Source organism: Cardiocondyla obscurior, linkage group LG27, assembly GCF_019399895.1.
Source record: "Cardiocondyla obscurior isolate alpha-2009 linkage group LG27, Cobs3.1, whole genome shotgun sequence".
NCBI lineage: Eukaryota > Metazoa > Arthropoda > Insecta > Hymenoptera > Formicidae > Cardiocondyla > Cardiocondyla obscurior.
In genome coordinates this window covers 219872-291960 of record NC_091890.1, presented here as the reverse complement: position 1 = coordinate 291960, position 72089 = coordinate 219872, and the positions used below count along the sequence as shown (strand labels likewise).

Genomic DNA, 72089 nt, shown 5'->3' with positions numbered 1-72089 from the left:
CCAAAACGCGGCAATTGAATGTATGGGCAGAAGTAATAGAAAGTCAAGTTGTAAGTGTTTTTAAATACGTGAAAATTTATTTCATAATTGAAATTTGTAAATTTTTATTGACCCATTTGTGATCGGGCTAAGTTCTTTCTTTTCTCCACGCCTTAATGGCGTTTAATTAAACGCCGAATTTTTAAATAACAATCTACCATTATTATTAGAAAATGTTCCGCTAAATTTAAGAATTAATATGATCTTACAACAAGACGGCGCTCCGCCTTACTTTTCAGGTGCGCGAAAAATATTTTAAATGAACATTTTCCGACATGTAGATGGGGCGAGGGGGCCATTTCGTGGCCAGCACGTTCCCGGACATGAACGTGCTGGACTATTTTGTTTTGGGCCACATTAAGGCCACAATAGAAAATGTGCGCGATCGTACAGTTGAGGAAGTCCGCGATGCAATCATAGCGGCCTTCCATACGATCACGCCTGACATGGCGGAAAGAGCAACGCAACAAATTGTTCGGAAAGCCGAACTGTGCCTACAAGCACAAGGGAGGCACTTCGAACAATTGTTGCGTTGAGCTTTCCAGGTAAATTAGGCCTATTGGGGAGATCACATTAAAAAAAACTCACTGAGCTATCTACCTCAAAAGGTAGTGTGGAAACGATAGCGTTTTTACCGTAAAATTATTAAAGAATTAGACAAAAAATCGGAAATTGTTCTCGTTCGTGCGTATTCATTTACACTTCGCTCGCCTATATCGTCGCCTCGCGTCGCTCGCGCATTGTCGGCTCGCCTCGTTCGCGTACATCGTCGCTTTGCTCGCCTATATCGTCGCCTCGCATTGCTCACGCATCATCGGCTCGCGTCGCTCGCGTGCACTGAGGCCTCGCCTCTAGCCCAATCTATGCATCGCAAAGGCACCGATGCTCCGCCCCAAATTGGTAATAAAATACCAAATTTTTATACGCTGATATCTCGCCTATTATCGCAAAAATTTTAAAATGGTATGGGACTTTTCGATTTGTCTGTGATCTACCACCTACCATATTCGGAAAGTCCACTGATCGAAAAACATTATGCCCGCTCAAGCACCAAGCCTAGAACTTGTATTTTGGTAAAAAGATGCAGTTTTAGTTCCACAGATCAGCGACGGAGACCAGACGGTGATACAGATCGGACTTTGCAACATCGACGAGGACCAGGAATTGTACATCGGGTCAGTCTACATGCCCTACAACTCCCCGGAATTACCGCCGCAAGAAAGTGTGAGTAAACTGGTCGAAATAGCCAGGATCGAAATACTCTTGGGTTGTGACGCAAACTCATCACTTAAGTTGGGGAGCACGGATATCAATCCAAGGGAAGAAAATTTACATGAATTCATTGTTAGGTCAGAGTTGATCATTCTTAACCGAGGCAATGATTTCACCTTCATGGACTCAAGAAGACAGGAAATTATCGATATAACGCTTTGCACGGGTGATATAGCGGGCTTGATGAGAGACTGGAGGGTCTTAAATAAACCTTCGGGATAGGATCACCGAAGCATACGCTACACCCTGCAAGCGGAAACGGAGATAACATGGGAAAGAAACCCAAGGCAGACCAGGTGGGAAGACTGCAGGACGGAATTAACTGCCCAGGTAACTATAATCCCAACCAGATTCCACACTAAAAATAATTTAGACAAAGCAGCACAGAGCCGTAGGGTGATAATAACCAAGGCTTCTGAAAACAATTGTTTGGAGAGACAAAAAAGTGGTAAGACTAGGGTCCCATGGTGGAACCAAGAGCTGGGAAGGTTCAGGTCGACTACAAGATGTCTTTTCAATAAGGCAAAACCACTGGACAAGCTGCCCACTGGGAGATCTAGGCAAGCCTAAAAGGAGTACAGCAAAGCCATTATTAAAGCCAAGCGCAAAAGGGGATATTGGGTTGGAGGGAATATTGTGAAAGTATCAAAGGAACAGCAGAGGCTTCGAGACTAAGCAAAATCCTCAGCACAAATGATAAATCGCATCTGGGCTGTATAAAGCTACCAAATGGCGAATTTACAGATAACGTGGAAAGTACATTAACACACTTAATGGAAATCAACTTTCCGGGCTTCCAGACGAGTCAAAATAAGGCAGACTGAACAGGAGAAAAGCCTAGGGACATCCACAAGCCCAGGGAATGGTCACTGGCAGCCAAGATCGTGTACCCCAAGAGAATAGAATGGGTAGTAAACTTATTTGGCCCTTATAAAGCAGCGGGACCAGACGGCATATTTCCGACTTTATTACAAAAAGGTTCGGGGATGCTGATGGAACCACTAACAAAAATACTCAGGGCTAATATAGCTCTGAGATACGTTCCAAAAGCATGAGGAGGAACTAGAGTAGTTTTTATACCTAATCCGGGGAGAAACGGGCACATAGTTACCAAAGACTAGAGACCCATCAGCATGACCTCCTTTGTTTTAAAGACACTGGAGAGGCTAGTTAATGGATATCTGAAACGAGGGCCATTGATCCAACACTGGAAAATAAAGGCTACGCATTAGGAGTCTTCTTGGACATTGAGAGAGCTTTCGACAGCACTTCATATAAGATGATACAAGAAGCACTGACCAAACATGGAATATCAGTGGCACTGATTGACTGGACCCAGTGTATGCTTGCGAACAGGAGACTGAACGTTGAGCATGGGGGAGTATTAGTCCAAGGAACACCCACAAAAGAATGCCCACAGGGAGGAGTGCTTTCTCCTCCAGTGGTAAATAAACTGCTGAGTAAACTAGAAGCAGCGGGAGTCCTCACTTATGGCCATGCAGACGACATAACCATAATAGCAAGAGAGAAATTTCTTCCAATTCTTGGGGAGCTCATAGAAAAAGCACTCAAGATCACATAAAACTGGTGCCAGGTTAAGGGACTGACGGTTAACCCCGAGAAGACCTCAACCATAATATTTACCAGAAAATACGAACCGGAACCCATCAGGCCTTTAAAACTGTGGAGGAAGGAATTAAACTTTGTAACCTCGGTAATATACCTGGGGGTTTTTACTAGATACGAAACTGAGCTGGAAACTCCATTTGGATGATAAAAGGAAAAAGTTCTACACGGCCTTTTGGGCCTGTAGAAAAGCACTAGGAAAATCCTTGGGCCTTAAGTCGAAGGTAGCACTATGGCTGTACCAAGCCGTGCTATTACCCAGGCTTACATATGCAGCAGTGGTATGGTGGCCCAGAGTGGTAAAGGTGAAAACGAAGAACCTACTAAAGAGCCTACAGGGAAGTTATTTGAGGGCTTCAGTAGGGACTCAAAAAACGACGAAGCGAAGGTGCGCCAATAATAATTTCTTAGCGTTCACTCATGCTTTCTCTCTCACACGCACGGGTCGCGAGCGGGATAGAGCATAAGAACGCCTTCCATCAAATTTTCCCCCGTTTTCTCGCTCTTTTCGGCGTTCCGCGCCTCACGTACGCGATCCGCGGTGAGGCCTCATGCACACTACTCCACCTAACGCGCGGGAGCCGCCGTCGCCGCAGTGCGACAGGCCATTATTGCCGGTCACTGTACATTTACCATCTGTCTCAAACAACTCTGCTAATATTCTCATACAGGAAGATGATCTTTCTAACAAAGTCATTGGGGATGCAGAATTTTCAAGGTATGATAATCTTAGCACTCCTTCCAATAAAAAACGATTTTCGGATTTCTCTGCTGCCAAGACGCAGCAGAAACTTTACAATCAGCCTGCTGCTAATATAAATAAGAGACAAGCTCAAGATATAAATGACAATAATAGTCCCTCAGTTTCAACTCCTGCATTGAAATCTAAACCGGTGTTAAAATATTCAGCTCAAGATAAAGCACCCTTCACTCTCATGGTAATCTCAAATAATAATAATAACGATAACGTTCATCCATTACTTGTCACACAATCACCTATTAAATCAATTTATACTAATATTAAAGTTTGCAAAAAAGTTGGCAAAGGCAAAATTTTAATAGAGTTACACGATTATACTTCCGCAAATAAAATTCTTGATAATGTTAAATTAAATGATCTGGGTCTTAAAGCATTTATTCTCTCGTATAAAATTTCCAGATCTGGTATTATCAGACATGTGCCTCAGGAGATTTCTCTGGAGGACATACTCAGGTATATTGAAAATCAGACATTAAAATCTGTGGCGGCCGAGATGACAATCGGACAATTGACACTCGGCGCGCCACAAGATAGACATTTAATGTGAGAGGCGCCATCCAAAGACGGTGTCTCGTGCGACCTTGCTACTAGGGCATACGCAACTTCACATCCACCATTTATCGAAACCGGCCCCGAGCCGGGCAATGGAAAAATTCAGCAGCGTCCGTGGACTATTACGGAAATGGACAGTTTGGTCACGACCTGCGCAGCTTGCCACAATCGGCACCCTATTCCCACCCACTCACGCAGTGAAATCACCGCGCTTATTACACCAAATCGTGTCCACGGGGACCACGAGGACTGTCCACCAGCACCAAGCCTGGTACTCGCTCTGACCCTGTTGGGATAAAGGAAAGGTAAAGGTTAGGAAATGGTCAAGAGACCATTGGTCGTAGGTTAGGACCCTACCTAATAATCCTGGCAAGGATTCTACGGCCTCCAGGATTAAAGAAGCCAGTGCGGCACTCATCTTTAGCTATTAGAGTGGAAACCGCAGCTGGCTAATTTCACGCCACCTAGCCTCACACGGCCTCCACGTATATTTCTCGCTCCAAGAGACATCCGTATCTGGAGGTATACAAGTCCTTGGTGGAATGCGACGTCAAGCCTACTCTCGCCTATCCCACCAACACCACCGGTGCGGATAGAGCGAGGAGTACAGGTCGGTCCTTGTACCACGGAGAGAGTAATCCAACACGCTCCCGTGGTAACAGATTCAGGGACGCAATATGACCTTTGGGTCACCACTTCCTCATCGGACGCTGAACTATTAGTATTACCAAGAGACGATAAATGGGGCCCGATAAAAGTAACCCTCACGGCGCCTCATATCTTTTATAGAGAAAGGAAATTGTAACCACGCTACGCGCAAAACTTTTGTAAAGCACCAGTGGGTGCGATTTAAACTATACACAAACAACCTGTACATATACCTGTAAATACACACTGTAAATAGTTGAAACTCGGCGTCATCTTTATTCAAGCCAAAAATCTATCCGCAACGATAATGCCTACAAAATCCTTGAGGTACATAGGCTGAACAGGAGAATTAATTCAGAAGAAGGTATAAAATATGTTCCATCTAGAAATATTTGTATCAGGTTCAGCGGTCAGATTCTACCACACCGAGTCTTTTTATATAAAACCTCTCATGAAATAGTTCCATTCATTCCTAAATCTAAAATTTGTTTCTCTTGCTTCAGACTTGGGCACGTTGGTAAAGCGTGCAAGAGCAAATCAAGGTGCCTTTATTGCGGAGGTGCTAAACACACTGATAATATTTTTTGTTCTGCATTTAATCAACCCCCCAGTTGTCTCAATTGCAAAAGCGCTCATTTGGCCACTTCGAGAAATTGTGCTGCGTTTATTCTGCACCAAAAAATACAAGCTCTTGCCGCAACTAAAAATATTTCTCTTTTTTTAGCCAGGGAAAAAATCTCTTCTTGCTTTTCCTTTAATGGTTTATTGGATCTCAGGTTTGATTTAAAAAATTTTCCTCAATATAAAACCTCTGAATCTCCGTTCTCTACCTCAAATTTGAATTCCTTTAATAGATTTTCTATTTTAAATTCGTCTGACATTCCTCAAGAATTTTCTTCATCTTACTTTTCATACTTTGAGATTTGCTTTAATTTCATTTCTGCTCTAAAAAAACCTTCCAAGTCTTCCTCAATAAAATTAATTTCCTTCGATGCAAGGACTAACCGAAATAAAAATGTGATTAAAAGTCCTGCTTATAACTTTACCTTCTCTTCAAAGAAGAAAAATTTAGTTTTATTTCCTATTTCTAAACCCGTTTATTATTTTAATTCTTCTCTTTCTCCTCTCCCTTCACTCGCTTTTTCTTCCCACTCGGCTTTCCATCCTCATCCTGCTCCACATTCTCCGTTTTCAAATTCTTCTTCCGCTTCCACTTCGGATTCGCCTTCTTATACTTCTTCCTTTTTTTCTCCCTCTTCTCTTACTTGCCTTCCTTCCAACCTTTTTTCACCTATCATTATTGTTAATTTGATTAATTCCATATTACATAACCTTACTTCTAATCCACATTTAGATGCTCCTCAACATCAAATCATTTTAAACTCCTTTAATTTCTTATTTTCATATATTAACTCTATTAATCAAGTATCTTCTAACAATAATAGGAACTCTGCTATCTCTTCTTCTCTTAATTAGTTTCCTTTCATCTCCTCGGCCTTCCAAGTTATTCTATCTTCTATTTTTCTCTATTCATTCAATTTGTCATTCTTTAGTAATATTTAATTTGATTACTTGATTTATAAAATGTCTAATAATTCTTCTCCCTCTTTAAAAATTCTTCAATGGAACTGCCGAGGTTTTTATAGCAAACTACATATCCTGCAACAAATTTCTCAAGTTTAGGACATCATTTGTCTCCAAGAATCTCTAATCTCTTCTCGTAAGCACTTTCTTCTCAAAAATTTTTAAACTTTTTTGATCCCTTCCTCTGAACCAAGAAGCAGTGGTGTTTGTACTTTAGTTAAGGTAGGCTTTGATAATTTTCATATTGATTTATCTTCCTGTTTACACAAGTCCATAGAAATTATAGGAATCGGTATCAAAGATAACTTTAATAATCAATTAGCGATCATTAATATTTATAGGCATTCTGGTACCTTTACCCCTTCTCATATTTTTAAAGAAATTTTTAATTTTCGGCTTAAATATAAAAACATTTTATTTTTAGGAGATTTCAATTCTCATCATTACCTCTGGGGAGATATTAGAAGGTCTGCGGTGTATGATTATTTGACTAATGCCATTGATTCTAATGACTTGTTTATCTTAAATAACTCCTTTCACACTTATTTAAATGTCTTTAATAATTACTCCTCAACTATAGATCTCTCAATAGCATCAAACGACATCTCTTTGTCCTGCGAGTTTGATATTTCCGATAACTTATTTGGCAGTGACCACTTCCCTATCTTTATTAAAGTTAATTCTTTCATTCACCCCTTTTCCAGATTTAATTATAAATTCAAATTAAATAAAGAAGAAATTGTGTAATAGAATTAATCTAGTTACGGTGAGAGATCCTAGATCTTACGGGTAGCGCGGAAAACTTATCACGCGAGAAGCCGAGTCAACCTGATGGCCGGAATGGGCCACGTGCCACCAAGATGATTGCGTCCGCGAGCGTCGACTATTCACACGATATGAGCGGTCCTTGATTATTTAAATGAGCAATGAGTAAACCGGCGCGGTGATTAACACAAACGAGTAGTCTTAAGGAAATAAGACGTATTCCGCAAAATAAGCGCGCATAGCGAGAACGCCGTGAGCATATGCTCGAGCACGTTGCTACCACGTGCACGGACAGTGAGGCTGAATCCGTACTTTTCGTGAGCCGACTGCCTTTACAATGAATGAGATAGATTCTCGCACTTCCTGACTAACATCGCTTGATCACCGGTCACTTTATGAATTGAGCTAACACCACAAAAACTATGAGAATTCAGAGACACTTCGAGAGCCGTCCGTACGCACTGACATTCGGAACAAAAAAAAGCATTAGAACCAGCAAATGCCGCACATGGCGCGGATTATCGATAAATTGCCGGTCTGCGACGTGGTGCCATCGCGTAATTATGCGCGACACTAATCAAAAGCGCGGTCTCTCCGAGTCCGTTAAATCGCGAACAAATTAAATCGTTAAGTTATTCACTAAAAATCAATTCTCCGGCCTTAATTGAAAATTATTCTGGCAATCCTTTCGTTGATTTCAGCTCCTTCTCCAATTTTTTGGAAGAAAACATAAATTGAGTTTTCGAAAGACCTCAAAAAAAACAGGGTTCTTATATTTTTCGTTCAAATTTCAGCCTTGGCCCTTGGTGGAACAAAATTTGCGAAGCAGCTGTTAAAGAAAGAAAACAATCTCTAAAGGCTTTCAGGTCAAATCCTTCTATCTCTAATTTTAATAATTATAAAAATGCAAATTCTCGTTGTAAAAAGGTTTTAAAGAAACAGAAGACTTTAAGTTGGCGGAATTTATGCTCTGACTTTAATAAATTTATTCCTTCCGATTTCTTGTGAAGGTTGATTAGAGTGTTTAGGAATAGGAAATTTAACGCTTTGAGTGCTCCTCATTCAAATTTCATAACTGATTGTGAGGCCTCTATCTCTTAGATATGCCCCTCCTCATGTAATCCGGATTTTGAAAAGGCTCTTGCTGCTCCTCAGGTGTTGGATCAATCTAATTTTGTGTGTCAGGCATGGGTGGATGAGGCCATCTCTTTGGATGAATTTAAAATATTTCTTAAATCCCTCAAACTCAATTCGGCTCCTGGTTTTAATAGATTCGATAACAAAATTATAAGTGCAATTCCTAATTCTGTCCAATCGGTTTTGTTAAAAATTTTTAACCAATTCTTTGATCAGGGTATTATCCCTCATTTATGGAAAACCTCTCTTATAATTTTTATTCCAAAGGCAGGTGGTAAAGGGGTTAGACCTAATTCTCTCCTGTCCTGCTTATTAAAATTATTTGAAAAATGTATTTATCTCCGTTTAAGGTGGTATGTAGAGGCCAATTCCATTCTGCCTGATTTTCAGTTTGGTTTTCGTCGCTCAAAATTTTGTCTAGATAATCTTGTAACTTTGACAAACGATGTTAGAGCAGCTTTTATTCTTGGCAAGAATACGGTATGTGTATTTGTCGATATTGAAGGGGCATTCGATAATGTTATTCCTAGCATCCTCATTCAAGATCTGCAGAAGATAGACATTCCATATAAAGTCAGGAAATTTCTTCTTAACATTTTGACTAATAGGGAGATTCTTTTTCTGATTAATGGTTCAGTGTCCACTTCTTTTCTTGCAAACAAAAGGACTCCCCAAGTCTCTATTCTCAGCCCCATACTTTTTAACATTTATTTAAGAGAACATGGTGATTTTATTGATTTGGACACCAAGATTATTCAGTACGCTGATGATATTGTTCTTTAGTTTTTCAGCAAAGATTCCATTTTGGCCGCTGCCTCTGTCAATCGCTACTTAGCAGGTATCTGTAAATTTATCTATCTAATAATCTATCTAATAAACAAATATCTATCTAATAAAGGTTTATCTTTCTCTCCCAATAAATCTAAACATATGTTTTTTTCTAGAAAAAATCCCATTCGTCAGATTATTTCTCCTCTATCTATTAATAACGTTATTATTCCTTTTGTTCACTTAACTAAATTTTTAGGAATCTTTTTAGACTTTAAAATGCATGGAAAATTGCACTTTGAATTTAAATAATATAATTTCTTCTCTTGCAAACACCTCGTGAGGAGCTCATCCTCAGTCGCTTTTAAACATTTACAGGTCCTGCCTCAAAAGCATAATTGAATACGGCAGTTTGGTATTCAGAGTTTGTAATAATAAGTGCGTCCTTACTGCAATTCAAAGATCGCAATACAGAGCAATTAGAACCGCGCTAGGTTTCAGGAAGTCTACTCCGATAAACGTTACTCTGGATATAGCTAAGGAAACTCCCTTGTTTTCTAGATTCAAATATCTTACCTCTAAATATTTATATAAACTATTTTCGTTCAAATACAGTATTACTCTTAACAGCTTATATGGCTCTAAGCACAATCTTTATTCCGTGGGTAAAAGGACCAGAGCTCGTAACAAAATACCGATTTTTGATTTATTTTGCAAATTGGAATTTCAGAGAAATAATGTGTTTAAGTCTGTCTTTCCTCCTTCATTCAATTATGAATATTCTGCCTTTAGTTGTTGTATTTCTTATTCTGCCTTGAAGATTAATTCACTTCCAAGTGATATCTCTATTAATAAAATTTTTAATTTTGCCATCTCTCATCTTACAGATAATGCCGTTTTTTTTTACACGGATGTCTCTAGGGATCCTTCTATTCCTGCTGTTGGCTCGGGTATATATTCTCCAGATCTCAATTTCAAAATCCTTCACAGACTCCCCTCAGATACCTCTGTGTTTTCCGCCGAAGCATGGGCTATCTATCAGGCCCTTCTATTTATTATTCAGTTAAAAATTGCTAAAACTGTAATATTTACGAACTCCAAGAGCTGTCTCGACGCACTATCCTCTCATCATATCATCATATCAGGACAATTATTTAATTACTCTAATTAAGTCTAAATTTGTACAAGCTAGGGATCTTTCTTACTCCGTTTCTTTCTTTTAGATTCCATCTCATGCAGGTATTGCAGGAAATGAAATTGCAGACTCCATTGCAAAATCTGCTTTACAATGCCATTTGCTTTCATATTATAAAATTCCATATTCTGATTTACATGCAGTATCTAAATCTATTTTAAAATTTATTTTGAAAATTTTGTGATTGAATCATCTCTGTCTAAGGGCATTCAATATTTTAATCTTTACCATAATAATTCTGTTAAACCCTGATATTATAATGCAGCATATACCCGCCCTATGATGATTGATTAACAGACTTGGTAGTGGCCACTATAATTTAAATTTAAGCTTGTACAAGAAATCTCTCCACTATACAGATCTCTGCTCCTGTGGTTTCGCCTTTCAAAGTATTGATCACGTTATTTTCAATTGTGATCTTTATGAATCTAATGCCCATTACTTGCGTTTATACATAGCCAAATCATTTCCTGACGACTTCATCCAAAAAACCATAATTAATATTATTGCTAATCCTACAGTCAAGTTTTGTCGCCTCCTGGTTTCATTCATCAAGTCTGCAAACCTTTCAATTTAATATTTCCTCTGGTCCACTTGTCCAACATCATCATTGTAACTGGTCGTAATATCCCGTGGAAGGGATAGGAGCCATTAATTGTAGAAGAAGAAGAAGAAGAAGCTCATGGTGACGTTGATCGAGTTGCACGTTTGCTCAACAAAAACGTTAAACCGTTGCCTGACAAAGTACGTCTTTCTGACTGAAATTCTTACGTAGTCATCACACACACACAAAACAGCTAGGGTAATTCGTTAAATTTTTTACCACTTTATATAATTTATTTAAAGCAGACATATAAATAAATAATTTTGTTAGCTTATATATTGTAATATATTCTGCAATCTTTTATTATTAATGAGTTTTATGCCAATAATTTTTTTATTTTCTAAATTACATAAATAATACAAAAATATTTTAAATAATTTATTACGTCTGAAGCCGTTTCCTCGAGCAGTTGCTTCCTCAATAAACGCTACTTTAATAAAACTTTGACCAAAACTAAGGTCCACGGACACAGAGATAATACACTATAGCAAACGGAGGCGTCATCAATCAAAATTATTAAAATGAAATCTAGGGGGAAGAAATTTTTTCTTATAATCGATGAGGTAACCCGTCCAGTAACCGGAAGTAGACAACTCATTTCGACTAATAATTCGGTCGTAAAACTTCAATTGGTCTTAGTGTATTTATCGCCTTGAGCAGTATGCTTTTGGCTAATCAGTGAAAAGTCGTAAAACAAAACAAAGGCTCTCGCAACTGCTGACACTTAGAAAAGCTCTCCTGCATAGCGAGAGTACGGTCACTGTGACTCCCCCCCCTTCAATTTTATTATTCTGGATAAAGAATACAGAGAACTTGTTTCTGCCATAAAAAATATTAAGAGAATAAAATCAGATAAAGACATACGATGGATCTGTCTAAAACTAAAACATAAAGAGATGCCGAAACAAACCGACGTTGCGCAACGATCACCAGGAGATATAATATATATTGTCACGTTATCTTTTCTCTTCCACGAGGGAGAGAGTCGCGAGCAAAAAGAGACGGCCGTGCACGGACGAAAAATCCGTGTACCGTCGTGACACGAGGGAAAGGGAGGGAGGACGGGTCGTGGTTCCTCAGCTGTATCCCGGCGCGGGACGAACTAGTTTTGGGCGCCAGGCACGGGCCCAGCCGTGCCGATTCGATTCACAGAGGCTATCTCCTTTTAATGATCTCCGATAAATTCCAACAGCCGTCGCGCGCGGGGGCTAGCTCATCCGAACGGAGAGGGGCGAGGTATCACAGACGGAAGTTCTCGGACCGGCGGAAACAACAGCACAAAATGATAAGTACGCGAACAGGGCGAGTACAATTTTCAGTCCGTTTATTAATACGCAACGGAACGAGACAATTACGACGAGTAACAAGAAAATAACAAAATTATCGTAATCGTGAGCGGGCTCGATCTTCGCGCAATCCCCTAGATCGTGGCTTGAGTTTTGAACCGCTATTAGGTCGCCACGAGTATCTCCCGTAGCTCTCACGCCGGCCCTGACTGTTTTGATGCCGGCCACGCGCCTCCCGTACACGCGGCGTGTTTTCGCGGGACGCAACGACACACAAGAATTCACGCGTAAGATCGCCCGTCGTAAACAAGATCGCGTGATTTCTTTTCCGACCTCCGCCGCTGCCGAGGGCTCTCCGTGCGGACGCGACGTACGACAGCATCACAAATAATCGAATTAACCAACGCAAACAAACCGTCCCGGTATGTCTCGCGGGGCCCAACCACCGGCCTTTAGACGCCCGTCGGCTGCCACTCGCTAACGTTACGTCCTTGCCTCGCGACAAGGGTCCACCAAAATAATCTAACGGGCCCGCGTGCCCGTTTTATGTGGCCGGGTATCGTCCAAATCCGCGTCGGCCTTCCCGGGAGGCGAAGGGCTGTACAATACAATAATTCCGCAATGTGAGTGGAAAATCTCACCGAATAAGCACGCCTTGACCTCTTGAGACGTCCTCGCTCTCCCTCGCACTCTCTCTCTCTCCCTCGCTCTCGCTCGCCCCGGTCGTCTTCGCTCACTCTCGCTATTGCTCGCTAATTCTCGCCGATCGCCCGTCTATTACGCCGGTCTACACGGAAGAGAGCGAGGACCGCGCGAATTTTTGGCACGAGGCCCGGCGTATCCCCCACTCTCGCGCCTCGCGGATTTTTCCGCGCTGCGTTGCCGATTTCCCGCGGAAGCCGCTGCCCTCACAGAGCCCTATCGGTACTAGCCGGGTGGCGCGGGTTTCGGATAGTCCGTTGTCGCAACAATTCTCCCGCAGGTGGTTTTCGGTGTTGAAACGTGTAGGCGACAAGCCTCCTCCACGGTTCTCGGGATGGGCGGCCTCCCATCTCGGGCCCGCATCCGGTCACCCCTTTTTCTGGAAGTTTGCGCCTCCGCCTATGGTCCGCTCCTCTCGCTCCTCCCGCGGCAAGGACAGTCGGCATTCTCGGCAACATACGGTAGCAACAAAATCCACCAACGCGATCGTTAATTACCGCCTCGAAAAAATAACGCTACATCCTCCGGAGATTTCCGCGACCCCTTTTTGCTCTCCTCGCTATCGCGATTCGTCCAGCGCCGCTGCGCCTTTGTGACGGCCGCGGGGAGTTGCGACGAAGCAGCGAAAGCCGCCACGTCACAATATATATAAAAATAATACCCAGCAACAGCTAAGAAACGTCAAGGCGACTGGTGTCGTAAAAATTCCAAACAATAAATCAGAATTAGAGCAGAATGCGGAAATCAGAAGATGAGACAATACTCCCTCCCTTTGATTTTTTCGGCTATATAAGCCTCGCGCTTTTAGGGCGAAAGCACTACCAAATTTAGAAGCAGAGTATTAACATCGTGACTCTGCCCGATTTCTTCGCGAAAGAACAAGTAAAAAAAAGAAATCTCATAGAAGAACTCCATGCAACATCTGTGGGTCAGAGACTCAATGCCTTCACCAACTTACTTAAACAGAAAATACGAAACTGTTAAAAGATTTGAATATGTTAATTAGTATTGTCACCGCCGCGGGGTCAGCACCTCGTGGCCGATCACCGGCGACAGATCGATATCAATCTGTCGTTCGATATTTTGCCTCCGATTCTCGAAGGCGTTGCCGGCTCGAGTATCTCAATGTTCACTCAGCTGTGCCTAGCATCGTCTTGTGTGCAACAAAGTTCTCGAAACTCTAGAAGATTACTCATAGATCGACTCATCTGGAAGACTCAAGCTATTGTCTAAAGTGCAACTCAGCCAGTGCATCTTCGCCGTGTGCAGATTCGGCGAATTGACTGGCAGACATCATTTTGCAGCACGAGGCGTGTTTAATCTCGTGCTCAGTTACTCAAAAGACTTAGCAGCGTCTCAGCGTTAGAATTAATATAATTTTGATTGCAGTTACCACTCAGTGCAAACTCTTACTAACTCTTGACTCAATAGTAAACTCAGTGAAACTCATATTAGCATCAGTGCGGATCTCAACGGGCAAACACGTGCCCATCGCGTGCCGCCGCGTGGCTCTAAATCGAAGGACTTCCATCCGCCTTTTCGTACGATCTCAAACCGGCCACGATCACGTAACATCCCCGCGGCGTTCGTATAAATTCATTTAAAATTTGTAAAGCCTCATTTTTATACAGAAACCATCATTCAGCCTACCTCGCTCACCCCTGAGGAAGCAGCAACAAAGACCGCCAGACTCTAAGCCGCAACCACTAGAAGTGAGTTAATACATAAATCTTAAAAGAAAGAGAAGACATCACAACATTTAATAAAACCTCCCTGAAAATTATAGTGTCATATTCCATGAATTTAACGCGTCAACAACCTACCGAGAATTTGCGACCTGTTCCATCTGGACCATCAACACATCTCAATTTAACTAATTCGACCCCTTCGCGCTTATTAACGAATACAATTACTTACACTACACCGGATATCACTCAAACGGCGCCGTGCTGTAATAAATTCATTCCTACAGTTTCTCAATCTAATAACAGAGGTTTAATCTATCCCCCATTCGAAATTGATTCGCATCTATTCCCTTCTAATTCTCAACCTTCTTCAAAATCTAAAAATTATTATCCGTTTATAGTTTTAGATTTTCTTACCTCGATATTCCGTCAACCTACCGTTATTTCTCACCCCAAAAAAAACTCCTCTACCTACGTTCCCGATAACAATCCACCAAGTTCCCGTTTTTATGAAACCAAAAATTATCAATATCCTCCTAACCGAAAACCTCCAGGGTGTTGCAATTGTGAATCTCAATTACCACACTGTGCCTTTCATATGTGTGGTTATCAAAGCGGAAGGAATACCGAATTTCGTACACCGCTTCCTTGCTCGTCATGCTCATTTTCAATCGAACAGCTTGAAAGAAATTGTATTTGGACAGGCTTTCATTATATTCATTATAACAACAGAGCAGAGATAAGCAAATGTCCTTTCAGGTCAACCCATTCTCCATCCTTGATTCCTAGAACCTCTCATTTTTCCCAATTATTCCCGTCCTGTCGACACTCTCATGCACACTGCCATTCACACATTCATCAAGAAAACCATATGTAAAGTCACTCATACCGAAAAATTGTACACCCGCGAACATACACAAACATCTACAATAATATTTTTATTTAAAGCAAAAGTCGAATATAATTGTAAATTACATTCATCTATTTAAGCAATAGTCTACCGTCAAAGTGTAAAACCTTTTCAATTTAAATAAAATCAATTACCATTCACTTACAAACTGGTTCTGGTTTTTTTTTGCTTAAAGCTTGCGCGGCTCTATCCTAATAAATAAGATTAAATTCTTTTATTAAAAAAGGGCCATAGGCCGCACGCGTTTCGGAAATGGCGTCAAAGCGTCTATTAAGGCGTTGACCCAAGGTTCAAAACCTTGGCACGTGCGCCTCTGCCGCAACGATACGGTCCCTTCCTTTGTATCAGCGGCAATAAAAGTTTTTGCTCTGTTGCATCGGTAACCTTCCGATTTTCCTGAATCTCTCTTGACTTCAGGCTTCGAACGTAACATAATTAATTACTTCACAAAAGAATAAAGTTGAAAAAATTGGATAAATTGATTAACATCGTCCAAAAACTTCAAGCCTATCGTAAAGCGTTAAATTGAATTCCGCTTTTAATTGCTCGCGATGCTGACTGGAAAGCTTTATTAACGGCTTTGAGAGCATCTGACAGCAATATATTAATTTCATCTATTAATTACTTACTTCACTATTGTATGCGGTATGATCCTTATAAAGCGTGGCACGTGTCGCTTAAATTGAATATGTATAGTATATAAATAAGTTCTCATAAAATACATTTATTTAAATCACACATATACATATTGGAAAAAATAATGAATTATGAGGAAAAACTTAGTATATTCTTTATTTTAAATGTATTTTATTCTAAAAAATCTTAATTTATAATTAAGTTATAAAACTGGTTTATTGTAAATCAAGAGACCATATAATAAGAGGTCAAGGATAAAAAAACTAATCTTTTATTTTTATTAATACAATATTTGAAACTTGCGGTATGAACTTGGGGTAATGTATTTTTAGTTTTTACTTAAGACTTAATTTGTGATAAAAGATTTAAGTGTGAGAAAAACCTTTATGCGACATTAATTTGTACTGAAGAGATTAAATATAGTTAATAAAGAAATTTTATCAGACATTAACAGAAGAGATTTTCAAGTATTTTTGGTGCGCGGCTCTTAATTAGTAAGTTTTATCGGGTACGGTTGCGCGAAGAAATTCAGAATTTTTGTCGTGTTTCAGAATAGCCGGGGGCCCTTATTGCTCGCCGCAGCAGGTGGTCATGTGGAAGTGTGTGAGATCCTGTTGCTGCAGGACGTCGACGTTAGCAGCGTTGATGATGTGAGTAGTGTTGCATAAATTCTGTTTTATTAAATACTTTACATAGTCTAGAATATCAAAAATGTTTTTTTTTCCCCGTTAATTCTAAAAGCGTTTATTAGATTACATAGATTTAGTTAAACTTTCAAACGTAACATTTTTGGAAAACTTCAATTTTTTTTTTAAACGTTACCAACAATAAACGAAAGATTTTTATGATAGTATTACCGATATACTTTCACACATTGCATTGTAGTATTCGTCTTTGCATAGTTGTTTATACCTTTCCAAAAAAAGAATAAAAAAAAAGATTATACCACCGTGACAGAATTCGAGCCTGCAATCTTCGGATCCGAAGTGGGACGCCTTATTCGTTAGGTCACACAATCTGTAAGGAGTAGTTCCCCTATACATGAAAATCTGTGATCAACTTTTATGAAAATCAATATCTTTGACATAATTATTTAATTTTTATATTTACATTCTTATTTGTGCTTTGTTTTAAAAAGAAAAATAATTTGTTATTCAATGATTAAAATTTCGATAAAAAAAACATGTGTGTGAAGTTGGCATCTCAACTGTTGTAACACGGTAATTTCGGGTCCGGAAAGCTCGTCGGAAGCCAGAGTGCGAGTGTAAAGAACCGAGACTTGGTTAATCGTAAAATAAAGGATTTATTAATAAGAAATAATGTAGAGTCAAAATAATACACTTAATCTAATAATTGAAACAAAGGAATAAACAAAGTAATAAACTAAAGATGAATTGAACAAAACGGCCACCCGCCGTGAGCTGGATTCCAGGGGAACGCTAGTGCGGGTCGCTTTGGGACGTATTCTAGGTAACAGGCCGTATCGGGCATACAGGCTTCCGCGGTTGCGAGTAAGCGACGCGGGTTACAGGACGGGCCGCTCGGGCCGTATCGATCGTACAGGCTTCGCGTTCGCGAGTCGGCGGCGCGGATCACAAGCCAGGCCGCTCGGGCCGTATCGGTCGTACAGGCTTCGCGTTCGCGAGTCGGTGGCGCGGATTACAAGCCAGGTCGTTCGGGTCGCATCGGTCGTACCGGTCTCGCGTTCGTGACTCGGCGGCGCGGAGTACAAGCCAGGCCGTTCGGCCGTATCGGGCGTACAGGCTTCGCGGTCGCGAGTCGGCGGTGCGGTTTACATGCCAGGCCGTCTGGGCCGTGTCGGTCGTACAGGCTTCGCGTTCGCGAGTCGGCGGCGCCGCGACTTAATTTGCCTACGAGACGGAACGCGTGAGAGAGAGAGAGAGAGAGAGCCGGGAGCGCCCGGTCGAAGGAATGCTCGGGAGCGCCCGAGTCTCGGAGATGTCGGTATCGAGGACGGCCGGGAGCGCCCGGTCGAAGGAAGGCTCGGGAGCGCCCGAGTCTCAGAGATGTCGGTGTCGAGGACGGCCGGGAGTGCCCGGTCGAAGGAAGGCTCGGGAGCGCCCGAGTTGTGTAGAGCGAAGTCGGTTTCGGAGGCCGGGTGAGCCCGGTCGAGGAAGACTTGGGAGCGCCCAAGTCCTGGAGGATCGGATGCTGGGGTGCTCCCCAGCGCGGAAAAGGTGCCTTGTTTGCGCTCGAGGCAGCTTATATACCCGTGGGCCCGGGAGTGGGGGACACTCCACTCTCGAGCGGTCTGTGGCGGCGCGCGGTGTGGGCGGTTGGGCGGCCCGTGTTACCCGCTACGGTAATCCGCGCTACGCGCTGCGGGCGGCTGGTCGGCCCGCGCGTAAATTAAATTTTGGCCGGGGCCGCGCGAAGTCTTTGGCGAACGGTGATGGTCGCGGCGCGGGGTCTGGAAAGTGCAGTTTTCGTGGCTTAGTGCCACACTGTTAGTATCTCATAAATAAACTTTATATTTTCTTGCATCCAGCATAGTTCTACAGTTCTTGATAAGTTTTAACAATGGTTCCGCAGAAAAAAAAAATTAAAATCGATTATTTATAAATAAGATGCTAACTTCCGATTACATCTTGTAGCATCTCATCGTATTTCAATTCATTGATCACGAACAAAGAATAAGAAGTAAAGTTCCACTACTTAGAAACGTTTTGCCAATAGTTCTGACGATTCCGCGGAGTTTTAACATCCATTATCGTCGTACACATAAGTGTGAGATACTGTGTATTTCTCGAAAGTTTTGATAATTCTATTACAATTGTAATGTAAATTTGCATCTCTACTTTAACTTTTCAAAGAGTTCTAACGTGTAAAATTATTATAAAATTTTATAGACAAACTTTATTATTTTACACTATCATCTTCAAATATATGTTTGAGATGTTATGTAATTTTCGAGAGTTTTGCTTAATGTAAACTAGTTTTTATATAGTTCTGTGCTAATTGCTTTTCTAAAGAGTTCTGATGATAACGGCAATTAAAAAATTTTTTTAACATTTATTTTGTTACAAAATCTCATATTATTACGTGTAAGGATAAGATGCTGGTCGTAAAACGACAATTTTGGCGACATAAAATAATAATTCTTCTAAAATTGTCATATTCTAACATAGTTCTGGATACTATTATTAATATATTTTTTTAACAATTTAGAACTATTTTATTTGGCAGATTAATTTTTCTTACTCTTTGCATTACCCGGAACCAACGACTGGGACGTGGTAAAATTTGGCTCCATTTTTTCGTTTTTTTGGGGTTTTTTGTTATTTTTTGTTTTTTTTGTATTATATTATATTTTTATTTTATTTTATTTTATTTTTTAATTTTTTGTATTTTATTTTATTTTTTGTTGTTTAATATTTTGTAATTTTTAATATATTTTTTGTTATTTTTGTTAATAATGTTAACTTATACCTAAATATTTTATAATTTTAAGTGTTTTTTTATAAACCTCGGTGGGGAGATATCACAATTACTTATCGTCTGAAAGTACATAAAACATTAAATGTGGTTGAATTTTTTTGCTCAAATTAACGCTCTCACAAATTGGACCAAGATCATCATATTCGTGCCAATGTAGACCACATTTTGCGTAACCGATATAGTGACCTGGCTTCCAACCTACAACCCCGGCTAATGTATATGTTCAGCTGTTAACAATGATTGTTTGCGCTATTGATCTGTTACATTAAGAAAATGATTATTTAATTAATTAGATGTTCGGAAAAAATCCTCAGGAAAGATATTCGTGGGTAAGGTAGGAAGTTGACGTATCACCGAGTTTTGCGTGGGATTCGAGATCCGAAACCACGCAATTTACGCGCAAATATATTAGTCAAGTATTTCAAATTAAGATTGAGCGCGTAGTTGGTTCTTTTTTAGAGAAAGGAAGTAAATCCTTATTCTCTGGAATAGAACCGGCAGTAGTCTTTCGCAAGTAAAAGATCATTAGGTTATTTCGAAATAACTAGTTCAGGAATTTCAAATATAAAAATTAACAAATTTAATATTAATCAAATACATCTAAAATATAAAAACAAATTTAAAGAATTAACGGAAAAAATAATAAAATACGAGAAAGGAATGAGTCTTAGCAGCAGATATAATTTAAACATATTAAAAACTGTGTGTATTTACAATATGAATGTGTGTGTAATTTTGAATGTGACGCAGAATTATTCTAGTGTGATCTTCTCGATCTCGCACACCCTCACTGTTGACCGAGGAAAAACGAGATCAATCAGTCGTATCGGGGCCAGGAAAGGAATTTCCACCCCCGGATAATAGATGAAAAAGTGAGAGTCAGGAGGAGAGCGACTCGCCTGCCTCCTGATCTCTTCTAGCTCAATGGGGTCAGGGCCGATGGAGAAGGCCCTTTCCGGAACAGGATCTGTCCACGGAATATAAGCCTTACAAAGGAGCTCCAGGAGAGGGTCTATAACCTCCCTTGGTTCTGGATGCTTCTTGAGAACCTCAATACTCGGAATGGGAGATTGTGGTTGATCGTGAGAGTCTTTCTTTTGGGAGAGAGATAGAATTATCCTCGCCCAGAGAGTCGACTTCCTCGGGAACGAAAGGAAAAGGAGGCGGGATGAGAGGAAAGGAGCAGGCGCGAAATTCATCTCCAGAACACTTTGAATCAAAGATGAGAGATGAATCTGGGGAGTAAGACGAAGTCGTGAGGCGGAATTGCTCCGATCCCGGCTCCGTGGACTAATTTGATAAGTCTAGGTTGTTGTCGCAGGTTTCGTCGGGCGGGAAATAACCAAAGAGTGGCTCCGAGTCTCCATGGATGGATGATGGTGGTGGAGCGCCCGGTCGTGGGAACCACGGTCTCTCCTCGTGACGCGAAGGAGTCATGAATATCTCTTTGTTTGGCGCCGCCGCGACCTAGTATTGTAGGAAAAACCGACGGACCAATTCTCTCAGATTTTTTATTTGCTTGTTCCGCCGCGCCCGGCTCTTTTTCAACGTTTTCTTATTTGACGATTTCATTAAAAATTTACAGTTTGGTTTTAATTTTTATAAGAAAAGATTTAACGAATTTAACAAAAAAAGCGTCGAAGGAGACTCGTCACCGACGATTTCCAGAGCTTTCGGCTCGCCCATTAATGAATCTCCGCGGTTCATCTTAAGCAAAGCTCGTTTCCCGTTTTCTTGAAGCCGTGGATAGCCGCCAAACTTCCAGCAACATTTCGCGGCGTGAACCACAGTAAGTCGCTAGTTATTTGACGGCATATCACAGCCGATATTCAGGAGCAAATCTCTTCGCAAATTTGAATCGTCATGAAGTCTAAAGAACATAATCAAATCTCCGAAACTCTGACTCAGACAATCCCTTCCCTCTTTTCTTGAATTTAATGAAAGGAACACTTTGAATTAATAAACATTTAATGGAATTAATTTTAGTTCGCGGGATAACGTAATTGTTTGTTGAGACTTACTTTTTGGAGATTTTCTGGAGTCTTCTTCTCAGATTTTTTAGCAGTCTTGCACAAACAGGCACTCACAATTTGCTTAATTAAACTTGTGCGCTGGATATCTGGTGAGTAAGAGAGCGTGCTCCGCCAGAACACAAGATTTTATAAGCTCGGAAAAGGGGAGAACTATTGCCGAATTTTCACTTTTCCGAAACTCAAAACTTTCATTTGCTGAGCTTGTTCCTCCACTTTTCCTATTTTACAATTATTGAGCACTCACGCCCTATCCATTCTCTGTTTCTTAAACTTCTAAATTTTTCGCCCTTAGTTTCTAGATTTTGGTGAGGAGTTCCCGAGATCCATTGGTTTTTGAATATAAAATGTTTATAAGAGACTCCGCCTCAGCGAATCATCCCTTCCGAACCTTCCAGAATGTTACTAACATTTTTAGAGAAATGGTGGGAAAACTTTTACTATCGATATGACTTATTGTGTTGCTTGAATTTTATTGCTTTTGTTCGTACAACATACTCCGGTAATTGCGGGCCTCTTGCGCCCTTGGTTTTTCTAAGGCTCAGGATCCACGGTGCAATTACATTTTAAAAAAGTTTTTTTTTTTCTTACGATGGACTTTCTAATCAGAGTTTGAAATATTTATGAGCCTTTAGGTTTGATTTTTTTTTGTCATATCCAGACAAATTCCTTTTGTCTGGATCTCGTTGGCGTCCGTTTACAATTTGTTGCATGTTTTTTATGTTTTCACGCAATAACCAGTACCGGAATATGTTAGTTTTAAGAATTGTCTTTCTGGAAGGTTGTGGCCTGAGGCCACGTACTTCAGACCCCGCGCCGCGACCACCACCGTTCGCCCGAAATAATCGCGCGGTCCCGACCACGTTTAAATTACGCGCGGGCCGACCAGCCGCCCGCGGCGAGTAGCGCGGACCTACGCAACGAGCAACACGGGCCGCCCAACCGCCCACACCGCGCACCGCCACCCGACAGCTCGGGAGTGGGGGCCCCTACTCCCGGGCCCACGGGTATATAAGCTGCCTCGAGCACAGACGAGGCACCTTGTTCCGCGCTGGGGAGCACCCCGGCATCCGATCCTCCAGGTCTTGGGCGCTCCCAAGTCTTCCTCGACCGGGCTCACCCGGCCTCCGAAACCGACTTCGCTCTACACAACTCGGGCGCTCCCGAGCCTTCCTTCGACCGGGCACTCCCGGCCGTCCTCGACACCGACATCTCTGAGACTCGGGCGCTCCCGAGCCTTCCTTCGACCGGGCGCTCCCGGCCGTCCTCGACACCGACATCTCCGAGACTCGGGCGCTCCCGAGCATTCCTTCGACCGGACGCTCCCGGCTCTCTCTCTCTCTCTCTCTCACGCGTTCCGTCTCGTAGGCAAATTAAGTCGCGGCGCCGCCGACTCGCGAACGCGAAGCCTGTACGACCGACACGGCCCAGACGGCCTGGCATGTAAACCGCACCGCCGACACGCGACCGCGAAGCCTGTGCGTCCGTTACGGCTCGCACGGCCTGATTTGTAATTCGCGCCGCCGACTCGCCAACGCGAAACCTGTGCCGCCGATACGGCCCTAGCGACCCGTCCTGTAACCCGCGGAGGCCTGTATAACCGACACGGCTTGTTACCTAGGATAAGTCCCGAAGCGACCCGCACTAGCGTTCCCTTGGAATCCAGCTCACGGCAGATGGCCGTTTTCCGTTGCAATTTATTCTTTAGTTGATTACTTTGTATATTCCTTTTGTTAGACTAAGTGTAATCTTTTGACTCTATATTCTTTCTCCCTTTTATTAATAAATCTTTTATTTTACGATTTAACCAAGTCTCGGTTTTCTTTACACTCGCACTCTGGCTTCCGACGAGCTCTCCGGACCGGAAATTACCATGTTACAAGGTTCTAAAGTTTTTTCCTTTGTGTTACAATGGAGTACGGTATACGTTTCCCTTAATTAAATTTTCTAATACGTGTGGAAAAAAAGAGACGCGGAGTCGGAGACGTAACAGATCCAAGTGTAGGATTAAGAATTTTATTTGGAATCTCGTATCTATTATCTGTTAAGACTGTTGTGTTGATAATCATATGCGGTCCATATTTGTTTCTGTCTTCAATTAGTAAAGAACATTTTTGACATGTTCGTTTAGTTTTGTGTCCATTGTCTATTGCCTCTTGCATTTTATCGAAGCCTTGAGATAGTATAATGTCTACGTTGATACCGAGAATAACGTTTTGCCCCTCGAAGTTATAGCCGCACTGACAGAAAACTTTTACATTGTAACTGGGTAAATCACTAAAAACGTATTATGCTAAGTGAGCTACATTACACTCGGTATCCAATCGTTTTATTGTTCTGGTGAATAATTCTATTTTAAATAATCCTAAGTGAGACAATATCTCCGCTCTCTCTCTCTCTCTCTATAATCATTCGCCATTATTTTTTGTTTGTTAGTATTTTTACTACCAATCGTATAGTTTTGTTATCAGATTTATTATTATTTATTAAAACTATTATATTATATTTGCTTGTCTAATACATGCGATACATCATACTAAAAGATTTTATAAAAATCAAATTTTTTCTTTTACATCATAATTTTACATTTAGATATTTAAATAATTTATATATAAAATAATTTATTAATTATTTTTAAATTTTGTATATAAAAATCAAAATAATATATGTTAACTTTAAAAACTGTCTTGTTTTTAAAAATTGCGTGTCGTACGATATGCACGGCACCAATATATTTGTGGATGAAAACAAGTTTCAAAAGATTAGCGGTGGGAATGTAACTGAGTGGAACGGTCGCCGCAGCGTTTACGAAATGATTAAACGGTTTCAGCAAGTACTTGATATGCATAATGGTTGGCGAATTCATTCTGCAGGCGGTAAACAGATTAGCCTGGATGAACATACTAAAAGTCCACAAAATCAAAGGATATATTCGCAGGGTAATAACATTTTTTGAATAACAAAATACGGTAGGATTAAAATTACAAACCCATGTGAAACCGTAAAACGTAGACCTAGGTTCGCCCCGATGATAAAACGTAATTAACATTATAAACCCATGTGGAACCGTAAAAACGTAGATCTAGGTTCGCCTCGATATGATATAACATGGTAATGTAAAGAAAGAAAATTATATTTAAGCAAAATCAAGACTCCCCCAAAAAAAGACTTTCATCAATCAATATCAAATATTCTTTATAAAAATAATGAGATCAAATAATAGCGCCAAGAACCTGAAGGAGCTAGAAAATTTTAGAAATAACAAACCCATGTGAAACCGTAAAACGTAGACCTAGGTTCGCCCCGATGATAAAACGTAATTAACATTATAAACCCATGTGGAACCGTAAAACGTAAACCTAGGTTCGCCCCGATATGATATAACATGGTAAAATGTAAAGAAAAAAACTTGGCGCTGCGAAACCAAATCTTTAAAATCGAAAAAACATTCTTTAAAATTTCAAATTATAATTTTTGCTTTTTACGATGTGCTATGCATCAGATTTTTGTAACCACACCGGATGTATATTAAGATTTATAATACATCCGACAGTCCGCAGTCTGTAAAAGTGGGACGGCAAAAAATTTGCTGCATTGCGCATTTTCAATATATTTTTATTTTATATTAAACATATTTTTTATGTCATCACCCTTCTTGTTTTTTCTCCCTCATCCTCTTTCCATCTTTTTTTTAAGGAGGTAAAAAATTTGTTGCATTGCTGAATTTTAATATTTTTTATTAAAATTCTTTACTTTTATTATTTTTTTTTTTACATTTTCTATTCAATATTTTTTTTTTTTTTTTTAAAGATTTGGTTTCATAGAGCCAAATTTTTTTTTTTTGTTTTTTTCGATTTTAAAGATTTGGTTTCGCAGCGCCAAGTTTTTTTTTTCTTTACATTTTACCATGTTATATCATATCGGGGCGAACCTAGGTTTACGTTTTACGGTTCCACATGGGTTTATAATGTTAATTACGTTTTATCATCGGGGCGAACCTAGGTCTACGTTTTACGGTTTCACATGGGTTTGTTATTTCTAAAATTTTCTAGCTCCTTCAGGTTCTTGGCGCTATTATTTGATCTCATTATTTTTATAAAGAATATTTGATATTGATTGATGAAAGTCTTTTTTTGGGGGAGTCTTGATTTTGCTTAAATATAATTTTCTTTCTTTACATTACCATGTTATATCATATCGAGGCGAACCTAGATCTACGTTTTTACGGTTCCACATGGGTTTATAATGTTAATTACGTTTTATCATCGGGGCGAACCTAGGTCTACGTTTTACGGTTTCACATGGGTTTGTAATTTCTAAAATTTTCTAGCTCCTTCAGGTTCTTGGCGCTATTATTTGATCTCATTATTTTTATAAAGAATATTTGATATTGATTGATGAAAGTCTTTTTTGGGGGAGTCTTGATTTTGCTTAAATATAATTTTCTAGTTTCTTTAGGTTCTTGGCGCAATTATTTGATCTCATTATTTTTATAGAGAGTATTTGATATTAATGTACACATTTTATGTTCTATTTGGAGGAGTCTTTTTTGTAGTCTTTTGTAGGAGTTTTTTTGAGAATTATTTTTTGGAGAAGTCTTTTTTGAGAGGAGTTTTGGTTTTCGGAGTTTTTTTAGGGGGGTTCTTTTTTGGGAAATCTTTGTTTGAGGGAATCTTGATTTTGGAGAAGTCTTTTTTGGAAGAGTCTTGATTTTACTTAAAAGTTTGTCGAGAATGCTTTTCGCGCGCTTATACTTGGCGCTTTTTTATACCTTTTTTAAAAAAGGTAATTTTGGGAGATTTCATTCATTTTGTAGTTTATAATCAACAATATTAATGTACACATTTTACGTTCTATTTTGTTAAAATTTTTTTAGTCATTTTGTAGTTTTTTTGTGGATTTTTGGGGAAAATTTTTTTGGAGAAATTATTTTTGGGAGTATTATTTTTGGTTAAAATACACATTCTGTTTTATTTTGGGAAGAGTAATGTTGAGGGGTTATATCAATAGAGACACGTTAGTATTTTGCGTTTTACATATAACATGCAGCAAAACTAACCATGTTATTACACTACATGTCATTTATTCTTAGCTATCTTGAGATTTTCGGATTTTAACAACAATCCAACCAATCGCTTTCTAAATAGGTTCCGTTTAAAGCTTGTATATTATTGATTGATTTTTTTCCAGAAAATTTTTGACATATATAATAGAATGGGCCCCATCCAACGCCCATTCTCGTGAGACGCACCAAATTAATACTTTTCGTCTCTCCGTTGCAATGTTACATTTAACACCTCTAACGTTTTTATAAAATTATTGGTCTCAGGCGCACAGCAGCCTTTTGTCGGCGCACAGCAGCCTTCTGTCTGCGCACAGCAACCAATATTTAAAACCAACGCCCATTTTTGTGAGACGCACTAAATTAATACTTTTCGTCTCTCCGTTGCAATGTTACATTTGAGACCTGTAACGTTTTCATAAAAATAATGGTCTCAGGCGCTCAGCAACCTTTTGTCGGCGCACAGCAGCCTTCTATCTGCGTACAGTAACCAATATTTTAATTATTTCGCAAAATTTCCTATTCAAAGATATTAATATTTTCTCATTCCATCATTGTTATTAATCATTACGCAAGGTTTCTTATTCAGAGCTATTGAGATTCTTTTTTTTAGCAAAATTTTCATAAATGTCTAAACTAACTATCAATCAGATTTTATTTTATTTTTTTTTAATTTAATAACTTATTGGTCCATGCTTGCAATTTGTTAAATAAATTTATTTTTTATCAATCTTTTGTAAAAAAAGTATATAAAGATCTTTAGCACCTCTGGGCCATTGTCTTTTTTTAATTCGCTCATTATCTATTTCAATCCAACTATTAGATTGTCTACAAATACTTCTATAATTTCCTTCTTCAATACTTGAACCAAAATGAAATATAGCATTCATAACTTTATATGATTTTTCAGCTATTAATACTGTAGCCGTTGGAATCTGAGATATATTACATCTACGTTTTGCTTTTACGATTTTTTCGTTTTTTAACGAAAATATTGCAAAATGAATAATAATTATATCTTTTGTCAACGTTAATTCTTTTTTAAACAATACACTATTTCCTGTACAATTATCACAAAATCCGTTATCAGTTTGATACCAATGAGAGTATGTAACATTAAATAAATCTTGTAGATTATAGCTCTGTTTGTTAAAATTAATAATAGGTATCGAAATAAATAAATTATTAGAACTAATTGTTTTTGTATATTGACACGTAACACATCGAATAGTAGAAGTTATTTCATGCTCTACTGACTCTCTTATACACTCGTACCTTGTACACAAAGTTGTTAAAAACTTGATTCCATCTAGTTTTATATTCATCGAAAACGATTCTCCTAAATCTTGTCGAACATCATATGTATTTAAATTACTCATTCCATATTCATACCTATGCATTAACATACGTAGAATATTTGATTTATCACAATTAAGCAGTTGCTTTCTAATAGGACTTAAATGAAATAGACATTGTATAACCGTATTAGCGTAACATACAACATTTTCTGTATTTTCAAAACCACGTAAAACCCAAGTGGTATTTATTTGTAACATTTGATTTTGCTGACCATTCTCTTGAACGGCTTCGACTAGTTTAGATTGTATCCATAGAATATCTTTCACTTTGATACGACGTTCCTTTTGCATAGTAATTATTTCTGCCTCTGGTTTGTACTTATATTTTAGTCGATTGTACTCGTCAATAGCTTTTTCGTCAGCTGTCACTTTGGAAGGATCAAAGTTAATCAAATGCAATCCTTCCACAGTTGTTACTCGAGACAATGCAACGTAAGATTGACCACAATTAAATATAGAATTGCCTATATCAATAACAGCAGTCTGTAAACTCAATCCTTGACTTTTATGAATAGTTATTCCATAACTCAGACACAGTGGAAATTGTTTTCTTACAACAAATGCTTTATCCACCACTTCAAATTTAACGTTTACTCTTTCTATCAAATATTCTAATCCTGAAGGTAAAAGCAATTTAATTTTTTCCACACAATCAGTAGATATATCTCGTACAACTGAAACTACTGTAGCTATTGTACCGTTCACCAGACCCAATGTAGCATCGATATTACGCCTTATCATAACTTTTGCTCCAATTTTAATTACAATTTCTTTTGAAAGTCCAGCAGTTTTAGAATTATCATCGTCATTATTCGATAATACTTTTAATACTTTTTTTTTTAAATATGAAGTACAGTCAATTGTATCTTCAGCAATTAGTAATATCTCTTTTGAATCAATGCGACTTAACATAGCTGTATTGAGAGCGTCACACATATGACGTGCAGGTAGTAGACAAACAGCGTCCGATGAACACTTATTAATAAAATCGCATAATTCCTTTAATCTGGATTCCAAAGAATCACCTTTAAAAATTATTTTTCTATTTTCAAGTACGACACGATCAGTCGTTGTCAATGTACCAATACGAATTCTTGACAACAATTGCCTATATGTATCGTCTTCTCGCTGACGCATATTAATCGTCAATTCATCGTAATGAAATAACGTAGACCACAAATTAATAGCAGTTATAGAACCAATGCATTTGTTAATTTTATCATTTGATAATTGCGCAAAAATACAATCTTCACGTACAGGAGGCAATTGAAGTAAATCGCCAAATAAAAGAATGTGTTTTTTACCGAACCAACCATCTTCAACGTCATTTGTATCAAATATTTCTGTCAATCGAAAATGTATATACATTAAAACCAAATTTGATATCATTGACACTTCATCAATTACAAAGAGAACAACTTCTTTAAGTTCACTTCGTAAAACTTTTAATACATGATTAGACAATGGTTTATACTTTGAAGTCTGACCATGTTCAACAGGTAATTGAAGTAATCTGTGAACAGTCAAACCATCAATGTTAAACGCTGCTATACCAGTAGGTGCTGCTAAAGCGGTATCTTTGTTGAGATTATGTTTAATCCAACATTTAATCGTTTTAATTAAGAAACTTTTTCCAGTTCCACCTTCTCCACTAACATATAAACGTAATATCGAATCTTTCGACCTTACCGTATCAATGACTCTATCAAATACTCTTAGTTGATCCGCATTTAATTTTGCTATCATTTCTGAAACATCGATATTATCTATTTTCTCACCAAGATCTCTAAAATCTTGCATCGCTTCACCAGCTTCTATATTTTGAATACCAATCGGATTATCAGGATCATCCTGAGACACATTCTTTTGTTGTAATTCTTCATCAACTTGCTGAACCAACTGTTTTGCATTTTCAAATGCTTTTTGCAATTCTTGTACTTTTTCATGATATTGCAATGCCCCTGTAAGATGTAATTTTGCTTTTTCAAATGCTTCTGCATAAGTGTCACAATTATCTTTAAGATCGTTTAAATTTCGCCATGGTTTAAACATAAGCAGTAAAGAAAAGAAGTAATCTTCGGGCTGTGTTTCAACATTGTATTTATAGTGATTAATAAGACATGCACATCGTCGTCGTTTAAGAAAATGTTTATTATCTATTTTATAATATTCAATTAATTTATTCTTTGGCTCCGTTGTCGTGACATCATACCACTTTGCAAACTCGTAAAGAGACACTGATTCCAATTTTTCCACTCTATTTGGATAATAATCATCTACTAAAGCCGGACAAAATAAATCTGTGGATTCTTCATCTAGAGCTTCAATCTCTTTACGACTTTTTAATTTTTTCTGTCGTATACGATTAACGTTCAACCATTTAATAGTAGTATTACGATCAGTTCCATATAAAGGAATACTCATTAATGTATCTGCAGCTTCAAGAGCTCCACATTCCCTATTAGTTATAGATCGTAAACCATAATTCCACAGAACACTGGCCAATGATTTATTTTTATTATTTTTAAAACTCTCAAGATCGAAGTTAGATAACTCACTTTTACCCGCTTTATTTACATACTTAGTAACATACCATGTAAGCAAGGTCGACTTTTCACCAATAAATTGTATATCCATATTTCCTTCCCATGCAGTAAGAAGCACGGGATTATAATCATTAATATCAACTTCATCTTCTGTTCTAGGAAGATCATACAATCTACTTTTATGTTTCAATTGCTTTCTACCTGCTATTGCAGTTGCTACATCTCTCATATACAATGTTTCAGTAACAGGTCGTGGAAATCCAAAACGACACCTACGAATAACTTTTCGTCCTACTTTTTTCGATCGTAAACAATAATCATTATGTCTGTGTCGTTGATGTTTATCAACACGACCGTACAATAATGGTGCAATATTTTTATCTGGCTTTTTGCAGCTAATGTATTGCGAAATAAATTTTAAAACTTCTTCTACAGAAGATTCTCCAAAAATTGGTGGATTTTTTATCCAAATTAATAAATGAAAATGTTGTATGCCTCTACTTTGATATTCTCGTCGCCAAAAATAGTGCGTTACTTCTCCGATCGGAAAATCTTTCGAACAAATAAAATCTATCATCGCTCGAAATTTATTATCAAGAAATCTCGACGTTGATACAGGATCTTTAGCAACAAGTACACTAGTACTCAACGAAGAATCTTGCCATCCATTAACTTCACGAATATATTCACCTAAATCGTCCCATAACCATTCACTAGGACTTAACGTTAAGAACCATGTTGCAGGTCCGTAGTGTCGAGCCATACAATCTAAATCGCTTCTTGGTCGACGCCAATATTGCTCTGTATTTCGAAGTACGGAAAATATAGTATTTAAATTGGACTCCAACAGTTCTTTCGACATAGCTTCTAAATATTCCGCAGCCGTATAACGGCTTCGTGGATCAATTATATTCATTTTATGATAAATTCCACGACTTAACTGACGAATATTTGCTCTATTTAACAAATAAAATAAGTATTGTTGATTCAGTCTAAATTGTGGATGCTTAGACATCAAACGACATTTAATAAATTCATGTTCTTCAAGTTTGTTTGGTCTTTTTTCATCATATTGTCCATTTTTACCGAATGGATATAAATCTGGAAAACACATCAAATCCAAATTCTTTTCACGATTATCCAAAGGTACATCTTGAATTTTTAACATTTGATACAAAGCAGTTGCAGTTTTATTTTCTTTTTTTTCATATAATGGATATATAGTATATTGCTCGTAGTAACTCTCATTGTCATCTTTTTGAGTCAACATAGCCTTGCGCTGATGTAATTGAACTTCATCATCTGTCATCTTTTGCGTTTGCAAATTGGAATTATTTAAAACATTTTCTTCATTAAATGGAGCTTCTGCATCATTTTTTGTTTCTTGTGCCTGAAATTCTACGTTATTAAGACTTCCTAAATTTAATTGAACATGTGTTATGGGCAGTACAATGCCAGAATATAAAAAGTTATGAACTTTCAACCATTTTAAAGCTTGATATATTTTTTTTAAATCCACTAAATCTTCCCAAATAATTTTTGATTTAGTTGGAATATTTCTAACTAAGATACATAATTCGTGATTTAAATTTATTGGATCAATTTTTGAACATAATTTATTAAAAGTTTCTTCTAAAGGAATTGGTAAGTGAAAAGTTGAACCTTTAACTTTTTGTATTTTTTGTCTTTCTGGAATTACCTTATGAAAAACTGTTCCCATTTTAACTACAGTCTGAAAAGCTTTAGCTCTCTGTATAAGTATTTTCTCAAATTCATTAAGAGAAGATATACACTCCGGTACATCATTTGCGAATAAATTATTTAGAATACAATAAGCAGGTAACAGTCCGCTACGAAATTTCTTATCACAATAATGACATATGTATTCAGGATTAATTTTTTGTTGATTTACATATGCCATTAAATCGTTCCAAATTGGATTACTTCTACGTGTTTGAACTTTATTATTATTAACTTTTGAAATATTTTTCTTGTAACAAAGTCTTTCACACGATATACAAATATATCGTGGTGTATCAAAAGAACGTTTCTTCAAAGCTTTAAACGCATTTTGATATTTTGAAATAACATCATCATCACTCATAATTGTATCACTTTGCTGATGCTTGTATATATCCGCTAATTCTTGTGCTGAACGTATAATTTCCTGTAGTTTATCAACTTCACCACAAGTTAATGCTTCGTCCAACTGTAACATTTTTTGATAAGAGCTATATAGTTGGTAAAGCATACGTCTAATATATCTCACTTTTGGGAAATGCGGTGATAATAATTGAACTGGAATAAACATAGCTTTACAAAGATTTAAATTAATGTAACAGCTATGTGCGTGACCCTTTTTAGCATTTTCTAAATTTTTGTAAAAAATTGTTACAGTGCAATCGTAAATTCTTTGCATTAGTTCCGGAATTTTCCTCAAAGTACATTCATTTATAGCTTCTAACAATTTTTGATATCGTTCGATTAGAAGCGGATCATTAACTTTACATAAAGTACCGCATAACCACGATTTTTTTGCTCGAGCTTCTACCAAAGGTAACGTATTAACGATTTGTCCTCTCGTGTTTAACATTAAAGGTTCCGTTACATTAACTTTGGATGAATTAATATCACAATACGTCGAATCAACGAAATAATTTTCAGACGAAGCTGTATGTCTAGATATACCACAAAATGCACTTATTTTGTCATCAACTGTAATACATTCTGCAGCAACAGACAAACAAGTTTCAGATCTATTTTTGAGTTTAGCTAATATTTTATACATATCACGAACAAAAGTATCTCTAATATTGAAACACCACCGAACAATTTGTTCTGCTTTCAATCTTTTTTCAATATAAGATTTATTACTATTAGTAATACCTTGTTTGTATAAAATATGTATCACATATGTCTCAAAAGAATTATGAGTTCTTAAATAATTTGTGGATCTAAATTTTGCATATTTTTTTAAAATATTTTTGACAGGATTACACTTTTCCACTGCAACTGTGTACTCTAATATTTTTTTCTGGTAGTATTGCTTATTATAAAGCCACTTACGCTCTGAGTGCAACCTGTAGAACGCTTTTTGTTTTTTTTGCACATGCTCTGAATTGAAAAAATAAAATATTCGTTTTCGTAAATGTTCTTTTTCTTTATTTTTTATGTATAGACATTGTTTTTTAAGCGATAAATTTCTTTTTTCGTGCATAATTTTCTCTCCGTTTAGCAAGCTTATATTCGTTACTATTTTCACAGTCTTCTTTCTGTTTAGCTCGTTTATTTTTTCTCTTATGTTCACATGGTTTTCTCTGTTTAACAATATTATTAACCGAATCTTCTTCATATTTACGCCGCTTTTCAGCACCTTTATTTTTTTTATCTTCATAATTTTGACAGCGTTTTTTAGCACATTTCTTTAAATTTTTTGCATAATTCACTTGGTCATTATCATGTACATTGTCTTCTTGCTGACATTGTTTATTTTTATTAATATTATTTAATTTTTGTAATTGCTTCTTATCATATTGTCGTTTTATACGTTTCTTTGTTGCGTCTAACTCTTTTGCTCTTACTACAGCTAATGGTAACACTTTCTGTGTTACGCCACATTGCAAATCTTGTGGAAAATGCTCTATCATATTAGTTTCAAAAATTTTTAATAAATGCGAACGCATTTTACTCCAATCATACTTTACTTTCTCGGGTTTTATATTGAATAATAACGACACGGCGAAAGCTATGGCAAAAACACCGCAATCGTCACTATTTGGTTGTTTCTGAACAGAAGGAAATATAATTGAATTCTTTTTTTGAAAATCATATGTTGGAAACAACCTTGATAACATTATTAAATGATCTTCATGTACATTGTTTGAATTTAATGAATCATAAATAAATATACGTTTTGTATTGTAATAACTACATACCCAATGTTGTTGACTATATAATATTTGTATATGTTTTTTGTTCGGAGAGACAGGATTTATTGTTTGTGGTAATTGTATCCGCCACGTTGAAACAGGTTTATAATCTGAATGGTTTTCCAACAGATTGTTAAAATGATCCATATGGACATCACTTAACCAATCTCCCCGAGTAATTTCATCTTTTTCTTTAAGTTGTAAAATGACTTTTTTTTGTTTTGAAAACATGTTTATATTACAAATTTGTATTTATAAACAACAAAGCAATCGTTTTGTGCAGGCACACAACGGTCTGTGTTTTTTGGCACAAAAGCAGACTATGATCTTTGGTGCAGATACAACGTATAATCTTTAGTACGGAAATACCCTATGTTTTGGCACAGAAGTAGCCTATATTCTTTGGCGCAAATAAAGTATATATTCTTGGATACAAATGCAGCCTATATTCTTTGGCGCAAATGCAGCCTATATTCTTAGGCGCAACTGCAGCCTATATTCTTTAGCGCAAATGTGGCCTACACTCTTTGACGCAAATGCAGTCTATATTTTTTGGCGCACAGCAGCCTACGTATGTAAGCGCACAGCAGCCTACGTATGTAAGCGCACAGCAGCCTACGTATGTAAGCGCACAGCAGCCTACGTATGTAAGCGCACAGCAGCCTACGTATGTAAGCGCACAGCAGCCTACGTATGTAAGCGCACAGCAGCCTACGTATGTAAGCGCACAGCAGCCTACGTATGTAAGCGCACAGCAGCCTACGTATGTAAGCGCACAGCAGCCTACGTATGTAAGCGCACAGCAGCCTACGATTATAAGCGCACAACCGCTTTTATTTAAAAAAATCCTCCAAATCGACCTGACCTTCAAATAGACCTGAAAAAAAGAAAAGGAAATTACATTCTAACGTAAAAAACGTGACGTGTGGAGAGAACGGAACGTATGGAAAGAATAAATAAAGAGGAAAGATCGAAACATGTGAAAAGAACAGAGCGTACAAAGAGAACGAAGGGTACGGACAAAAAGAAAAGCGCAGAAAAAGAGAACAGATAGCGCGAAAAAACAGAGCGTACGGATCATTAATTGCGTAAATTTACAACCAAAATGCTACAACCGCGTTTTTTGATTAATTCAACCAATCAAAAGCGATTCAGCCAATCAGAAGCGCAAAGTACAAAAAAGCGATAGAGAATAGATAACAGTCAACAAGAAACGAAAGAAAATACATAACAATCATTAATTGCGTAAATTTACAACCGAAATGCTACAAGCGCGTTTTTTAGTTAATTCAGCCAATCAGAAACAATTCAGCCAATTAGAAGCGCGAAAAGTACAAGAAAGCGATAGAGAATAGATAACAGTCAACAAGAAACGAAAGAAAATACATAACAATCATTAATTGCGTAAATTTACAACCAAAATGCTACAACCGCGATTTCTGATTAATTCAGTCAAACAGAAGCGATTCAGCCAATCAGAAGCGCGAAAATTGCGTAAATTTACAACCAAAATGCTACAACCGCGTTTTCTGATTAATTCAGTCAATCAGAAACGCAAAAAATACAAGAAAGTGATAGAAAATAGATAATAGTCATTAATCAGCCAATCAGGAGCGCGAAAAATACAAGAAAGTGATAAAGAATAGATAATAGTCATTAATTTACAACCAAAATGCTACAAGCGCGTTTTTTAGTTAATTCAGCCAAACAGAAGCGATTCAGCCAATCAGAAGCGCGAAAAATACAAGAAATGATAAAAAATAGATAATAGTAATTAATTACAACCGAAATGCTACAAGCGCGTTTCTTAGTTAATTAATTCAGCCAATCAGAAGCTATTCAGCCAATCAGAAGCGCGAAAAATACAAGAAACTGATAAAGAATAGATAATAATCATTAATTGCGTAAATTTACAACCGAAATGCTACAACCGCGTTTTTTGATTAATTCAGCCAATCAGAAACGATTCAGCCAATCAGAAGCGCAAAAAGTACAAGAAAGCAATAGAGAATAGATAACAGTCGACAAGAAACGAAAGAAAATACATAACAATCATTAATTGCGTAAATTTACAACCGAAATGCTACAAGCACGTTTTTTGGTTAATTCAGCCAATTAGAAGCGATTCAGCCAATCAAAAACGCGAAAAATACAAGAAAGTGATAGAAAATAGATAATAGTCATTAATTGCAATGCTACAAGCGCATTTTTTAGTTAATTCAGCCAATCAAAAGCGATTCAACCAATCAGAAGCGCGAAAAGTACAAGAAAGCGATAGAAAATAATTAACAAGATAGAGAATAGATAAATCAACAACAAAAAACGAATCTTTAATTGCGTAAATTTAAAATCGACATGCTACAATCGCGTTTTTTTGCTGATTCAACCAAGCAGAACCGAGAAAAGTACAAGAAAGCAACCGAGAAGAGATAACAGTCATAGCGAAAAAATAAGCGAAGATTGCAGGAAAAAGCGAAAACGTATCTTACCCTGGTTATCACTATATGCACGACGAACAGTCCTTGCACGACGAACAATCCTTGCACGACGAACAATCCTTGCACGACGAACAATCTTAAACCCAAATCTATCTCACAACTCACAAAAAACACGAACAATACTTCACTCTCATTGTAGTGACAGCCGTCACAAACTATGTAAATATACGTTACGAAACTCACCGTAATTACTAAACTACAAACGCATTTTAACGCAATTATTGAAAACTCGTACTAAAATCGCGATCGGCTTTTATCCTTCCCTCCAAATCCACATAACGCAATATGGCGCTCATAAGTAACATGGACATGAACGACGACATATTCGACAAGTAAGTAAATTACAACTTAATAATTAATACACATACATACACACATACACACACACACACACACATATATATATATATTTTTTAATTTTTCAGTATGATGGAAATCGAAAATGAGCGTCAGCCGTCTCCTTGCGACAAGGAGACGGCTGCCCAACAGCAGCCCTCTTCTCGTCCCAAGAAGACGGCTGCACAACAGCCAAAATTAATTGTCGTAAGGCGTGACGAAACCGGACATCACGCGGTGCTCGAAGAGCCCGCACCGGCCGAGCCAACGAAAGAAGATTTATTAAAAAGAATAAAAGAACTAGAAGAGATGGTGAAAAAACGTAAGTAACAACAAAAATTAACATCATATTAATAATTAATATTTTATTTTATTTTTTAATAATATTTTAATATTTTATTTTATTTCATTTTTATTTACAGCACCACGTTGGCATAAAGGAGGAAGAAATAGGGGCCGGGGCCGTGGTCGCGGTCGCGGACGTGGTCGTGGGCGTGGCCACGGCGCCGGCGCCACGGTCCATAACCAAAACTTATATTTTTACTAAAATCATAAATGTAAATTATCACTGTATATCGACTGAATAAAAATATATTCTCCCAAAAGTTCTTCGATTCCATCATCTTTATCAGAACTATCTTGTCGCTGAACTTTCATTTTATAGCCTAATGCTTCTAAAAGATTTATATTAAAATAATAAGTTAAATTAATTCCCGGTACTAAGCGTTTCAACTCTTCAATTGTTGCACAAGCTTTTTCAGTATCGCCTATATTGGCGTAATGTTGTGTGATCGTCGCGAATAGATCGCCACGACGTACCGATTGTTCTAAATTGGAGCCTTGAGAATCGAGTAAATGACGAACTTGTTGCATTGCAGTCTCCGTTTCATTTCTATCGAACAATCTGTTGAAAGAAAAAAATACTTGAGATGCATAGATTATATATAATTAAAATACAATTAATGTAAAAACAAAATTTATATAAACTGTTAAATAAAAATTAATATAATACGAAGGATACGCTAAAGATACAAGACATTCATAATTAAATTAACTGTTTCACTTTTTACTTTGTTTAAAATTTATAAATATCGACTGAATAAAAATATATTCTATTTAAATATTTTATTTAATTCTTCGCAAACACTTTCACATTGCCATTGTTATTATCCCAAATTTAATACTAATTTTTAAAATTTACCTTTTAATATCTAAATAGCGTTTGATTGCTGACATTCTATTGTTCACTAACTCCACTGCCCGACTGTGAATATCTGGATCTCGCGGTGTCATTACTTTAGACAAACATCTGCTCGCTTGATTCAGAGCGTCTAATGCTTTTTCGTAATTCTGAAACTCGTCGATTTCCACTTGCGCGCATGCCACATAAAAATTTGCCAACAGATCCATAGCTTTACCCTTGGAGTAGAAATTAATTATGTTCTGTAAAATTTCTGGTTGGTTTTGCCAATCCAAAGATTGTAAGTAATTGCCTGCCATAATGTAAATTTCGCGATTTCTTGAGACCTGCGCGAAGAAACAGATCTTTTCGGTGTCTCCAGACTTAAGCAACGCTTTCATAGCACGTAGTTTGTTACCGGCCTGCGTAAATTTCTTAGTCGCAAGATGATAGTTCCCCTGATCAAAGGCGATCTCCGCGATTTTTTCAAGTGTAGAAATTCTCATACGCTCGCGATCCGTGTTATCGTTGCTCACTTTTTCAATCGTCAGTTTGTCCGCGAGTTCTTCATTCAACACAACGTTATGTTGCTGGATTAGATTTAAGGCCGCCATATAATCTCTGCCAGTTGCAAGTAAATCCACTGCTTTGTCGATCTGGTCATTTTGCATAAAATAATCGGCACACTTACGAATCAGTGCCGGATCAGAATCTGCATTTACATCTGTAATAATCAATTGCAACGCACTGTATTGCTGTGTTCTGAATGCGACGTCCAAGGCTTTGTGTAAGAGACCGGCTTTATGATACAGCAGTACTGCGCGATCCGGTTGATTATTGTCTTCGTAAAATTTAGCAACGTCTATCTGTGAGTGCCGTGACGCCAGTATAGCTAATGGCCACAATTCTTCCCGCATAAAATGTTCCTGCGAATAACAAATATCGTAAAAACTCTTGTCAAGTAAATCGAAATGGGATAATTAAACAAGATATAAAGAATCAGTTTTTTAAAAAAATTAAACGTCTTACCTTACATAGACGTATCGCATTGGTATAAGCTTTGGCGACCGTATAAAAATGAATTGCTTGCATCACGTTATTTTTCGATTCGTAATGTGCAGCTAGATGATATGCTGCTGCGGCGTGATTTGTTCTAGTTACTAATTCACATACTTCATCGTCTCTTCCGAAGTAGCAGAGCAGTCTCGTCATTGACAGAGTATCCTTCGCTTGCTCGTAAAGATGTAGAGCAGTCTCCATATCACCGGTTGACTCAGTATATTGAGCGTGCCAATTTTTAATTTCCCTATGACAACATCAATCGTATTATATAAAATATTTTACAGTAAAAGAAACACTTTGTATTATAACGATTTTTTGATCGACATATTTGATTAGTATTATTAAATGATGTAACTTACGATTCTTCTGAACTGTTCAGATATGTGAGTAACTCTCGAGGTCTCATTAAAAGCATTCTGGGAACTTCAAACCGGTGGCAATCGGCTTTCGTATACATATCAATAGCCTCCGCTACTTTACCTTGCTGCTCCAATGCACGAGCGTAATTGTAATAGCTTTTTTTTCACGGATTTTGTTTTCATTATTACCTAATTGAATCGCCTCCTTAAATTTATTTCGCGCCTCGTACAGCCGTCCAAGTAAATCGAGACGTTTTGCTTCCCGGAATAGACGTTCAGCATCGGTCTGCAATTTAATAAAAAACGTTATACGGTCTTAATCTTTCCTCTAATTTTAATATCAAGTATCGTGAATAATCTCCGATTGTTTTCGTGACTACACATTAAATAAACACTTACATGTAAACCAAGTTCGACGGCTAAAATTCCTACTTGTGCTTCCAAATTTAATGTATCATCTTGCATTGCTTCACGTAAAGCACGTGCGGCATTAGCCTGTTTCATATGACCGAGGCAAAGAAGAGCCATGTTCAACTGCTTCGTTTTCACACACATTTTAGCCAAACTTTTCCAGACAGCCTCATTCTTTATAGATTTAATAGCTTTAAAAGCTTCTTCCATATTCGCCACGCTAATATGAAAACTAAAGTCCATTACTGCTTTTCTGGTAACAGAGTCACATTCACCGAGTTCTTCGAAGTCTCTCATTAATAACTGCACTATCTTGCTACTTTTATCCACGCTTTTTTCCGAATTTAAAATAACAATATGTGGTGAATGTACACCTAGCAATCGGCAATTTTCGTCAGCGATTGGTTTCACGTCCTGTATGACAATGCCATGATCTGATGTCACGAATAATGATACTAATACTACAGAAGCTTGTGCAATCTGCAAAAAAAAAAATTATTTATTAAATGTAGTCACTATAGAATATATGTACAGATAAATTCAAAATGTAACTATAAACAAATTAGTAGATATTACCTGATCATTTTCTTTAATAAAGCTTTTAGAATCATGACTTTCTAATCGTTGAGCTCGACATACTAATAATCTGGGTTCTTCCACATCCCAGCAATGCGCCGTAATTAATCTTCCTTTGCACTGTGCAGCTCTGAAAATGCCAAAGTATTATTATCTTTGCGTATTAATATACGTTAACGTTACATTACTGAAAATCATAAATTACATTCGATATGCAATCGATACTTTGTTTGGGGCTGGTATTACTCGTTTTCGATGATGTGTTTAAAGTATCTCCATCGTATTGATTATTATAAGACTTTTTTCCTTAGCCAGGAACATAAGTTTCATTACCAGTCGCTTCAAAATCTTCTCTATCAGCAGGATGCCTCAAGGAAGTTTCAAAAACTAATTGACCTTTCAATTTTCAATCGGAATTAATATTGGTGGATGTCCTAGTGGTTGTAATCGAAGTTGTTGATACCGATCCTGCACTGGTAACGCTATCAAGATCTTGTCATTTCTTGATCACTTGGAAATTGCGTTACGTGATTTACCATCCATCCATTTCAATACCTTAATATGACCTTTTCGAAACGCAGCCATCAGACAAGAAACCTAATCATAAAATATATTTTGTTACAGATTTGACAAACAAATTTTTGATAATTACCTCGCTATTTAACCATTAATTTTTACCTTCTTTAAGAATTTGAGCCATCTCTGAAATATAAGATTATTAATAATAACATTTAAATTATATTTGATATAATATAATATATATACTATAAATAACATTTAAATAATATTAGTCACACTTACCTTAATTAACGGATCACTGCGGATCACTAACCTCACACGTCAATCAACAAAGTCGATAATATTATCAAACTGTCGATAAATTAATCCGCACCATCTAGCGACGCGAAAACGAAAGGGACATTTTTTGAGACGTAAAAATGACGACGGAGAATCTTAATAATTTTACTCTTGTAACCAAAATTATAATCGCGATATCTTTATTTATAGACCACGCAGCGAAATAATAAAAAGACTTTTATTATATAAGTCGACCATAATCAATGCAATATGCCTATTAAGAAAGCGATTGGTTAAGCCGTTATTGAGATCCGGTAATCTACGGATTTCTCAAAACGTCGTCTCGCGTAATAGAGGCACGATAGTGCCTCGCTGCGCCTATACTTGGCGCGAGGCACTACCGTGCCTCTTGATAAAATGAGATCGTAGAAATTAATGTAGTTTAGTACAATTGCGAGAAAAAAAAATTGCCCACTTTAATTGGATTAAAATATTGACTATTGTAAAATGTCAACTTTACATATATTGATTCGAATAATCTATCCTAATCGATATTATCAGATAATAAAATGTCGCAGATAACGAAAGCAAGAGCAGCAAAAGAGAAGACGACGTCGAACAATCGAAAACAAACAAAGAGATGAATGATAGAAAAGTTATCTCCAAAGATGTACCTTATGACAGTATTGCGAGAATGCCGTACAGATAACGCAATCCTGTGTACAATCCAACATTACCTCTGCACGATACACATAATGATTCTGGATACAGCACCCACATGTATGGCTTTAGCAAAGGTGCATCACCCTCTTTGTCGGGTAAGCTGGCGAAGATAACTGACTGAGTCAACACTTTTTAAATATATATTTATTAAAATTATATATTGTTGTAACCCGCTACGCCACGCAGGTCATTGACCACCGCGTGCGCTAAATTTTTACGAAAAACTCAGCAAATTGCCAAATCGTTAGAATCTGCTGAGCCTACGATGCAGTCTTGTCAGTCTTTTCGACATCACGCACTATCAACAAAAGGCAGTAGGGCATTCGGCCATTTTCTTCTGCAACTTCGTTGACAAGACTAAAGTAAATAATATAAAATGCACGTGCAAGTCATTAAGTTACGAGCTAGCAACCCGTAACTCGACCGCCGACAAATATAATTAAACACCGCACGAAGAAAAGAATAAAGATTGTTATATTTGTAATATTTGAGGGAATAATAATTATCAAAAAATGTTCGTACTGCAGGGTTCCTCGCACAGAGCAGGAGAGACGCATCTTTTCCAGACTCTATCTTCTGGACTGACGAGTCGACGTTTACGCCAAACGGCGTAATTAATTTAAGGAACCGCCTTTACTGGTCGGATGAAAATCCTCATGTTATTAGACAGGGAGCTTTTCAATATCGATGGTCCATAAATGTATGGGCGGGACTCATCGATAATCATGTGGCAAGTACAAACGTAAAAAAACAATTATTTTATTAAATACTCTGTAACAAAAATTTTTTTTTATTTGTATTAGATTGGTCCATATTTTCTTCCGCCACGTTTAACCGGCGAATTTTATGAATATTTTTTGGACACCGAGCTCCCTGGTCTTCTTGAAAATATTCCGCTAACAACAAGGAGAAACATGATTTACCAGCACGACGGGGCACCGGCTCATTGGAGTCGAAGAGTACGCCGACTTTTAGACGCACGCTTTTGCGACAAGTGGATCGGTCGTGGTGGTCCAATTATTTGACCACCACGATCGCCAGATTTGACTCCGCTGGACTATTTTTATGAGAACACATAAAAACTTAGTCGAGCCTCAGCGAAACGGCACTGTAAACGAGGTATGCGAGGCCATCGCTGCGGCCTTCGCTACCATTACGCCGCATATGGCCCATCAAGCGACGCAAGACGTTGTTCGAAGGGCCCGACTCTGCGTGCAACAAAGAGGAGGGCACTTTGAACAATTTTTAAATTAAACAATGACAGTGGATTAGGCCTACCGGGGATACCACGATAAAAAAACGCACTATGCTATCTACCGCTAAGTAGTGAGGAAATGATAGCACATCTTAATATTAATAATTTCCTAATATTAAAAGTACGTTTTATTTGATGTCCGAAATCCTAAAGACAGCATAATATGTTAATGTTAATATCGTGCTTTCGGAAGCGCGGAAACATTTAATTGTTTGTCGGCACGGTATCATATGATCGCGAGCGCATTCGTTTCATCTTTGCCGCAAAGACTTCAATACGTGATTGTTTCTTTCTAAGTTGACTCAGATTATATCTTTAAAAACACCGTCGCCGCCGCGGCCGCGGCCGGCTCCTAAGTTACTTAGAGCTCATTCGCCGAACCCGCTCGCCAATCAGTATTATTCGACTCGGCTACTTTCTGCAGAAAACGAAACAATGCCATCGCCGCGCCCAGCTCTTAGATTTCTTAGCGTTCATTCGCCGAGACATAATAATTTTTATAAAATCAACGGTTACGAATTTTGCATAATTGTATAAAACTTTTCGTCTCAAAATATTCTTGTCTACCCCAAAATTTCGGGAGTGACAAAACGAACCGGACACCTTGTATATATATACAGGGTGTTTGAAATAAGGTTTCCTTCCCGGTAACTGAAGATAGATATCGGGAATACAAATCGAAAAGTCAGATATCATTTAGTAAAATTCGTAACCGTTACCGAGTAAGAAATTACTGAATTTTGACGAATTAGCGCGGAGCACATAATAAGTCGGGCGCGGCAGATGAGAGCGAGTGGGCTTTAGGGAGAGAACGGGGGTGAAACGCCGCGCGACAATTATCTATCACACCACGCGTTGACTCCTCCCACCCCCACCCCACAATTGTCGCGCGGCGTTTCACCCCCGTTCTCTTCCTAAGGCCCACCCGCTCTCACCTGCCGCGCCCGACTTATTATGTGCTTCGCGCTAATTCGTCAAAATTCAGTAATTTCTTACTTGGTAACGGTTACGAGTTTTACTAAATGATATATGATTTTTTGATTTGTATTCCCGATATCTATCTACAGTTACCGGGAAGGAAACCTTATTTCAAACACCCTGTATATATATTTATACAGGGTGTTCCGTAAGTCAAGGTCAATCGCTCGGAAGATGAAAGAGAAACCAAAAACAAGAAAAAAAGTTAATATAAACATAAGTACAAAAATGCCTCGTTTCCAAGTTATCGCCAGCTTTAAGTCGGTCGCGCGCGCGCGCGTGTATGAATCTAAAAATTATACAAGATGTTTGAAATATACAATATAACAGCAACACCCACACAATAATCAACCACAACTCATTTACCTTATGCACAGACAATAAACCGTGGAATTCAAGGTCGCCGAGGAATAATATAACCAACAGTGGTTGCACAAATGAAGCTTGCGGCACGCGCAAGAAATCATAATAAATCTTGTACAATACCTCGTGAACTCGAACAAGCGCTTAGATATTGATTGTTCGACTAGGAACGTGAGCACATTGTATTTATCAGCCACAACAAAAGAAATTTGAGTAAAGTTCTATCGCTTCACAATAAGAATTTGTTCACGGAGAAAGAAAGTTTGATAAAATTAAAATTTAATTATCTGTAATGGATTGTTCAACCGTTACCGAATTAGTTGACATGCATTTAATGTATGGTCTTGCTCAAGGTAATGCTACAAAAGCAAGAAGGTTGAATATTGAAAAATTTCCTCGGCGATGCGCACCGAACCGACGATCTTTTCAAAATATTGATAGAACGTTGCGAGAAACTGGGCCGTTAACACAGCGTCGAAAAGAAGGTAGGCCTCGAATCAACGCTAACACAGAAGAAAAAATTTTGAACGCATTCCGGGTTGACCCTTCTACTAGTATCAAAAGCATCTCAGGAGTATTAGGTCTGCCAACAACTACAATATAGAAATCTTTTAATAGAAATTCCTTGTATCCCTATCATGTACAACGTGTTCAAGGAATTACTGAAAACGATTATGGTCCACGTATCATTTTCTCTCAATAGTTCGTGAATAAATGAAAACAAATGCCTAATTTCAGTGAAATAATTCTTTTTACAGATGAAGCAGCATTCGATAGAAACGGTATTACAAATTTTCATAATACACATAAATGGATGAAAGCAAATCCCCAAACAATTAAAAAAAAAACATCAACGACAGTTCAGTTGTTTGGTTTGGGGAGAAATAATTAACAATTCACTTTGTTACGTCAGAAAGGTTAATTTTGTTTAATTAATTAATTGGAAGGAATTCCTCGGGATGGACTTTGCCGGTAAGGTAGGAAGGTGACGTACCACCGAATTTATGTGTAATTCGAAATTCGAATCTACACGATTTTACGCGCAGATTATTATTCGGATTTCAATTGAGCGCGTAAGTGGTTCTTTTTTAAAGAAAGGAAATGAATCCTTATTCTTTGGGATAGAACCGGGCGTGATTGATCGCTTAGACAGGATAGTTTAGGGCAATGATAAAATAATTAAGTCACGATTTTAATAACACTAAATTAACAATTTAATAAAAAAAACAAATGACTCTAATTACAAAATCAAAAGTAATCCATACATGACAAATAAACAATTTAGAAAATTCATACAGCTCGTTTAAAATATAAGAATAAAGTGAAAGTTTTTACTGAACAAATCAAATAATAAGAAAACGGTAGTAGGCGAATGAACAGATATAATTTTAACATGGCGGAGTTGAGTATTTACAGTATTTACATGAGTGTAAGCGTGTGCGTGTGTACAATTATTAGTCTAGAGTGACCTCCTCGATTTCCACCACCCTCGCCGTGGATCTCGGGAAAACCAGGTCTATTAATCGCATCGGAGCCAGGAAAGGAAATTCCACCCCGGGATAGTAAATGAAAAAATGAGAATCAGGATCAGACCGAGCTGCCTGAATCCTGATCTCCTCTGGCTCGAAGTGGTCAGGGCCGATGGAGAAGGCCCTTTCCGGGACAGGATCTGTCCACGGAGTACAGGCCCTGCGGAGGAGCTCCAGGAGGGGATCTATAACCTCTCTCGGCTCTGGCAGCTCCTCGAGGATCTCTATACTCGGGACTGGAGATGGGGGTTGATCGGGGAAGTCTACTCCTGGGAGAGAGATAGAGTCATCTTCACCCAGAGAGTCGGCTTCCTCAGGTTCGAAGGGAAAAGGAGGTGGTGAAAGAGGAGAGGAGCAGGCTCTTGGCTCATCTCCGGGAAACCGTGGCTCGGAGACGAGGGAAGAATTCGGGGTATAAGAAGGAGTCGTGGGGCGGAATAGTTCCGATCCCGGCTCTGTGGACTGAGATGAAAGATTGCGCTCGTCGGAAGGATTCGTAATAGAGTTGTCTCGGCACTCCTCTTCTTCCGGGAAATAGCCGAATAACGGTTCCGGATCGCCGTGGATAGGAGATGGTGGCGGAGGGCCCGGACGAGGAGACCAAGGTCTTTCCTCGTGGCGCGCGGGAGACACGAAAACCTTCTCACTTGGTGCCGCCGCGAGAAGATATTGTATGAAGAAGCGGCGGACTAGCTCCCTCAAATTTTTGATCTGCTTATTCCGCCGCGCCCGACTCTTCTTCAACGTTTTCTTATTGTGAGATTCCACTAAAAATATTAATTGATTTTAATTAAATCTGAATTTTTGGAAAGTTTTTAATAACAATGGAGTGAAGGAGATTCGTCACCGACGAATTCCGAAGGTCTCGATCCGCCCATGAGAGTTTCCGCATAATCTATCTTTGGCGAGAGTCGCTTGCCGATTCTTTAGCCGAGAACAGTCGCCAAAGTTCCAGCAATATTTCGCGGCGTTAACCACAGAAAATCGCTAGGTATTCGACAGCATGTCTCAACCGATGTTCGGGAGCAAATATTCTCACACATTTAACAGATCACAGGAACAATCAGAACAAAATCAAAACCGCGGAGCCTCGACTCGGACATTTCTTTCTCTCAGACAACACTTGAAAACAATTAATTAAGATAAATATATTTAGTGGAATCGTGTTTTTCGCCCAGATACATATTAAATCGTTGGAACTTACTTTGTTGGAGATCTTCAAACTGCTTCTTTGATAGATTCGGATTGGCTTGCACACTCAAGGCACTCACGTAAGGTTTTAAGTAAACTAATGCGGTTGTAGCTGAGATGCAAGAGAGCGTGCTCAGCCTGAGCACAAGATTTTATAAGCTCGGAAAAGGGGAGGACTCTTCCCGAATTTTCATTTTTCTGAGATTCTAATCTCTCATTTGCAGAGCTTATTCCTCCACTTTTCCTATCTCAAAATTATTGGGCATTCGCACTTCATCCCTTCTCTATTTTAAGTTTTCGCCCTTAGTTTCTAGATTTTGGTGAGGAGTTCCCGAAATCCATTGGTTTTAAGGAAGTAATATGCCTACGAAGCACCCCCGCTTCAATGAGTTACCCCTTCCGAGCCTTCCAGAATTTTTCTATCATTTCCATCGAGAGATGGTAAGGTAACTCTTACTTTCCATATGACATATGGTTACCTGGGTTTATTGCCTTTGCCTGCGTCACATACTCCGGTAATTTCGGGTCTCTCGCGCCCTTGGTTTTTTTAAAGCTCGGGATCGGTACGCAATTACAATTTTAAGAAAAAGTTATTTTTCTTTTCCTATGACAGACAGGTTATCAAAGTTGAAATATTTATGAGATCCTAAATTTTGATTTTTTTGTGTTATGTCTAGACAAATTCTTTGTCTGACATCCGTTGGCGCCCGTTTGCAATTTGTTGCATGTTTTTTATGCTTTCACGCAACAAATTGTCCCGGAATATGTGGACGTCTGTGGAATTATTTTCTGAAAGGCTCTGAAGTTCCTTTTTTTTTATTACAATGGACTACGGTCTACCTTCCCCTTAACTAAAATTTTAATATACGTCGAAAAAAAGAGACGCGGAGTCGGAGACGTAACAACTTGTTGGACCACATTTTTTGAAAACAGATTAAATGGAGAAACTTATGTCGAATCCTTATGTCGTCTTTTTGAACATACGACATAATATGTGGTTTATGTACACGGGCCACCAGAGATAGCGTTCGGCGGTACACTAGTCTCTCCGGTCTGCGCCGACGGCGGCGTGCGCGCACGTGTGCCGCGAAGCCGCGAAGCGCCGATATAACAAATTTTTAGAATCTTATTCCTGAAAAGAAATATGTTTTATTAATAAAATTAATATTTTTAATTCAATCTTGTCTTGAAAAAGACAATTTATAATTTCGGTTGCTGTCTTGAAAAAGACAAGTAATACTTTTAATGTTGTCTTAAAAAAGACAGTTTGAATTTTTTATGTCTTGAGAAAGACAATTTGATATCCCCTAAGTAGGCCGATCAATCGTAAATATTTGTCGGCCCTGAAAAGGGCCGTTTGTGGGCGAAGCTGCGGAGGAAGACCTCAATAATCTGTCCAGTATCCGGACCGGTCGATTACTTGATTGAGACGATTAGGAATCGAATCAATCAAGTTTGCGAGAAAGTCTGGTTGGAACCGAAGTCCTTCCCAAACTTCCTTCGCATGGTCGACCAATGCTGCTATCGTCCTATCCCTTCGTGGTTCCCATGGGCGCTGAACCATTTGCGCCCAAACGTTCTCTATTAAATTCAAATCGGGCGAACGAGCTGGCCAGTATCGATCAAAAGAATCTCGGGATGGTCCCGGAACCACGCTTGTGTTTCACGTGACGTATGGACAGCGGAATTATTCTGCACTAATCGGATAATTGGCATATCCTCTTCAGAGTATATTGCGCGTACTGAAGGAAGAAGAACTTCTTCCAGTATGCGAATATACACTGTCGAGTTCATTCTCTCAGGAATGTGTACCAATTCTCCGATTGCAGTACCGGATACCCATCCCCACATCGCACACGATTTCCTTCCACTTCTGTAGAGAGGCACAACGTGATTCAGGTTCAACCGTTGCTCTTTTGGACGCCATACGTGTGGCCTGTGGTCATCACACGATACGAAGACCTTTTCATCGGTCCATATTATGGATTCCCACTCCGCACGGCTCGTCGCTAAATTCTCTAACGCGAACGCGATCTGTTGCTCCTGATGACCAGGAGTCAACGGAATTTTGTGGGCGGGACGATAGCAGTATAGCCCGGCTTCGTTTAAACGTCGCCGGGCGGTACTCGCGGACACTGGAACTTCCGCTGCGTTGATCGCCTCTTGGACGGTGCCAAAAGGACGATCCACAACGCGAGCGACGATGGTCTCGTCCTCTTCTGCTGTAGTAATCCGAGGACGACGATTTTTTTTACGATGATCATGCAAAGCATGATCCCCGTCTTCAGTAAATCGTCGTATCCATCGTCGTACAGTAGGTTCAGAGCAAGGAATATCAGCAGCAATTTCTGCTACCGATCTTCCCGCCTGCTACTGTCCGACAATTCGCCCTCGAATTTCTGAGCACAAGATTGGAGCCATTTCGTTACTACTATAATTCACTGTTACAATAATCACTTCGCATCCGCTTCGCTTCGCAAAACCACGAAAAGTGACAAACAATCGTAGCATGTTTAACAATTGAAAATCGCGAAGCAGCACACACAAATTCAAGAAACAGTTGAGCGAATTTGTGTAAGTACTGCTTTTAGTTTTCTCAAGACAGTACCGTCAGTATTATTACATGGCCATTTTAATATATAAATTATTAATTTTACTTTAAATTGATGATAAATCATCTTAAATCTTAATACATTAAATACAAAAATAAAATGTAACAAAATTAATTTTATGTTAAACATTTTAAAATTATTTTAATTTTAATTTTAGTTTAAGTAAATAAAAAACATATTTTCTTTCAAAATATGTCATTACTAAATGACTCTTACTTCATTACATTTAAACGCTATGTCGGTGCGCGGTGCACGTGAATATATTATTGTTCGCGGTGTATACGGAAAGAACAGACAGCACGTGGTGTATGCGGAAAGAACAGACGAAACGCTAGCGTTCGAGCAGCATATATGTTTGTCCTTAACGCTCGCATCTAAACAAACGCGTGCGAGCGAGAGCGATATTGTATACCGCTTTATCCCGTGCATAACCTATAGCGTTCTCTCTCCATCACGCGGTTCTCTAAAGGATGGAGCATCAAATCGCGCCCCACTACATTTTCCCCCGTCCTCTCAATCTCCTCGGCGCTCCGCGGCACACGTGCATGCTTCATTGTGTGAAGCGTGACGCGCTAACGCACTTATACCGCCGTCGCCTCAGATCGGAGAGACTAGCGTACCGCCGAACGCTATCTCTGGTGGTCCGTGTACGATGGTGCACCTGCATATTTCAGTTTGATTGCTAGACAAGAATTGGAACGCAAATTCGGTCGACGATGGATAAAGCATGGAGGACCTGTACGATGGTCTCCTAGGTCAACCGATCTCAACCCGTATGATTTCTATCTTTGGGGTTATCTGAAATCTTTTGTTTATAAACGACCAGTTAATAACGTCCATGAACTTAAACAAAGAATAACTAATGGATTTAGAAACATTAGAAAAAGTCCCGAAGTGCTACAAAGAATTCGGGACTCCTTAGAAAGAAGACTTAAAGCATGCATTAATGTAGAAAGAGGTCAATTCGAACACCTTATATAATTTTAAGATCCATACACACGCGCGCGCGCGCACGATTTAAAACTAGCGATAACTTAAAAACAACGCCTTTTTGTACCTGCGTTTATATTAACTTTTTTTCTTGTTTTTGGTTTCTCTTTCATCTCCCGAGCGATTAACCTCGACTTACGGAACACCCTGTATATACAGGGTGTCCTGTTTTAACTGTTCACCCCAAATATTTCCCTTATTTTTGGTTTTAGGGAAAAATGTTTTAGACAAAAGTTAATTGGTTTAAAAAGGAACAACCGATGGTAATCTCGTTTTTGACTTTGAGGTCGAATTTGTAGGTCATTTAAAAGTGAACTTTAAATTCTTAAATGGAAACCCCAACTTGTTATTGCAGATTCTTATTTTTCATCGAAAAATATGTAACTTCTGTCTGAAACATTTTTCCGAAAAATGTCATGTTATTTCCTCAAAATAATTTTTTAGTTAGGTATGCTGCAATCCAAACTGTAACTATCTCTGTAACAAACTGGATCAATCTCGGAGTGTAACTTGTCTTGTAAACGTTTATTGATTGTTAGTGTCAATTTTTAGCATAGATTAATGTTAGGCGTACGAGCAAATGACCAAATCTTCCAACACTTGTCAGTCATTGCAGGTGTTACGTCCTGTAAACTCCACATCTCCTTTTTCCGACACATGGTTAATAAAGTAGATAAAGAGAAGTATACCGAATGTATTAGTATCAAAGGAGGGGGTTCTAAGCGTCCAGAAAAATAATTTCTACTGACAGAATATCTTGAATCGCCAGATGTATAAATAAAAAAAAGGAACTTGTAACAATTGTGCAACAGATGTCGATAAAAAATTGAAACACTGGGACTTGTCAAAATATATAAAAAAACATTAATAGCTTAGAAGGACTTGGAATGTCTTAAATTAACAACAAATGTCTGGCGGTAGACAAAGGAAATTCTGGAAGAAAAATAATTTTTTAAAGTTTTAAGTTACTCTCGAAATTTTTACGAATAGTGTTTTTGTGATTAACTTGTGTGGGCGAAATAAAAGGAACCTCTCAAGGAATCATCCGAGGGAACTTGAAGCCATCAAGTAGTAAGTGTCATCATTTATTTTATCCTTATCTTTCCGTTAATATTGAAACGGTTCCACTAAAATAGTTTTTTTTAATTATTTTATTTATATATAAATATATATATATATAAAATGAAAATTGAGGGAATGGTCAGGGTGCCGTTCATATCTTATAATTTCGCTATCTCTCTTAAATCCTCCCAGTTCTCCAGTAACTCGACCCCCCTAGTGAGCTTCCTTTTGTCGGGGGTTGCGATATGCTGCCAATAAATGGTGACTATCAAAACCTTGACTTGAGTAAGACTCCATCTGGTTAGAGGAACTCTGAGAATCTTTAAAGTGACAACGGAAAGATTCGAAAGAAGCTATGAGACGTAATGCTCTGGCATTTTTTCTCTCAATAATTTATTTATTAATTTAATTCATTAAAATGATTTCTTTTTAGTGGAGTCATCGAATATTAGAACTATTAAGAAAAGTCGGGCTCGCTGTAATCGGCAATTACGGAATCTGAGGAGTCTAGTCCAAAGTTTTTTCATCCAGTACTTGTTCGCGGCGGCGCCAGGGGAGATAAAAACCGACCCTCCCCGTAGAAGAGGAAAGCGGTCATGGTCTCCTCAACCACCCGCTCCCCCGAATTCACCGACTCCGGAAGAAGTTTCCCAAGACAGAAACAATACCGCGGAACTGGCCCATCTTCCGAGTCCGACACCTGTAAATGCCTCTTCGAGCGAATCTGAGCCTGAGTCGGAGCAGTTCCGTCCTACTTCTCCCTCCTTTTCTCCCGATTTTTCCGTGAATTCTACCGATCACTCTCCTGGAGCTGCTCCTAGAGCATGCTCCTCTCCCATCCCGTCTCCGATACTACATCCTGGGGAACCCGAGGAGGTCGGCTCCTTCACTGAGGACGATACCGTCTTTTGGCAAGGGCCGGACGGCCCGGAACATTCTCCTTCCCCCGCCCCAAGTGTGGAGTTCCTCGGAGGGCAAGAGGAACCGAGAGTGATCGTTGATCCTCTCCTTGAGCTCCTCCGGAGGACTTGCACTTCGTGGACGGATCCTGTCCCGGAAAGGGTCTTCACCATAGGCCCTGACTATTTCGATCCTGAGGAGATCAGGAGAGAGGCCAGCATGGCATCTCCTGATCAGAATATCCTCGTTTTTTATCCCGGGGTGGAACACCCTTTTCTTGCTCCGATCAGGTTAATTGATCGGGTCTTTCCGAGGACGACGGCCAAGATCTCCGAGATCATTGAGATCGAGTTAGATTAAAATACTAACTCTCTTCGTTCCCTTTGTATATATTTTGTTTACCGTATATGCATATATTTTTATTCTTACATTTATGGTTGACTGTTGTTTGTTATTTCATATTCGCGCTTTGTAATGTTATTCACATAAATTGATAAAATTATCTATTTCATTTAAAAATTAAAAATAATTAATATTTTTTCTAATTTCCTATTCTCTTTGTTTTCATTTTTTGTATTAGTTCGTTATAATAAATGTTTAATTTAAAAGTTGCAAACCCAAATTTCTGCATTTCTTAAATAAACCTTTGAAATCCATTTGTTGCGAAACCACCTCCGGTTCTTACCCTAGGGAACAAGAAGTAAAATTCTTTCCCTCAAAAGAACAAGAATCGCGCTAATTCAAACCTTCTGTCGTTTAAATCTATTCCTAGCGCTTTATACGCGTAGCGCTGAACCACACGCGTCACGCAAGGATCGGTAGTTGCGTCCATCTCTCTTTCTTCTAACTCTTTACCTGCTCTCAAACTATTTCCTTAACCACCGAGAAGCGGTAATTCTCCTTTAAAGAATATTTCTATTTCTGACGTAACAGCAGGCATACCTAACCGATTAGTACAAACGGCAGACGGATATTGCATCCATTGACTTTTTCTTGGTAAAACAAGAACTTTCAATATTTTGTCAAGTCTTTTTTATTTTTAAAATATGGCTGGTTATCTACCAAATAAAATTGTGAATATAATCCGCATTTTGGGTGAGGCCAGAAATAATTACTCAGCAGCAGAATGGCTTTATGCTGACAGATTTCCAGACCGACGCCATCCTGACAGGAGAGTAATAAAAAAACTTAGCGATAAAGCTGAGCAGGGTTTTCTTAGAAGAAACCGGCGAAAATCGAGTCCTAATGAAATAATATCGTTGACTGTTATAGGTGCCGCGGGTTTCAATTCTAAATGGCGTTTTATATGCAAATGTTAATTACATAACTACTCCGAGAACTTTCAAATGACCTGTTATGTTTGTAAATTTTAATAGTCTCTACAATTGTGTGATAAATGTACTGTAACGGAAGTGACAGCGACTAAAGTATAAAAAATTTAAATAAATTGCAATATTAATGAAAAATATAACGCGTGGAAATACGTGTTATGTAACACTGAAACAATAAATTAGAGAATCAGGTAGATTTGATGTAGTTACACTCTAACTTTAATCTTAACCATTATATTATCACAATTGTGACTGTTAGTGATTTTCTTTCTATTTATTATTGGTACATATATATGTATATAAATGTATATATATATATATATATATATATATATATATATATATATATATATATATATAATTTTAAATTGTTTTTCTTTTATCTAAAATTGTAACGTATGACTTTGTAAAATAATTAACATTTTGCTATAGAGTATATTTCCTTCAAAAATAAAATTAAAATACTATGAATCGACCGACACCGGAATGCAGCATCGATGCAGAAGAAGAAATCGTTATTTCTGGTATTGCGGGTCGATTTCCTGAAAGTGTTAATATACAAAAATTTAAAGAGAATCTTATGAACAAAGTGGATCTTGGTTCGAGCAATCATGGACGTTGGAATCATAGTAAGAAAATTGGCTTTTTATGTTAGGATATATTTGATCTAAGTATTAAAAATGAATTAAAATTGAATTTGAATTGAGAAAATTATATACAACTGGATTATTGTAGTATAATAATTGTGTGAACTTTGTATACTTCTTTCCAAATTGATAAAATATATATTTATTGAATATTTAATAAAAGAGATAACGATAAATATAAATCTAATTAATCAAAAACTTTTTATTAGTTATTTGTTAATAAATTTATTTTTTATTCAGCGCTCAATATGCCTGGTCGAATTGGTAAAATTAATAACGTAGAAAAATTTGATTCACAATTTTTTGATATTTCTACTACTGAAGCTCATATAATGGATCCTGCGGCTAGAATGTTGTTCGAGCATACTTATGAAGCACTTATCGATGCAGGGATAAACCCAAAAGAATTATGGAATACAAGAACAAGCGTTATTACAGCAATTTTTATATCTGAAACTCGAGGACATATGCTTTTTGATGCTCAGGTAATACATTTAAATGACATATTATATAAATAAAAAATAAGAATTTTTATTGTAAAAAGTAAGACAATTTCATGCAAAACAGATGTTTTAAATATAAAAAAATATAAAATTAAATATAAATATATAATTAAATATAAAAAGTCTGTACATCTTTGTTGTATATGTTATGTATGTTGAGAGACAAAGAATAAAGAATTAGGTGACAGAAGAATAAAGGATATATATTTCAAAACGTACTGCATGACGGTCGGAGAAGATCTAACTCTCCGAAAGAATGACAATCATGACTTAGGGTACATTTAATTCGCATTGAATGATCGCATTACATTTTGCTCAGAACGCCATGCGCGGATAGATAAGTGTTCTCGGAATTTTACATTGCAAATATATTACAGTATAAATTATTAAAAATAAAATATTAAATATATTTATTTATTTACTTCAATACTTACAATATATTTAAAAACATATTATTGTTATTAGCTTTCTCAATTACCTATGATTAAAAATCATATGCCAGTAGCAAATGTAATTTCTCATTGGCTCGGCGTTACCGGACCATCACATAATATTGATACTGCGTGTAGTTCAAGTAATTATGCCATAGTAAAAGCTTATGAATTGATTCGAGCTGGAGATTGCGACACAGCTATTGTAGCTTCCTGCAATCTGTGCTTTCATCCTAGAATACAATATCAATTTTATCAACTAGGTATATATTTATTATATTTTAATACATTTCTATTTATAATTTTATTTTATGATGAGACAGGTAACGTTTTTATTAACTTCTTTTAGGAGTTTTGTCTTCTGACGGTTATTGCAAACCTTTTGATTCAGAAGGCTCAGGATATATGCGCAGTGAAACAGCCGCAGTACTATATCTGCAAAAGGCAAAGAATGCTCGAAGAATTTACGCAACCGTTGTGCATGGAAAAACAAATTGTGATGGTTTTAAAGCAGAAGGTATTACTTTTCCGTCATTCGAAAAACAGAAATTGTTATTAGATGAATTTTACGAAGAATGTGGAATCTCACCCGATGAGTTAGCTTATATGGAGGCTCACGCAACTGGTACTATAGCCGGCGACCCCGTAGAAACCATGGCTATTGACCAGTCTTTATGCGCTAAAAGAACTACTCCTTTATTAGTAGGCTCAGTAAAATCGAATCTTGGCCATTCTGAACCTGCAAGTGGCCTTTGCCATGTCGTAAAGGTATATATATTTTTTTATAATAGAAAGAATAAAGAAATTTATATTTAATAAATATATTTAATAAAACAATATATATAAAACATATAAAATAATTTACATACATATTTAATAAAAGAAATATATATTTTCTTATAATACTTTTTATCATCTACTTGCAATTATGATTTATATTATATACAGCGTTTATTAATTATAATATATATTACTGCTAATAAAATAAATGTGGTTCTTTAAAGGTATTACTAGCAATGGAAACAGGTATAATTACGCCTACTATACACTTTAAAAATCCACGAAAAAATTTAATTGGTGTTATTGAAGGAAGAATAAAAATTGTTACCGAACCAACTAAATTGCAAGGCGATAAGATATGTATTAATTCTTTTGGTTTTGGAGGAGCTAATAGTCATGTATTACTGAAATCGAATTCTAAACAAAAAATTAATAATGGCACGCCGGATGATGATTTACCTAGACTTGTAGCCGTGTCTGGACGTACGGAAGAAGCAGTTAAAACCATTTTTAATGATGTAAGTTCTGTTTGTATAAAATTATTCTTTAAAAAAAAATAGAATTGTATATTTTTGTTATTGAATGCAGGTGCAAAATCGGTTAACAGATGCAGAATATATATCTTTATTACATCATATTCATAATTATAACATAGATGGTCATTTTTATAGAGGATACATGATGACTAATTGTAAAAAAATTAAGTCTTATAGCTCAATTAGTAAAGTAAAACATTCTTTACATATAAAAAGGCCAATTTGTTTTATATTTTCGGGATTAGGATCTCAATGGTTTGGAATGAGTAAGTAAATAATTTATTGCAAAATACTTAAATTAATTATGTTTTATACTAACAATTTTATAATTTTAATAGGTCGAGATCTAATGAAATTCCCAGTGTTTGCCAAGGCAATAAAAAAATGTGATAACGTTTTAAAATCTTACGGCATATTACTTACAGATATTTTAACGAGTGATAATAAAAATATTTTTGATAATATTATTAAATTGTTGTTAGGACTCGTTGGATTACAAGTAAGAAAATATTTTCTATTTAATTTTTTACTAATAAAATTATTTCAAATATTAATTCTTTATATTTTACAGATTGGAATAATCGATCTTTTAACATCAATTAGTATTGTTCCTGATTTTATAATTGGTCATTCGATTGGGGAAATTGTCTGTGGATATGCCGATGGATGTTTAACGGCAGAAGAAACGATTCTGTCGGCGTATTTCATCGGCTTAGCGCTTTATGAATCGAAAATATGTAACAGTTCCATGGCTGAAATTAATCTTGAATTTGAAAAAATGAAAAATATATGCCCTTCGGACATTGATATAGCCTGTTATAATAGTTCGTCCAATTTTATTGTGAGCGGACCAACAAATTCTGTAAATGCATTTACCAGCAAGCTACAGGTATACTTATTTGCACATTAATTGTACCTTATTGTTATTTAAAAAATATTATTTGCTTGTTTTATTTTAATTATTTTGATGAAATGCTATTCTTATAATTTTTCTTTATTGTTTCAGAATAACGGTATTTCTGTAAAAAAGCTTTTCTGTGGTAATATACCTTTTCATAGTCGTTATATTGTCTCTGCGGCAATTAAATGTAAGAAATATTTAAATCGTGTATTATCGCAAAAAAAGTCTCGCAGTTCAAAATGGTTAACTACATCTGCTTGTGAATGTGCCAACGTATCTTTACCATTATGTACAGATTATTATATGAATTATTTCTTATCGCCTGTAACTTTTACAAAAGCAATACATTCAGTTCCGAAAAATGCAGTAATGATTGAGATATCGTCTCACAGTATTCTTCAACATATTATAAAAGATTCAATACGCTTCACAATAACAAGTGTAGCGTTATATACACCGAATACCGAAAATAATAATATTGAGACACTTTTAGAAGTCATTGGAAAACTTTATATTGCGGGACTACAACCACAAATTGCAAATCTTTATTCGACGATACAATTTCCTGTAAGCCGCGGCACTCCAATGATTTCTCATCTTGTAAGGTAAATAGAAAAATGCCTTATTTAAATATACTATAATTATATTAAACCAATTTATTAAATTAACAACGTTTGCAGATGGGATCATTCAAAAAACATGTTTGTAATGTCTCATAGCGAAAAGAAAATTCTTAACGAAAGAGAAATTATTTTTAACATCGACACAAATGACGAAGAATTTCTTTACTTAACAGGTCATGTCATTAATGGGAAAAATTTATTTCCTGCTATGGGATATATTTTCTACATTTGGGAAATGTTTGCATCACTAAATAAGAAAGAATATACTGAAATGCCTATTATATTTGAAGATATAAATTTTATTCGCGCTACAGTGTTAACACAACAAAATAAGATCGAATTAACTTTTTCGATTCAAAAAGGTGATCGCGTTACGTTCTTTTTTATTAGATTTATAATATGTTATACTTATAATAAATTTAAATTTATGTTTAGGTAGCAATAGGTTTGAGATTATTGAAGGACACACCACAATTGTTACCGGAAGAATACGAATTCCAACCAGCGATGAAAATACAAGAATATCTGCTAATTCAACTAAATATGCCGTTGATGGAGAAATGAATAATAAAGACATTTATAAAGAATTAAGGCTTCGTGGATACCAATACAGTGGCATATTTCGTGGATTAAACCGTGTCTCAGTTACGAAATCAAACGGCTCCATCGCTTGGGCGTTCAACTGGATAGCATTTATGGACAGCATGTTACAAATGATGATTCTGGGACAGAATACGAGAGATCTTTTGGTTCCAACAAGAATTTGTAAATTAACAATCGACCCAAAATATCACCTACATCTAATTCAGAATACTTCAATTAATAATAGACGTAAGTAATATAAATTATTCAGCAAGTAACATATATGCGTTCAAGCTTTTAACAATTTAATTGTATTTAAAACGTTTCAGAGCTTCCTGTTAATTATTACAAGCATTTAAATGCTATAACATCCGGAGGAATAGAAATTTATGGAGTTGTAGCTACATTTATACCTAATCGATTAAAAACAGTTAATATCGTTCTTGAAGAACATACTTTTGTTGCTCATCGTGATTTAGAATCATCTATATCGCTACAAAATGCAATAAGAATGTCGATACACCTTGCACTTGAATGTTGCAACATGTTAAATGTTAAAATTATCGAATTTCTTGATACCGATGATAAATTAACATCAGAAGATTTGAATTCTCCTCTCATTAATAAAATTCTGAGCGACTTGCCTCAAATTCGACATGAGACCAAACTTGTTACGAATCACAAAAATCTTCAAAATATTTCATTACCCGACAATATTTCTGTAACGGAAATGACTAAATTATCAAAAAATGAAAATTGTTTAATGGTCTTTTGTTTTAATATTTTAAAAAAGAATAAAGAGGAACTATATAAGCAGCTATTGTCTCTGTTAATGCCTCAAGGCTTTCTACTGACTTTGGAAGAATCTACTGACTGTGAATATTCGTATTTAAAAAAAAATAAGTTAAATATTATAATAGAGCGACAGATAAATAACAAGAAACTTTTATTATTAAGAAAACGCAAAATGTTGAGAAAATCAGTATCATGTTGTACATGTTAACAATTACGATTTTACATGGGTAGATACATTGAAATCAATTATAAATATGCAAAATAAATCTGATAGCGATAAAAATATAATACTGGTTGCAGAAAAGAATTTTGAAAGTGGATTACTAGGTCTTGTTAACTGCTTACGAAAAGAACCAGGTGGTGAAACAATTAGAAGTGTATTTATTCAGGATAGTAAAGCACCTGCTTTTTCTCTACATGAGCCGTTATATATGAAGCAGCTGCTATTGAATTTGCCAATTAATGTTATACGTTCTGGAAATGTATGGGGATCTTACAGGCATTTTCCATTATCAGCATTGGAACCAAAATTCGTACAGAATGCTTATATTAAACAGAAGGTACAATAAAAATGTTATTGCAAGTTTAATTATAAATAATAATTAATTATATTTATTCGCAACAGGTGCAAGGAGATATGAGTACATTGTGTTGGACAGAAAACAAAAAGCTTGTTGAAAATGAATTTAAAAATCTTGTTAATGTCATTTATGCGTCACTTAATTTTAAAGACATTATGTTAGCGACTGGTAGACTTACAATTTCCACACTATATAATACACCGCATGATTTTGAAAATTCTCTTCTTGGTATGGAATTTGTTGGTTTTAACACGCATAATGAAAGAATAATGGGAGTATGTTCAGACGGGTAAAATATAAAATATTAATACATATAAATTAATAATAATATATATAATAAATATTAGACATAATATAAAATAAATGAATCAACTTATGGTACATTTTAATGTTAAATATATAGATCTAAATATTTTTTGCAGAGGAATAACAAACGTTATTTTGGCTGACAAATATCTCAAGTGGGTCATACCAGATAAATGGACAATGGAAGATGCAGCAACTGTTCCAATTGTGTACAGTACGTGTTACTATGCTTTGTACATAAAGGGTAAAATGAAAAAAGGAGACAAAGTGTTGATTCACTCTGGCACTGGAGGCATTGGTCAAGCTGCAATATATCTTGCGCTTTCCGAAGGCTGCGAGGTATTTACTACAGTTGGAAATGTCGAGAAACGGCAGTTTATTATAAATACCTTTCCATCTATTCCTGAAGATAATATCGGAAATTCTAGAGATACAAGCTTTCAACAGATGATTATGCAACGAATTCGGTAGGTCCCGGGGCCGTAGTGACGCAGGGGATATCGACGGAATAGAACGGTAATAGCTTTCGCGAGTCGTGCATTGTCAAACGCGGAGACGTTGATACTCACAAACCGAACAGGAGTGTTTCGGGTGGTTGGTGTGGGCTATACCTCGCGTCTCTTACTTAGAAGGATATTCTTTGTGTAATAACGGGATCATAAAGTATTCCGGTAGTTGCATAATTCTGAAAATCCAACGGAAGGCTAACGCGATGGGTCTTAGAACTTTAGAGCATGATTACGTGTCGAACATCGTAAAGGCGCGATGCACCACGTATCGGATGCATTCTCGCGAATTCCGGAAAGAGACGGAGATCTCTGTGCTGTCGCGGTCGAAACGGACAAGTGGTACGACGCGAAGAAAGCGGAAGTCACGGCAGAGCCACAAAAACATATCGGGTGGCAAATCGCAGACGGGGAATTATATTTTCGGAAACCTCGTACAGAGATATCGCAAGCCGTGACGACCTAGATCAGTGGAAATTTGTGGTGTCAAAAGATAGGATCGAAATCATTCGCGAATGATCCACCGTATGAGACATCTCGGAATCGAAAAACGTATCGTCAGAGTCAGTGATCGCGATACTACTGGCCTGCATGCACAAAACGATCGTGAATTACGTGCAGTGCGATACTTCTGCCAGAAAACGAAAGTCGAACAAGAGCGTACCGGCCGGATTGATGGGACGACGCGTTATGTGCCCCGTGGACCGTAGTCGCCGTGGATATTATGGGACCGCTACCGATCAGTAAATCGGGTCAGTCGCATGTGCTCGTATTACAGGATCTTTTCACGAAATGGGCTGAGTGCCGACCACTCCGAAAAGCGACAGGACTAAAATTCGAAGCTATCGAAAATTTAATTATTCTTTCGATGCGCACCGGCGCGTATTACTCACAGACAACGAAACGGAATTTAATAATCGAGATATTAAAGAACCTACAAACAAATACGGCTCTATCATTCATCTGTTCCGCCGTATTATCCACAGGCTAATTCCGGTCGAGAGAATAAATCGCGTTTTAAAACCATGATTACCGCTTATTTAGAGAGATCACCGCGAATGGGACGTAATATATTAATGAATTTCGTTTCGCATATAATTCGGCGCATCACGAATCGTTGCAAACTACGCCCGCGTTCCTCAATTTTGGGAGGGAACCGCAAACTGGTAGGAATTAGGCTGGAAAAACTGAAGCGACGTACAGGTTGAGTCTACAGAGTTCGAAAATTTGGAAAGAGTGCATGAGCGCATTCAACTTTTACGGGAATGGATTATTGAAAATTTGCTGAGTGTAAAGATCGCCAATTTAATATCGGCGATCACTAAGAGGCAACATGTTTTATCGTCGGCCACGCAATACATTGCAGCCAAACTCGCAACCAAATTTCACGGCCCGTCGGTTATAATGGAAAGTTTTGTCGCCTGTCATTTATGAACTCGCGGATCAGTCGGGAAATGTAGCTGAAAGACTATGTTAAAGATTTGAAACCCTACGTACTCTCGTCTACCCTTTAGGCCAATAAAAAATGATAGCTACCGGACCCGCCATGGAGGACACGGTGAAAAAGAGAGACAACAAGCTGACATAATATACCTGATGGTACAGGTACTGGAACGAGTCGGGGTTCTGGGAGCGCCTGGAAGAGGTGGTTCTGCCAGCACTGACGGCTGCCCGTTGTACCTGGGCCCTGGAATACTTGCTGGCTGGGACACCGGGGTGGTGAGCCTGTGGACCAATAGAGTGGGGCCGGTGAGCGCCTGAGTGTTGGGTGGCGTCGGCGAGGGCGAGACGTGACGGAGGGCGTCGGTATTCCCGTCGCCACGCAACCTCCGGAGTGGGGAGAGGAGATCCGGACAACGTCCCCGGACGATTGGGGCAATCTGCCAGCAGTACGCAGGTGGGTGAGCCCTTCAAGGACCTGCGAGAGATCGATCGGGGGAGAGACACTGTCTCCCGGCGCGCCGAGAAGATCTGAAAGATGTCCACCGAGGAACAAAAACCACCGGTAAGGTTTGATAACAAGGAGAAACGGAAAGGCGACCAAAGCCCAACCTCAGGAGGCTCCGGGATGACTCTTGCCGTCCAAGATAAGAAGCCACGGAAGATGACTCCCAGAAGGCGCGACGCTGTTCGCTGGTACCGGGAGGAACGAGAGCGATGCTGGAACCGCGGTTCCAGGCATCACTTTATGCCCCGGTGCCCTCAACCCCGGCCACTGGCTTCGCTATCGGTGGGCGACGAGACGTGACGGTGAAGGATTGCCCGGACTGTGGACCCGCATGTGGAAGGCCCAGGGCTCCTACGTACCCGGACAGAGCAACCGAGACGAACCGACGCGTCCGTTGGAGGTGGAAAGCCGGGAACGAGAAAGAGCGGCGACGACGTCGGACAGGAACGGTCATAGGAGGGAGGACCGAAGAGAAAACGAAGAAGACTCCGGCTGCGCCACCTCAAACATTTTTTCTCTTTCTTCTGTCCCTTTCGTTCTTTGCCTGCGTCTACGGAATGCGGAGTCGACAACGACGACATTTAATGTGGGGCGAATGCCTGTAACATTACGAGGAAAACGACTGTCATCTTTTTTTTTTGATTTTTTTTTTTTGTTTAGTTGTCGGATAATAAGTTCAAGCCGGTTTTATTGTCGCGACCGCTTTTAAATTCCTCCCCTGCCGTTTTGTATTTTTTTTTGTGTGGTCTTATTATATTTTTTCTTCTTCTCCTAATTACTTCATTTTGTTTGTGTTTGGCGGCTTGGGGGTACCTATTCATTGGGCATAGCTTCCGACATCTTGTAAAAGGTTTTTTATTAAACAAAAGACTCCGAAGGAGATATGCACTTGGGTACTATTCCTTTCTTGTTAAAATACTGGGTCTTAGATTAAGCATTAATTTTGCGTAAGATAATCTCCGGAGACCGCCTGTTTTCCACTTGAAAGTATCAGGCGAGAAGCGGGGTTGCGGTGGAGGACCCTGATATGCTCCCTCTTGGCGTGGGGAGTTGTGGACGGCGGCTTTGGCTGCTGAGTCAGCCTCGCGGCCGTCACAAAGCGCGGCGGCGCTGGACGAGCCGCGATAGCATAGAGAGCGGAAGGGGGTCGCGGGAATTCCGAGGGTCTTTGATTTTGTTTAAGGCTGTGATACCAACAATCGCGGTGATGAATTTGTTGCTACTCGTATGTTGTCGAGATTACCGACTACCTTACCGCGGAAGGAGCGAGAGGAGCGGGACCGTATGCGGAGGCGCGAACGGCGGTTAGATGATGACCGATACGAGCTCGGGATGGGAGGCCACCCATCTCTGAGGGCCTTGGAGGAAACTCGCCTACGTACTCTCCGCCGGAAAACCCGCGAAGAAGCCTGCCATAACACGACCGCGAACTATTTGAAGCTCGCGCCAAACTATTAGTAAAGTGATAGGGCTCTGGTGGAGGGGCATATGGCCCCGTGGGAAATCGGCAACGTAGCGCGCGAAAAAAATCCGCGAGACGCGAGAGTGGGATACGCCGAGCCGTGCCGAAAAATTCGCGCGGTCCCCGCTCTTCCGTGTAGGCAGGCGCGTAGGCGGACAAAGACGATAGCTAGGGCGGGAAGGAGAGAGGTGACAGCGATTGCGAGGAGAGAGCGACGGCGAGAGAGAGAGGGGAGCGGGAGCGAGGACGGGCAGTGATCGTACGAGGGGCCCACAGCTTTTCATCGGTGAGATCTTCCACTCCGCATTGGTGGAAATATTACTTTAGAAACCTTCCGGGTTTCCGGGGAGACTCCGGCGTAGGCCTTTGTGATGAGACCGGCTGACGTAGAACGGGCACGCGGGCCCGCTAGAGTATTTGGTGGACTTTTTGTCGGGCAAGGCAAGGACTTAACGGTAGAGAGTGGCAGCCGAGGTCTGACGGCCGGTGTCCGAACCGTGGAAGCACCGGCACCGTTTATTTGCGTGGATTAATTTTATAGTTTGTGAGGCTGTCGTACGTCGCGTCCGTACGGGAGAGCTCTCGGCAGCAGCGCGGAGGTCGGAAGAAATATCACGCGATCTCGAAGCTTTACGACAGGCGATTCATTGCGTAAGTTCTTGTGTGTCGGTGAGTCCCCGCGAATACACATCGCGTGTGCCAGGAGGCGCGGCACCAAAACAGTCAGGGCCGACGCGAATTGATGGGAAAGTAAGATCCCAGGGGAGATACTTGTGGCGATCTAATAGCAATTCAAACCAAAAGCCACGCTCTAGGTGATCGCGCGAAGATCGAGCCCGCTCACGATTACGATAATTTTGTTATTTTTCTGTTATTCGTCATCATAGCTGTCTCTGCCCTGCTGGAGTATTAATAAACGGACTGAAAATTGTATCGCCCTGTTCGCGTACTTACCATTTTGTGCCGTCGTTTTTCGTCTGTCCGAAGAATTTCAGCCTGTGATACCCCTGCTCCTCTGCCCGGATGAGCCAGCCCCGCGCGACGGCCGTTTGAGTTTGCCGAATTATTAAGAGAATAAAACATTTGTGAATAGAATCGGCACGTGGCTGGGCCCGTGCCTGGCGCCCAAAACTACCGCGTTATCGGCTTACGCCGTCCCGCGCCGGGGTACGGCCGAGGCAAGTGACCCTCCCTCCTCCCCTTCCCTCGTGTCACGACGGTACACACGGATTTTCGCCTGTACACGGCTGCTTTTTTGAGTTTGTGACTTTCTCCTGTGGAGGAGAAAAGATATCGTGACAATATATATACATGTATATATATATGAAGAAAGAAACACACCAAAATAAAAAAAAAAGGAAAAAAGAAAAATATAATAATAATAAAAGGGTGAAAATAAAAATTCAGTAAATAAAAAGAATGGGGAGACACAAAATATAACAAGGGGAGAATTATATAAAAAAAAAGGAAAACAAATAATCAAAATATATATACAAGGAAATATATACACTCAGGAAAACTATATACCTACTAATCACCGGGTACGCGCCACAGAAGGCTCGGGTGTTCACCACAAACAGAAAAGGAAAACCCACGGAACTACACTACTTAACTCTAGCAGTGAAATAAAAGGAAAAAGGAAACAAAACAAGTTATAAATTCAACTTATATTCATTACAAAATACACAATAACATTTATTATTTAAACTCAACAGAACAAAAGGAAAAGAAACAAAACAAGTTATAAATTTAACCCATATTTATTACAAAGAATATACAAATTAATTTATGTCTAATCCAAAAGTCCTGTTAATATGGCAATTGATAGCCGCATTCGATAAAAATTTTTTTCGAAATTTAACGGAGCCATAAAGGATGACGTTCTAGCCTCAAAAAAATTATTAATCAAGTCGTCGGAGTGAAGGTGTTTAGCCGCCAACGCCAAGTTATAAAACCGTAATGGCCCAAACTCAGGATGAATGCATTCTCCGGCACCCGCCCGTCCATGGTAAGGCCCTAAGATAATGAGCCCATATACCCCGGTACTGGACTCAAGGGGAACAGCAGGCTGTTCTCGCTGGCACCCGTATCTGAGAGGGAGGGGGAACTAGCACCCGTCGAGGACTGGGCACCGATTCTCCCACCGGCGAAGGAGAATAAGAAAGACATCGGCCGGCAATTCTCCCAACCGAAATGTTGCTCTCGCAGAAAGGCTCTCTAGACACCTGCAAATCCTTGCGCTCCGAAGAAATCGCCAAGGGAGCCGAAAATCACCTGGGATCCACCTCACCTTTCCATCCTCTGGTGTCCTTCACTTATGAGCCGCTCCACTAACGAGAGCTGCAACGATCCCATGCGACACCGATACCTGCTCACTTGACTGGCGTAGCCATACTCCACTAAGAAAACCAAAATAAAATATAAATCTTGAGTTTCGCAAATAGCACAGAGAACTTACCTTTGGATTCGTGTTACAAGAAAAAAACTTTGCGAAGCAACAGACTAAGAATTTATCTTATATACTTACAGTTAACTACTCCCCACGAACCCTTATTTTTGCGCCCTACGTCTCCACCTTGATCAGAGAGCCACTGAATCTTCACTATAGCATTTCTAAGCCCTCTTAACACTCTTGTCCAACGGGAATCAATTCCACCCAAAAAAATGAGGAAATGTAAAGAAATACATATATTTTTCTTTATATATATATTTCATTTTAAAACAATTTAAAATTGAAGGAAAATGCTACAAGCCACGAAAAACGAAATTCTTTTAGAGTTAAAAATACTTGTAGGATTTCTTGCCCAGTGCCGGTGAAATGAATTATTTCAGGCAATATTATGGATAGATGAAGCTTTGTTCACCCCAAACGGGATTTAACTCTAAAATTTCTGTTTTGTGGGATCAGTCAACCCGCGGGCCATTCTGCCGCGCCTTCCAAATCCGGGTGGTACTGAATGTATGGGCAGAAGTAATAGAAAGTCAAGTTGTAAGTATTTTTAATACGTGAAAATTTATTTTATAATTGAAATTTGTAAAATTTTATTGACCTATTTCAGATCGGGCCGTTCTTTCTTTCTCCACGCTCTTAATGGCGAATTAAACGCTGAATTTTTAAAAATAATAATCTACCATTAAAGAAAATGTTCCGCTAAATTTAAGAATTAATATGATCTTACAACAAGACGGCGCTCCGCCTTACTTTTCAGGTGCGCGAAAAATATTTTAAATGAACATTTTCCTGGACATGGGACAAAGGAGGGGGCCACTCAGGCCAGCACGTTCCCCGGACATGAACGTGCTGACTTATTTCGTTTTGGGCCACATTAAGCCACATAGAGCTTTCCAGGTAAACAGGCCTATTGGGGAGATCACATTAAAAACTCATCGAGCTATCTACCTCAAAAGGTAGTGTGGAAACGATAGCGTTTTACCGTAAAATTATTAAAGAATTAGACAAAAAAATCGGAAATTGTTCTCGTTCGTGCGTATTCATTTACACTTCGCTTGCCTATAATGTCGCCTCGTCGCCGCGCATTGGCTCCGCCTCGTTCGCGTACATCGTCGCTTTGCTCGCCTATATCGTCGCCTCCCCGCATTGCTCACGCATCAATGGCCTGCGTCGTTTGCGTGCACCGAGGCCTCGCCTCAGCCCAATCTATGCATCGCGTGGGGAAAAGGCACCGATGCTCCGCCCCAAATTGCACAAATACCAAATTTTTATACGCTGATATCTCGCCTAATATCGCAAAATTTTCTTAAAATGGTATGGGACTTTTCGGATTTGTCTTGATGAGACCTACCTACCATATTCGGAAATTCCACTGATCGAAAAACACCCTGTATTATGCCTGCCTGCCACCGCTTCCAGAACTTGTATTTTGGTAAAAGATGCAGTTTTAGTTCCACAGATCAGCGACGACCAGACGGTGGATACAGATCGGACTTTGCAACATCGACGAGAGGACCAGGGAATTGTACATCGGGTCAGTCTACATGCCCTACAACTCCCCGGAATTACCGCCGCAAGAAAGTGTGAGTAAACTGGTCGAAATAGCCAGGATCGAAATACTTTGCCAGGACGCAAACTCCCATCACTTGCTGGGGAGCACGGATATCAACTAAGGAAGAAATTTACATGAATTCATTGTTAGGTCAGAGTTGATCATTCTAACCGAGGCAATGATTTCCTCACCCCTTCATGACTAAGAAGCACAGGGAAATTAATATCGGATATAACGCTTTGCACGGGTGATATAGCGGGCTTGATGAGAGACTGAGGTCTTAAATAAACCTTCGATAGGATCACCGAAGCATACGCTACACCTGCAAGCGGAAACGGAGATAACATGGGAAAGAAACCCAAGGCAGACCAGGTGGAAGACTGCAGACGAAATTAACTGCCCAGGTAACTATAATCCCAACCAGATTCCACACTAAAATAATTTAGACAAAGCAGCACAGAGCCGTAGGGTGATAATAACCAAGGCTTGAAAACAATTGTTTGGAGAGACAAAAAAAGTGGTAAAAGACTAGGTCCCATGGTGGAACCAAGAGCCAAGGTTCAGGTCGACTACAAGATGTCTTTTCAATAAGGCAAAAACCACTGGACAAGCTGCCCACTGGAGATCTTTAGGCAAGCCCAAAAAGTACAGCAAAGCCATTATTAAAGCCAAGCGCAAAAGGGATATTGGGTTGGAGGAATATTGTGAAAGTATCAAAGGAACAGCAGAGGCTTCGAGACTAAGCAAAATCCTCAGCACAAATGATAAATCGCATCTGGGCTGTATAAAGCTGCCAAATGGCAGATTTACAGATAACGTGGAAAGTACATTAACACACTTAATGGAAATCAACTTTCCGGGCTTCCAGACGAGTCAAAATAAGGCAGACTGAACAGGAGAAAAGCCTAGGGACATCCACAAGCCCAGGGAATGGTCACTGGCAGCCAAGATCGTGTACCCCAAGAGAATAGAATGGGTAGTAAACTTATTTGGCCCTTATAAAGCAGCGGGACCAGACGGCATATTTCCGACTTTATTACAAAAAGGTTCGGGGATGCTGATGGAACCACTAACAAAAATACTCAGGGCTAATATAGCTCTGAGATACGTTCCAAAAGCATGAGGAGGAACTAGAGTAGTTTTTATACCTAATCCGGGGAGAAACGGGCACATAGTTACCAAAGACTAGAGACCCATCAGCATGACCTCCTTTGTTTTAAAGACACTGGAGAGGCTAGTTAATGGATATCTGAAACGAGGGCCATTGATCCAACACTGGAAAATAAAGGCTACGCATTAGGAGTCTTCTTGGACATTGAGAGAGCTTTCGACAGCACTTCATATAAGATGATACAAGAAGCACTGACCAAACATGGAATATCAGTGGCACTGATTGACTGGACCCAGTGTATGCTTGCGAACAGGAGACTGAACGTTGAGCATGGGGGAGTATTAGTCCAAGGAACACCCACAAAAGAATGCCCACAGGGAGGAGTGCTTTCTCCTCTAGTGGTAAATAAACTGCTGAGTAAACTAGAAGCAGCGGGAGTCCTCACTTATGGCCATGCAGACGACATAACCATAATAGCAAGAGAGAAATTTCTTCCAATTCTTGGGGAGCTCATAGAAAAAGCACTCAAGATCACATAAAACTGGTGCCAGGTTAAGGGACTGACGGTTAACCCCGAGAAGACCTCAACCATAATATTTACCAGAAAATACGAACCGGAACCCATCAGGCCTTTAAAACTGTGGAGGAAGGAATTAAACTTTGTAACCTCGGTAATATACCTGGGGGTTTTTACTAGATACGAAACTGAGCTGGAAACTCCATTTGGATGATAAAGGAAAAGTTTACACGGCCTTTTGGGCCTGTAGAAAAGCACTAGGAAAATCCTTGGGCCTTAAGTCGAAGGTAGCACTATGGCTGTACCAAGCCGTGCTATTACCCAGGCTTACATATGCAGCAGTGGTATGGTGGCCCAGAGTGGTAAAGGTGAAAACGAAGAACCTACTAAAGAGCCTACAGGGAAGTTATTTGAGGGCTTCAGTAGGGACTCAAAAAACGACGAAGCGAAGGTGCGCCAATAATAATTTCTTAGCGTTCACTCATGCTTTCTCTCTCACACGCACGGGTCGCGAGCGGGATAGAGCATAAGAACGCCTTCCATCAAATACCCCCCGTTTTCTCGCTCTTTTCGGCGTTCCGCGCCTCACGTACGCGATCCGCGGTGAGGCCTCATGCACACTACTCCACCTAACGCGCGGGAGCCGCCGTCGCCGCAGTGCGACAGGCCATTATTGCCGGTCACTGTACATTTACCATCTGTCTCAAACAACTCTGCTAATATTCTCATACAGGAAGATGATCTTTCTAACAAAGTCATTGGGGATGCAGAATTTTCAAGGTATGATAATCTTAGCACTCCTTCCAATAAAAAACGATTTTCGGATTTCTCTGCTGCCAAGACGCAGCAGAAACTTTACAATCAGCCTGCTGCTAATATAAATAAGAGACAAGCTCAAGATATAAATGACAATAATAGTCCCTCAGTTTCAACTCCTGCATTGAAATCTAAACCGGTGTTAAAATATTCAGCTCAAGATAAAGCACCCTTCACTCTCATGGTAATCTCAAATAATAATAATAACGATAACGTTCATCCATTACTTGTCACACAATCACCTATTAAATCAATTTATACTAATATTAAAGTTTGCAAAAAAGTTGGCAAAGGCAAAATTTTAATAGAGTTACACGATTATACTTCCGCAAA

The 72089-nt window shown here is 38.6% G+C and overlaps 1 protein-coding gene, 1 long non-coding RNA gene and 1 pseudogene across 2 annotated transcripts; 1 reads left to right on the top strand and 2 right to left on the bottom strand.

Moving 5' to 3' along the window:
• Positions 1-37936: 37936 nt before the first annotated feature.
• LOC139112142 (intraflagellar transport protein 140 homolog) lies at positions 37937-41173 on the bottom strand (annotated as a pseudogene).
• Positions 41174-41188: 15 nt separating this feature from the next.
• On the bottom strand, positions 41189-42168 carry LOC139112164 (uncharacterized). The gene is made up of 3 exons (XR_011547338.1): positions 41777-42168; positions 41654-41677; positions 41189-41572 (listed from the first exon to the last, which is right to left on the bottom strand). It is a non-coding gene; the product is annotated as an uncharacterized lncRNA (long non-coding RNA).
• A 12614-nt stretch (positions 42169-54782) lies between these two features.
• On the top strand, positions 54783-63659 carry LOC139112140 (fatty acid synthase-like). The gene is given in 17 exon segments (XM_070672957.1): positions 54783-54990; positions 55140-55336; positions 55595-55839; positions 56323-56551; positions 56638-57056; positions 57293-57586; positions 57657-57870; positions 57943-58103; positions 58176-58493; positions 58611-59110; positions 59186-59490; positions 59564-59959; positions 60040-60685; positions 60687-61065; positions 61131-61375; positions 61509-61859; positions 63413-63659. Coding segments are annotated over 16 exon segments (5112 nt in total). The 5' UTR covers positions 54783-54990; positions 55140-55173.
• Positions 63660-72089: the final 8430 nt, after the last annotated feature.